Here is a 70,803-nt window from a genome sequence, read left to right on the forward strand (position 1 = left end):
CTTTCCCCAGGGTGTGCAAAAGCACAGGCACCCCCTCAGTCAGGAGATGGGGGCGGGGAAGGATGCTCCCGCGTGTTCGCGGGAAGAGGGGTGAGGGCGCGGGGCCAGGGAAGCTGAGCCACGGGGGCCTGGGAGGGGAGGCCGCCTGGGCGGGGTGGGGCATGGCGGGGGAAGTGACTCAAGGCCAGAGGCGGACAGGCCCACGGAAAGCAAGGGTGGGGGAGGCGCGGGGAATGGGCGATCCTGAATCGAGAGTCTGCCTGCCAATGCAGGGGACACGGGTTCGTGCCCCGGTCTGGGAGGATCCCACATGCCGCGGAGCGGCTGGGCCTGTGGGCCATGGCCGCTGGGCCTGCGCGTCCGGAGCCTGTGCTCCGCAATGGGAGGGGCCACGGCAGTGAGAGGCCCGCGTACCACAAAAAAAAAAAAAAAAAAAAAAAAAAAAAGAAGGGTTGTTCGCATCTCCAGCGTCTGTTTCCCTCCATTACCACAAAAGCCTCCAATGTCCTTTTTGGGGGTGCGAACCCCTGTCACCCTCTTGGGGTGACAGCGGTTCACCTCCAGGACCCTCCCCTTTCAGGTCTGCCAATCAAAGCACCGATTCTTCCGGGCCACAGTGATTGGCTCAAGGTGAATCTATGGCTTGGGCCCGCCCAATCAGAGTGAAGCCCATGAGCACACGCGCTCTGTTGCTCCTTTGAACCTGTGAGAAACAAAATCCGGAGCCCCTGCCATCTTGCATCTGTGGGAGCTGGCAGGGGAGGGACTGCAGTGACCAGGGTGGCCGAGGTGAATCCACCAAGGTTCATCACCAAATTGAGTCACCTCCTAGGAAGAGGCTAATAATAAGGCGTTCCTGGAATTGGAGGTGAGTTCAAAGTTCTTGGAAAATCACGTCAGAATTTTGTTTGAAACAAAAGCGGAAGGAAATGGGCAGCGGCAGCGGTGTTTTCCCATGTCCACGAAGCCGCTTTATCTGGGCTTCTCAGCTACCTTGAAACCAAGAACGGGCTACTCGGGGTATTCTAGCCCCTGGGGAGTGGGCTCTCTAAGGAGTAAGTGAGAACTCGGGGGCCTGTGGCAGTCTGATGTGAATGAGTGTTTGTCCATTCCCAGGAATGCAAGCATCCCTGAGGGGTCCTGGGAGTAACCGGGTTCTGATCCCAGTCATGAGTTTCTGATCATGAGCTGCCTTCCCGTAGGGCCCAGATTCAGTGACCAGCCACATCGGAGAAGAGAGACTATTTCTGCCACTTGCTCCATCCTTTGTGGAAAAAAGTCTTCTGTACTCTAGAGGCAATAGAATCCGTTAAAAGTTTGTTTTTCAGAAGGAATGAGACATCAGAGCTATGCTTTAGACATAAGGAATCTTAGGGGAAAGAATGGATTGCAAGGAGAGAGATTGGAGGCAAGAAGCTGATTTGAGAGGCTGTCTTTTCATCCATGACAGACGAGGCTGACCTGGCCTGGGGCTGTGGCAGCAGGGAGAGAACAGGGGACCAAAGTGATGGACACTGGGAGTAGAATTAACATTTGTTTTATGTGGCGGGTAAAGACAAAGACAGGATCAGAGGTGATTCCCTGGTTTCTGGCTGGAGTAACTCAGGAAAAGGTCCACTGAGATAGGCCCTTAAAAATCCCTTCAGTTACCAATCAAGTAGAGTGTCCCCAGTTTCACGTATACAACCTTTGTACACTAAAGCTTTTTGTACCTCTGAGCCAAACTGAAAGGAGCATGTGAGTGAGCACAGACTATCTTAGAAAGGATACACAAGAAACTCAAGGAGTCCAACTCAGCAGCTGAGAATAGGGTGTAAAAGCACTGATGATTCAAAATAGAAATAGAGTTTAAAATTTTAACTATATAATCAAATTTTAAGAATAAAAGCAGTTCAGGATTTCCCGGGTCGTCCAGTGGTCAGGACTCCACGCTTTCACTGCCAAGGGCCCGAGTTCAATCCCTGGTCAGGGAACTAAGATCCCACAAGCCACATGGCATAGCCAAATAAATAAATAAATAAAAGCAGTAGCAAGACAAGAGTGTGTCAGCCATCAGTAGTCACGAAGCTCAGATTTTTTCAGTTGATAATAATAAGACAGGAGCTTCAGCAGGACAATGCAGGGAGGGCTCTACATCCTTCCTCCTGTAGTTCTCTAGTAGGTAACTATTTGACCACAGTTCACAGCCTGTCTCTTTGTCATACACACATCCCACTGCTTTCAAGGAAAGCAAATAATCCTCAGAGACAGTAAAGTCTAAATTCCACATCTTTTGGTTAAAATGGTAAATTGTATTTATTTTACTATAATAAAAATCATATTATATATACATATGTATACATATCCATTTATACAGTTATATACATACAGATACATGCATATATAAATGAAACACTAAAAAGCTACAAGCCAAATGTCAGCAGTGAATTGTGAAGTCTGAATTGTGAGATTATGAGATTTTTACTTTCTTTTATTTGTTTTTGGCTTTGTAGGGTCTTTGTTGCTGCACGAGGCTTTCTCTAATTGCCCTGAGCGGGGGCTACTCTTTGTTGCAGTGTGCGGGCTTCTCATTGCGGTGGCTTCTCTTGTTGTGGAGCACGGGCTCTAGGCACGCGAGCTTCAGTAGTTGTGGCACACGGGCTTAGTTGCTCCGAGGCATGTGGGATCTTCCTGGACCAGGGCTTGAACCTGTGTCCACTGCATTGGCAGGTGGATTCTTAACCAGTGCACCACCAGGGAAGCCCGAACACATTACTTTTTCAGGGAAAAATAAGTGTGTTTCTTTAAATCCACTTGAGTTTGCTTGAACAGGCTCTTTGCTTTGGCCAAGGAGGAGGCAGGCCCTAGGGGCAGATGCACGTGTGTTCCAGCGCAGGAATTTCTCCTCTCCAGGCCTGCCCTCCACCTTTACAAGGCGATTTCAGGCTTGCAGAGCTCATGAAGAGTCTCTCGCTCACACATGGGCATTGTCAGAGGGCATGTACAAGGCCTCTTTGAATCTCATAGATGAATTTACAACCGTTTCATGAGGGATTCCTCCCGATGGCCCCAGAAACTATGTTGGGACTGTTCTGCCTGACTTACAGCCAAGAGTCATGTCAAGGCTGCGTGTGGCAGCAGCACAGTGCGGTGGGAAAAGTGACACAGACGAGTCAGCCGTGGAATTCTGCAGTGTGACCATCAGCCCAACACTCCCCCTCTCTGGCCCTTCCTTCCTTCATTGCTAAGATGAGGGGATCATTAATTCCATTAAAAGCAGTATAATTGTTTCCTGAAATCGGACCCACAATGGATTTTGAGTTTTGCATCATTTGCAAAGCAGTTTCTGTTTCTTTCTTCTGCTTCTACTGATGCAGAGACCTGAGGCTCACTACAATGCCTTGTCTAAAAGCAGAACCACTAAACCTTGGTGACACAAAGAAATTGCCGCAGAAACTTTGAAATTTAAGAACTTTCTGTTTTGCTTTGTTGTTTGTTGTTTTGACTTTTTACTTTGAGCCAGGTCAAATTTTTAGCCTTGATGTATTTCCCTCACTGACCTTTGAAGAGAGAAGGGAGGTCCCCAGAGGCCAAGGTGGGGAGGGCGATAGGCAGACAGGATGGCAGGGAGCACCGCTTAGAGTTCTGTTAACGAACAAAATTCACCTGAGTGAATTTGAAGATCAATTGGCTTTATTCAGCAATTCACAAATCGGACAGCATCCCATCTAGCAAGCAGAGAGCAGCTCCAAGGAACTGTACAAAATGGAAGGTTTTGAAAGGCAGAGAAGGGGTGGGACAAAGAAGTCATCAACAAAATAAGGGGTTATTTCAGACAAAGGTCACCTTCCTTTTGGGGAAGGCAGGGGTCTATGTGGCAGACTACCTCACTAGTGCTGGCCAGGAAATTCCAGACTGACTGGTTAAAGTCACTTTCATGGGATGGGCTAAAACTGCAATTTGGTTACGTATTAAGTCTTGGTTTACTGATGTGGGGCATAGCACACGTGACTTCATTTTGGGCCTGTTGTTTCTTTGTTTAACAGTTCTATTTGAGTAGAATAGGCATGGCAAGAATAAACACAAAATGTTAACAGAGGGCTTCCCCGGTGGCGCAGTGGTTGAGAGTCTGCCTGCCGATGCAGGGGACACGGGTTCGTGCCCCGGTCCGAGAAGATCCCACATGCCGCGGAGCGGCTGGGCCCGCGAGCCATGGCCGCTGAGCCTGCGCGTCCAGAGCCTGTGCTCCGCAACGGGAGAGGCCACAGCGGTGAGAGGCCCGTGTACCGCAAAAAAAAAAAAAAAAAAATGTTAACAGGGGTTTTCTCCCAGGAGAATTATGGAATTTAATTTCTCCAGATTATTGACAGTGAGCATATATTACAGTTTTATTTTATATTGTATTTCAATAAAAATCAATCAGTGTAAAGATTCCTAGATACTGTGAGACTCATTAAAATCATTTTGTAGTATTTTTTTCTGCAAACAAAAGACCTTTTTTAATTAAGAAAAACATCATTTAAAATTGCAAATGCTTTTCTTTTTTTAATGAAAAAACAATTAGCCATGACTTTTTTCCAGTGAATAAAAATTTCCCTAACAGGCTTGCTCTAAATGTTAAATTTAAAAAATTTCAGTATTGTAGTGCTACCTCCATACACAATAGCTAGCATGATTAAAAGTTAAAAGCTTTCTTGAAACACAGAAAATCATTATAATGAATAATGCAAGTTAAAAAATTTTTAATTCAGTGTTTTCCTCAAAGTAGCTTCATATTTTAAGTACTCATTAGAAAAACGAAGCTGCAAAGTAATTTGTAAAATGAGACCACTACACATCTATCAGAATGACTAAAAATAAAAAATTATGACACCACCAAATGCTGGTGAGGATGCAGAGAAACCTGATTCCGCATACACTGCTGGTGAGAACGCACAATGGTACAACCACTCTGGAAAATAGCTTCTTCACAAACTAAACATACACTTATAATATGACCCAGAAATTGCACTCCTGGGCACTTTTTTCCCAGAGAAATGAAGCCTTGTGCTCACACAAAAAACCTGTATATGGATGTTTATAGCAGGGGTTGTAACAACCCCAAACTGGAAACAGCCCGGATGTCCTTCAACAGGTGAATGGTTAAGTGAACTACAGTACATCCATATCATGGAATCCTAGTTAGCAATAAAAACGACTGAAGTTTTGATATATGTAAAAACTTGGACCAATGTCCACTTTCCTCATTTGTAACAGGGAGGAGGTTGTCATAACAGCCTTCCTGTTTGGGAATTCAAGATACAGATGAGCAGAGTGGGGCAGGATGAGAGCATGTTTGAAAGAGCTTAGGGATTTTATTTTATTTTTTAGAACTTTTAGAGATTCAAAATAATCAGAAGGAAGTGGCTTGATGAAGGCCAACTGTCATGCTTCATGGGAGCCCATTTTGGAAGCTGGGAACCCAGGAGAAGGGGAGTTTAGGGTAGGTGCATTCTGTTGGCACAAGACGAAGTCTGCTCAGCTGTAGTGAACTTTAAGGTTGTTGCTTTCTCACACTGAGATGGGACAGGGTGGATTTGAGGCCTAAACTGAAAGGATTCTGTGTTCCCAGGAACATAAGGAAATATCTTGTTCTGATACACAAAATTAAGGGTTCATCAGTCAAGGCAACTAAAGAACTGGAGAGAGCCACATTGCCTCCTGAACACTGGGAGCAATGGGAAGTCCGGTGTCAGAGCACATTCATCTGGTGTAACAGTATTTGTCACGTGATTCTCAAGCACGACCAGTGTCTGCACTGTGTTCAGGCTAGGAAGTGAAGTACGCAGTTCAGAGCCCACGAAAATCTCCACAAGCTCAGTTGCTGCACGTAATGCACAAAGGCGGGATTTTACATCCGGGACAGGAACCCCGCTAAAACCGGAAGCACCCCTTGCTACGGGGTCTGATGGGGGCATATGTAGTGTCTCCCAACAGCCAATCCTAGTGCCAGGAGTGTTTAGGAGGCGTAGCCGTGGAGAGACAGTGGCCAATGGCAGAGAGGGCCGTTAATAGAGTGAGGGCAACCGCGGGTGAGGGGAAGAGAGTACAGCCGCCACGGGAGGCTGAGGAGCTCTAGCCAGTTGGGTGGTTAGACTGTTGACGCGAACTGTAGCGGTACTTCAGCCACCAAACTTCGATTCTCGCCTGCCCTTAAACATCATGGGAGATTCACAGAGTGAGCATCAGCGGATGTTACGACGCCACAAGCGCGAGAAGGCAGAGCTGCAGGCCCACATTCAGAGCATGAAGAGCTCGGTCCCCAAGAGCGACGAGAAGAGAAGAAAGCAGTTGCTCCTCGATATGGCCCGCCTCGAGGCCGAGATGGAGCAGAAGCACCAGCAGGAGCTGCAGAAGTTCCAGGAGAGTTTCCCTGATAACAGCAACGTCGATTCAGTCACTGAAGATCTGGGCAAGCTGGATCTCGAGGACAAGGCTCCTCACCTCTCGAGGGCACGGAGAAGGCGCGAAAGAAAGGTGGCCCTCGAGAGAGAAAGGCAGGAGAGGATGGCCAAGGCTGAGATGGAGCATCTGGCCAGCTTCCGCCATGACGAGGAAATGAAGCTCGACGCCATCCTGTGGGCCAGGAATCTGGAGATGAAGGATATCCCGGCCGGCGGCCACTGCATGTACCGCGCCATCCAAGACCAGCTGGTGTCCTCCGTGACCGTGGAGAGCCTGTGGAGGCGCACCGCCGAGTACATGTGGAAGCATGTCGAGGACTTCCTGCCCTTCTGCAGCGACCCCGTAACGGGCGACGCCTGCAGCCGCGACGACTTCTTGAGCTACTGCGACGACATCGTGTTCAGCGCGTCGTGTGGAGGCCAGCTCGAGCTGAGGGCCCTGTCGCACGTCCTGCAGACCCCCATCGAGGTGATCCAGGCCAACTCGCCCGCCGTCGTCTTCGGAGAGGAGTACACCAAGAAGCCGCTCACCCTGGTCTACAGGAGCTACTCCATGTACGGGGAGCACTACAACTCGGTGAAGCCGCTCGACGCCGGCTCCGTCAGGTGCCCCGCCTGCCGTCTCTTGTAGGCCCGCTGCCGCCATCACCGTGGCGGCTGCCGTTGGAGCCGAAGCTGCCGCCGCCGCGTCTCCTCAGCAGGCTCCGCTTTTTTCCTTCGGTTTTCTCAGGGTTTTGTTGATTCATTTTACTCAGAGTTCACCCCCTCTCTCCACCCCCGCCCCCCCTTCTTCCTCCCTCGCTCTTCTATCCTCCTCGACCGTCCCTGGGTTGCTTCTTTCACGGGGTTAGGGGGACCGGAGGCCGGTGACCAGGAAGACATCTGCACCGTCCTACCCTATTGGAGTGACTATGCCAAGTTCCCACCTTTCTTGCTCCGCGGCATGTGGGGTGGGGTCTTCCCCGACCGGGGCTCGAACCCGTGTCCCCAGGATTCTTAACCACTGAGCCACCAGGGAAGCCCTAGTATTTTGTTTTGTTTTTTCATAAAACCTTGTATGGTTGCAAATTAAGTACAGTTGTTTAGATGTTTTCGGAATTCTAAATAACGTTTGTTAACTTTAGAAGTTAAATGTAAGCGTTAAATGTAGAAAGTAGATTTACCTAAACTGATAGGCTAGATAAGGCTTGCTCTAAGATGTGAAAGATCTCAATTGAATTTCCTTTATTAAATATAAGAAAGGACATGACTTTATTCAAGTAGTTGATTCATTTCATTATATCTGCAATTGATGTGAAGTAAGAAGAGACAAACTGATAGGTAGTTTAACTTACTGTGAGGGGTGACGTCAACTAGTAAGTTTCCTTTATTCTCAGACGTAAAAGGGTATAACTTTGTTGAAGCACTTGGTCCACTTTGTTCTATCTACAACTGGTATGAGTGTGAAAGATCTGAACTTAGTCGTTTTCCTTAATTCTTAGAGATAAAAAGTATTTAAAGAGAGATTTTAAAAAGTATTAAAGTAGTTGATTCATTTTGTTATATCTGCAACTGCTATGAAGCACAAAAAAAATGAGCAATATACTTTTGCTGATATTTGAGACTTGTTGATATCTTGAATTTGCCCAAAAAAAGTAAAAGTGAAATGATTTGCAGTAAACAATTAAAAAAATTTAACCTTTAGGTCCTGTATTTCAGTGAGATTACTTAAATTCATTTAAAAATTCTTCGTACCCACCAAATGTTCTAAACTAAAACATACGAAGGGGAAAAGGCGAACAGTAGTTTGTTTAAAGAATAAAAGCAGTTTAAAAAAATACCTGGTTTTCTATTTTTGTATAGCTGACTGAGTTCATATAGAGTTTGTATCCCAGGATCGACTTCAGCAAAGGAATCCTGGAGGGTTAGGGAGCAGGAGTGAAGGGGGAGGACAGAGTGACAGATGAGGCTTTTGGAAGGAGGAATGGGCCTGCAGTCCTGATGGTGGTCTGGAGTGGAATATCTCCCAGGGAAGGATATAGGGAGAAATAAGATAGTTGAAGCTATCCTGAGTTGATGTTTCACTCAGTGAACACATCATGAAATGGCTCCAGTTAAGGATGTTCTCATTGCTATGCATGACAAAGGATTCTCACTTTCAAAAACTTGCCAGTCCAGGGCTAGTTGCAGGAGGGAAAGAAGTGCCACTGTTTTTTTCTTTTTTTTTTTTTTGAAGGCAGGGTGTGTGTTGGGGGGAATCTCTTTTCAAAATACAAATATAGAAATCCTGCCAGATAGCTCACTGTGTAAATGTGTGCATCAGATACATTTTCAGATAGCCAGCTGGCTGAGAAGAGGAAGTCCCTGAGAAGACTAGGTATTTGGCCGCATTGTGAGAAGAGCGCCTTTTATAGGGATGAGAATGCTGGCTGGGGAAGGAAGAATAGGCCAGGAAGGGAGGCATAATCTATAGAAGGGGGCCTGGCTGGGAAAAAGGGTGAAAACTGGGGAAGGGGTCAGTCTAGGAGGATGAATGGGCCGTGGCAGGGGAAAGGGGACGAGGCAGAAGAAGGGGAGACGGCTAGGTAAGGACACCTGTGTGGACTGGGGCACAGGGTGAAGAAGGAGGCCAGGCTAGGAAGGGGATAATGGAGTGGGGGCTGCTTAGGGAAGGAGGACTCGGCTGGTCAAGGGAAAGAGGCTTAGTTGAGTTAGGAGGCAAAGGATGAGAGAGGAATCCTTGAGTGTTAAAGGGGAAAAGTCCTGGGGAATGGCACCTGACCAGGGAAAGAGATCTGGCTGGGAAAGTAGGCTTAAGCTGGGGAAGAGGGTGAGGCTGGGGAAGGGGCCTGGATGTGGGAAGGGGCCTGTCTTGGAAAAGGAGCACAGACTTGATAGGGTGGCACAAGCTGAGGATGGGAGACTGGCTGGGCTGGGGGAGATTGGGGGGTGAAAATATCCTGGCAGGGAAAGGTGGCCTGCCTGGGGAGGGGCTCTGGCAGGGGAATGGGGCCTGGGAAGGAGGCACAGGCAAGGAAAGGAAGCTGGTGTCGGGAGAGGTTCGAATGCTGAGACCGACATAGGCTGGGCATGGGATAATAGGTGTGTTGATGGACCTGGCTGGAAGAGGGGGATTAGCAAGTGGGGAGGGCCTGCTAGGGCAGGGATCCTGCCTGGGAAGGAAGGCGTGTGTCCTGGCTGAGGGAGGGCACATGGTTGAGGAAAGGGACCTAGCTGGGGGCACAGGCTAGGGATGGGGAGAAGGTCTGGCTGAGGAGGGGGAATAAGCTAGGGAAGGGGTTTGGTTGAGGAAGGGGTATACCGGTTGAGGAAAGGTACCTTACTGGGAAGGAGGCCCGCCTAGGGAAATGAGCTTAGACTGGGGGAGAGGCTGTTAGGTCCCTGGGTGAAGAGAGCCTGGCTGTGGGGAGGAGTCTGGCTGGGAAAGACTTCCCAGCTGGGGGCATGTGTGTGTGAAGGGGTCCAGGCAGGGAAATGTCACATGGTTGGGGAGGGGACTTTACTGGTGATGGAGAGCTGAGAGAGGAGGATGCTTGGCCAGGGAAGGAGGCCTTTTTTTTTTTTTTTTCTGGGGGTGGCAGAAGTGTGTTTGTTCTGGGTCCACCCACCGAGCCAATTAGGGTGCTGGGGACGCGAAGCGGATGTAAAGGGTGGGCCGAGACCGTCCCGGGGACGGCCTAGGCCTCCACGGCCCGGCCGTTGATGACGCGGATGTGGCGGATGATGTCGTGGATGACTTCTGACGTGGTGCCCTGGCCCCCGATGTCTGGGGTGTGCATATTTTCATTGTCCATGGATGCCAAGACGGCCTTGCGGATGGAGGTGGCGTAGGAGTGGAGCTTGAGGTGGTCGAGCATCATGCGACTTGGCACTGGCTATGAAAGGCCAGCGAAGGGGGAACTCCTTGGCAAAGTGGTCCAGCTGAAAAGGGAAAAGGCTGGGCACAAGCACCTGGCTATGAGAAGGAGGCCCTTTCTGGAGAAGGGGGTCCCGTGAGGGCAAGGGGACAAAGGGTTGAAAAGGGGCTTTGCCTGGGGAAGGGTAGCCTGGCTAAGGAGGCTGTCAACAGGGTCTCAGGTCGGGGAACAGGCCCTGGCTGGGTGAGGGGCCTGCGAGCAGAAGGGTCCTGCATGGGGAATAACACAGGCTGGGGTTGAGGCCTGCCTGGGGAGGGGAGGCTGGCAGCATAGGACGGTAAAGAGGCTGGGCTGTGGCCCAGGGTGGGAAAACTTCAGGCAAGTGGCTAGAGGCTGGAGAGAGGGACACAGGCTGGTAAGATGGCTGGTTTAGAAAGGGGGCCAATCCAAAGAAGGAGGCATAGGCTGAGGAAGAGGCTCTGGCTGGGGAAAGGGGCCTGGCCGGGCAAGGGGACATAGGCTGGGGAAGGAAAAGCAAGTTGGGTCAGGGAGCCTGGGCACGGGCTGGCGGGGGTGGGTGGGTAAGAAGCTGGGGCAGGGGCCGGGGCAGGGGCCTGGGTAGGGTTGCTGCAAAAGAGGAGACTGGCTGGGAATGTGACTCCGCTGGGGTGAGGGTCTAGGTGGGTATAGGGGAAGCCTGCCTAGGAGGGGAAGGGAACCAGGCTAGGGAGGTAGCCTTGGCCAGGGAAGGGGGCATAGGTAGCTGGGGAGGCAGGTCTAAACGGACAAAGAGAGCCCGGCTGAGAAGAGGGCCTGGCTGGCTTGGAAGCACAGGCAGGTTAAGGGCTTCTGATGGGGGATGGGCTTATCTGCTGGGGCAGGGTGCATAATGTGGGGAAATGGGACTACCTGGGGAAGGGGGCCTGGTTCCAAGGGGGTATAGACTGAGGAGCAGGGTTAGGGAAGTGAGGAAGAGGGAATAATAGGCTGGTGACAAGGACCAGGGGCCTGCTTGGTATAGGGTATGAATTGGTATAAGGTGAAAAAGGGATTCCTGGCTTTTGCATGGGGAAGGGCTAGGGAGTGGCACCTGGCTAGGGGAGGAGGCACTCGCTAGGGAAGTTATCTGCACATAAAGTTGGGAGGCGCTGGATGCAGAGGGGCCACTGTTGTGAAGGCAGGGTGCACTGGCCAAGGAAGGGGGCATGGCCGCGGAAGAGGGCATAGGTTGGTGAAGAGGGCACTGCCTGGATAATGTGGGCCTTGCTGGGAGTGGGGGGAGGGCCTGGTGCTGCCCACGGAATTCTGCCCAGCAGAAGGCAGCAAACAAACCAGCAGAGTCCCATTTTACAGGCTTCTTTCTCCCTAAATACAAGAGAAATCACTATTCTGTCTAGGGAACCCTTAAGATCTCACTGGGCCTGTCCCAACTTCCTCCACTGGGTTTGCCTTCAGCTGGAAGGATGGGGAAGAGTAAACCCAGGCCAGATTCCAACCAGGCCCAGAGCACAAGCCAAGAAGGGGCCTTCGCTGTGGGATCTGGCAGGACATGAGGGATTTGCGGTCTGTTCCATTTTGTAACAGTGACCACAGTCACTGAGGACAGTTGACTGTTCTGGGCAATTGTGTGTGCATAAGCCATGGGGTACTGTTCCCAAAGGGGTTCAATTCCAGAAGCAACTTTCATTCATTTACTTACCATTCTTCATTTACTCCTCATGATCATGCACTTTTGCCTTAGCAGCCAAAGACAAGGACACCTATCTGGATTTGAAGCCCCGCTCATATACCCACTTCCTAGCTTTGTGACTTGGATTAAGTCATCTAATCTTTCTGGGCTTCGGTTACCTCATCAGTAACATGGGACAGTTATTGCCCGTCTTAGAGGTATCTCTTGGGATGTTAGGTACATTAAATGAAAATATGTATAAAATGTGCAATAAATGTATCATTACCTAGGGGCCTAAGACTATAACACTATCAGCTGTGGCAGCAACCACCCCTTCATTCTGTCTACAGTAATTTTGGAGCCACTTGGCCTCTTCCCACAGGTCCTACAGTGGAAGCCAAAACTTCTTGGTCTGCAGCGTGAAAGCAAATCCCACTGGGGCTTAGCAGAGTGTCCTCTTGGGGACGGGGGGGCCTGTGTGCGGGGACTCCTCAGGCCAGTCAGTATCTTCCTTCCTTCCACCCTTTTTCTACACACACACATACACATGCGTATTTTAAAAAAACCAAACTGGTATCATTCTATTTGAACTACTTTTTTTTTTTAACTTAACAATACATTATAAGCATTTCCTTCTCTCCTTAGTCTTCAATACGATGATTTTAATGCCTGCATTCTAGCCTGTGAATGTGCCACAATTTATTTGTCCTATTCTATTGCTGGACATTTAGATTGCTTTCAATTTCTCACTGCTACAAATATGCGACTGTAATATCCTTGTAGCTGAGTCTTTGTCTATATTTCTGATTATTCCCCTTTGATAAGATTTCTAGAAGTGATCTAGGTCCAAAGGAGAGGCTTTCAATGCATACTGGTAAATTGCCCTCCAGAAGGAGTGAGCCAATGTACACTCTCAGGGTGTGAGAGTGTTATTTTCCCATATAGTTGCAAACACTGAAAATTATCATCTTTGCTCATTTGTTAGGTGAAAAATGCTGTATTAGTTGACCCTCTGTTGATTACTAGTAAGGTAGAATATTCCTCTAAGTATTTGTTAGCATGTCTATTTCATTCATGCTGGAACAAATAATTCTTAATTTATTGCCTGTTCCTGACATTTGCTTAATTTTTTATGGGTAAGTTTGTCTTCTTCTTACGGATTTGTAATAGGTCCTTCCACTTTTCATTCGGATATTTTTTAAAACTAGTTTTTCCCATACATTATTAGGCTCTCAGTGTTGTTTCTGACTTTTTGCGTGTGCTCAAGTTTAAAATTGTAAGGGAGTCTATCTATCGATCTTTTTCTTTATGGTTTCTGTCTTGGTATCTTGCTTAGAAAGGGCTTCCCCATCCCGAGGTTGCATCAATATTCGTATATACTTTCAAGTTTCTTATGCTTTCTCTTTATATTTAACACTATTTAACATATCCACCTGGAAATTACTTGGGTGGAGGACAAGGACATAAACTGATTTTCTCCAATTATGGTAATTAACCAGTTAGCCGAACACCACTTACTGAATAATCCACCATTTCACCACTGATTTCAAGTGCCACCTTCCACATATATGACATTCTTATGAGAGGGTAAATCTCGTTTCAGCCAGTCCCACAGAATAACTGCATTCCAGTGACCTCCATGTGAAACTGCCAGCTGTCCATTCATCCATTCACTCCATATTTACTGAAGAGAATGGTGATAAACAGTAGAGGTAGAGAGATAAAGATCCAGTCCCAGCGCTCACCATCTAGTAGAGATGGCAGATCGGAAAATAGACAGAAATAAACAGAAGGCAGCATGACCAGTGCTGTGATGAAAGGAAGCACAGAGGAAGGACACTTCATCAGACCTGGGGTGGCAGGGAGGCTTAGGAGGAGCTCGCAGAGAACACAGCCAGAGCAAAGGCAGGAGTGAAAGAACAGGGTGTCGGGACTTCCCTGGTGGCCCAGAGGTTGGGAGTTTTCCTTCCAATGCAGGGGGTGAGGGTTCGATCCCTGGTCGGGAAGCTGGGATCCCACGTGCCTTGAGGCCAACAAACCAAAACACAAAACGGAAGCAGTGTTGTAACAAATTCAATAAAGACTTTAAAAAAAAATGGTCCACATTTAAAAAAAAAAAAAGAACATGGTGTGTCCGTGTTCAGTGGAGCTGGAGGGTAGAGGTGACAGGTGAGGGAGCTGTGGGAAAGAAGCTGCAGAGGGAGGCTGGCATGGTCTCCCAGCTTTAGTAACCATCGGTTTTACTCATAATATTACAAATTAAATAAATACACATTGAATGAGATACCATTTTTCATCAGTCAGATTAGCAAAGAAGTCAAGTTTGATAATATGCTGTGTTGATGGGAGAATGCAGAAACAGGCATTCTCAAACATACTGTTTCCCTTGTACATGACTAAAGAATATATTTTAAATGATACTATGGGTTGCTTTTGAGGAGGGGAACCAAGTTGCTGGGGGAAAAGGATGGGACGGAGCTTTGCACTGTGTAATCTCTTAAACGGCTGATATTTTGAACTATATGAGTTAATAAATAAATCTAAGCCTAACTAACTCACTAAATAAAACGCACATAGCTTTTGAACTGGCAGTCTATATCCAGGGATCTATACTACAGGTATACGTATTATACGGCAGTATATTTCAAGGCTATTCATTAGAGTGTTGTTTGTGCAAGTAAAACTCTAGATACAACCTAAATATCCTCAGTGAGGACTAGCTGAGTAAATTTTGCATCATCCATATGAATTGTTTCCTCTAGGGAGAGGGAAAGAAATGGGTGGGTGGGAGGAGGAAGGTGTTGAGCTTTTTCCTTTTAAACTATGTCCTTCGATAGAGTTGGATTTTTTTATTGCAAGGCTATATATCACCTCATTCTCTCTCCTGCCAGCCCCTGGCAACCAACATTCTACTCTCTGTCTCTCAATTTGACTACCCTATGTACCTCATATAAGTGGAATCATACAATATTTGTCCTTTTGTGACTGGCTTATTTCACATAGCATAATGTCTTCAAGCTTCATCCACGTTGTAGCAGGTGTCAGAATTTCCTTTTTAAAGCTGAATAATAGTCCATCGTGTGTATATACCACATTTTGTTTATCCATTATATCATTGAATTCTTAAGTAGAAATTTGTATCTATGTATCATCTAAAAACTAGAAAAAATGATTTCAAAACACTATTTCCTTCCTTCCTCTTCCTCTGGGATAATTTAAATATCATAGGAATTATCTGCTCCTTGAAAGTTTGAAATAGTCCATATACTTGTGAAATTGCGCCGGGGCCTTTTTTTGAAGTGAGACTCTTTGACAGTCAGGTAGAGTCCCTGGAAGAAAAGCTATGCTGTGTAAAACAACCATAATTTATCTAAAATAGATAGGGACAAAAATTAGACAACAAAGTCAGGAGGTAAAGAGTAAATGTGAAATTTTTCTTATCTCTCAGAGGGTGAATCAAAGATACCATTTCAGTTTTGAAGTTGAAAAATTGAGAATTGTAGGCTTAAGCGTGGGGCTTACCGTCATAAAAATAACCACCAGTAGAACTAAAAGCGAATTGCCTATGCTCCCATTTAGAAGATTTAAAAAAAAAGAATAAAGGAAAGAGAAAACCTAGCCCTTGGAGCAACAGATAGAAAACAAAGGAAAGAGAAATAGTGAACTGGCCTTTTGTCATGGGGTCGCGGAGGGCGAGGGAGGAGCCAGGTAGCTTGTGCCTTTTTTTCCTGGCGTCTTCATTTTTACTTTGGTTTAAATTATTTTGCATATGGAGATACCAAGGTTGTGCTCTGCGTCTGTGGCCTGTTCCTACTTGGAAAAAGAAGACATCTTCTTATCTCATTTTGATTCTGTTTTATTTCGGTGGGTATCTCCTAGGGGGATTATGCATATGCTCATTAACTCAGCCATCAAGTCCCAACTTGACTTTGAATAGGAAAAATGTGCCCCTTAAATATGTTTACTGCTCCTGAATTAATCTTGCCAAAACACTTTGTTAACCATTGACCTAGATGATCTCTGTAGGCCCTTCCAGCTCCCTCTGTGCCTGTTTTGGTTTCTCTGTCTCTCTATCTCTCTGTCTCTGTCTCTGTCTCTCTCCTTTACACACACACACACACACACACACACACACACACACACACACACAGAAATCTAGGACCTGTCTCTGAACATTGTGTATGACCCCACAACACTACGTGGCAGAAACAATAGGGAAGCAGTCTTGGTTTGGCGTAAGAAAGAAATGTTTTGATAATCAGAGCTATTCAAAGATATGAAAAACCATCTCACAAGGTGGCGAGTTCTCTGTTATTGGAGATGTGTAAGCCCAGGCTGGATAGCCACCACCTCAGAGGTTTTCAGGCCATTCAAGCGTCTAATGGGGATTTAGAAGAAATTTGAAAACAAAAGAGGTTTCTTTTACTTAGAGGTGGGGAGTGAGGCAGAAGAGAACCACAGAAGCCCCTGGGCATGGGGAAGGCCTGGGCTGGGAGCTGGGGGAGCACTAAAGGAGATTTGCCAGGCCTCTTTTACTCAGTTGAGTCCTCTTTCTAGAACCACAGAAATGTTCATCCCTCCCCCAGGGATGGCCCTGATGAGTCTTGAGTTTGGAAACAGAAGAGTATTGTGGAGCTGCAGGAATAGCCTAAGGTGGAGACACCACAACTGCAATGTTGACTCCAGCCCTTGTTCCGAAGTGCAAAACTACCGGTTGAGCGGGCTTGCAGAGTTGCCCAAGGGACCTGTTCTAATGAATAGCCTAGAAACACTGGAATACATTCTCAAGTGTGTAAATAGTGCTTCTGACATATCTGAGGGGGCTTGAAAACAGTTTAAGTATCCTAATCAGTTCAACCAAATACACTGAGTATCTCTACTAGCAGGCACTGCTGGCTGGGCAGGGGCCCAGGAAGGCCAGGGTAGGGGCCCCAAAATAATTAAGACTGAGTTTGTGCTCTCCATGGCAGCCTCACGGCCTCGGAGATGAGAAGCACACAAATCCAAGTGACTGCCAACCCAAGGCCCACCCTTAAGTGCTGTGGTCCAGTTAAGAAGATGAGGAAGTGAAGTGGGAATGCTCTGGGCCAGCTTGGAGTAGGGAGGAAGAGGGAACGGGAAGCTCGGAAAGTTCATCTCAGATTTAGGGGGGAAGCCCTCAAGGGAAGAGCGTCCCAGGCTGTGAGGACCCCAGGAGGCAAACACCAGAGGTGGCAGTGGGCGAGACACGAGTAAAGAAGGGTTGTTCGGGCTTCCCTGGTGGCGCAGTGGTTGAGAGTCTGCCTGGGTGCGCGCCCGCCCGCCCGCTCAAGTGGCCGGGCGGGGGGTCGGCCCGCGCTCCGGGTGGCTTTGCCACGGTCGCTAGTCGCGACTCTGTAGGCGGAAGCGTGGAGACGAGCCTGAGCGTCAGGCTCCCCACACACAACCGCGTGACCCGGGGACTTTCCCCAGGGTGTGCAAAAGCACAGGCACCCCCTCAGTCAGGAGATGGGGGCGGGGAAGGATGCTCCCGCGTGTTCGCGGGAAGAGGGGTGAGGGCGCGGGGCCAGGGAAGCTGAGCCACGGGGGCCTGGGAGGGGAGGCCGCCTGGGCGGGGTGGGGCATGGCGGGGGAAGTGACTCAAGGCCAGAGGCGGACAGGCCCACGGAAAGCAAGGGTGGGGGAGGCGCGGGGAATGGGCGATCCTGAATCGAGAGTCTGCCTGCCAATGCAGGGGACACGGGTTCGTGCCCCGGTCTGGGAGGATCCCACATGCCGCGGAGCGGCTGGGCCTGTGGGCCATGGCCGCTGGGCCTGCGCGTCCGGAGCCTGTGCTCCGCAATGGGAGGGGCCACGGCAGTGAGAGGCCCGCGTACCACAAAAAAAAAAAAAAAAAAAAAAAAAAAAGAAGGGTTGTTCGCATCTCCAGCGTCTGTTTCCCTCCATTACCACAAAAGCCTCCAATCTCCTTTTTGGGGGTGCGAACCCCTGTCACCCTCTTGGGGTGACAGCGGTTCACCTCCAGGACCCTCCCCTTTCAGGTCTGCCAATCAAAGCACCGATTCTTCCGGGCCACAGTGATTGGCTCAAGGTGAATCTATGGCTTGGGCCCGCCCAATCAGAGTGAAGCCCATGAGCACACGCGCTCTGTTGCTCCTTTGAACCTGTGAGAAACAAAATCCGGAGCCCCTGCCATCTTGCATCTGTGGGAGCTGGCAGGGGAGGGACTGCAGTGACCAGGGTGGCCGAGGTGAATCCACCAAGGTTCATCACCAAATTGAGTCACCTCCTAGGAAGAGGCTAATAATAAGGCGTTCCTGGAATTGGAGGTGAGTTCAAAGTTCTTGGAAAATCACGTCAGAATTTTGTTTGAAACAAAAGCGGAAGGAAATGGGCAGCGGCAGCGGTGTTTTCCCATGTCCACGAAGCCGCTTTATCTGGGCTTCTCAGCTACCTTGAAACCAAGAACGGGCTACTCGGGGTATTCTAGCCCCTGGGGAGTGGGCTCTCTAAGGAGTAAGTGAGAACTCGGGGGCCTGTGGCAGTCTGATGTGAATGCGTGTTTGTCCATTCCCAGGAATGCAAGCATCCCTGAGGGGTCCTGGGAGTAACCGGGTTCTGATCCCAGTCATGAGTTTGTGATCATGAGCTGCCTTCCCGTAGGGCCCAGATTCAGTGACCAGCCACATCGGAGAAGAGAGACTATTTCTGCCACTTGCTCCATCCTTTGTGGAAAAAAGTCTTCTGTACTCTAGAGGCAATAGAATCCGTTAAAAGTTTGTTTTTCAGAAGGAATGAGACATCAGAGCTATGCTTTAGACATAAGGAATCTTAGGGGAAAGAATGGATTGCAAGGAGAGAGATTGGAGGCAAGAAGCTGATTTGAGAGGCTGTCTTTTCATCCATGACAGACGAGGCTGACCTGGCCTGGGGCTGTGGCAGCAGGGAGAGAACAGGGGACCAAAGTGATGGACACTGGGAGTAGAATTAACATTTGTTTTATGTGGCGGGTAAAGACAAAGACAGGATCAGAGGTGATTCCCTGGTTTCTGGCTGGAGTAACTCAGGAAAAGGTCCACTGAGATAGGCCCTTAAAAATCCCTTCAGTTACCAATCAAGTAGAGTGTCCCCAGTTTCACGTATACAACCTTTGTACACTAAAGCTTTTTGTACCTCTGAGCCAAACTGAAAGGAGCATGTGAGTGAGCACAGACTATCTTAGAAAGGATACACAAGAAACTCAAGGAGTCCAACTCAGCAGCTGAGAATAGGGTGTAAAAGCACTGATGATTCAAAATAGAAATAGAGTTTAAAATTTTAACTATATAATCAAATTTTAAGAATAAAAGCAGTTCAGGATTTCCCGGGTCGTCCAGTGGTCAGGACTCCACGCTTTCACTGCCAAGGGCCCGAGTTCAATCCCTGGTCAGGGAACTAAGATCCCACAAGCCACATGGCATAGCCAAATAAATAAATAAATAAAAGCAGTAGCAAGACAAGAGTGTGTCAGCCATCAGTAGTCACGAAGCTCAGATTTTTTCAGTTGATAATAATAAGACAGGAGCTTCAGCAGGACAATGCAGGGAGGGCTCTACATCCTTCCTCCTGTAGTTCTCTAGTAGGTAACTATTTGACCACAGTTCACAGCCTGTCTCTTTGTCATACACACATCCCACTGCTTTCAAGGAAAGCAAATAATCCTCAGAGACAGTAAAGTCTAAATTCCACATCTTTTGGTTAAAATGGTAAATTGTATTTATTTTACTATAATAAAAATCATATTATATATACATATGTATACATATCCATTTATACAGTTATATACATACAGATACATGCATATATAAATGAAACACTAAAAAGCTACAAGCCAAATGTCAGCAGTGAATTGTGAAGTCTGAATTGTGAGATTATGAGATTTTTACTTTCTTTTATTTGTTTTTGGCTTTGTAGGGTCTTTGTTGCTGCACGAGGCTTTCTCTAATTGCCCTGAGCGGGGGCTACTCTTTGTTGCAGTGTGCGGGCTTCTCATTGCGGTGGCTTCTCTTGTTGTGGAGCACGGGCTCTAGGCACGCGAGCTTCAGTAGTTGTGGCACACGGGCTTAGTTGCTCCGAGGCATGTGGGATCTTCCTGGACCAGGGCTTGAACCTGTGTCCACTGCATTGGCAGGTGGATTCTTAACCAGTGCACCACCAGGGAAGCCCGAACACATTACTTTTTCAGGGAAAAATAAGTGTGTTTCTTTAAATCCACTTGAGTTTGCTTGAACAGGCTCTTTGCTTTGGCCAAGGAGGAGGCAGGCCCTAGGGGCAGATGCACGTGTGTTCCAGCGCAGGAATTTCTCCTCTCCAGGCCTGCCCTCCACCTTTACAAGGCGATTTCAGGCTTGCAGAGCTCATGAAGAGTCTCTCGCTCACACATGGGCATTGTCAGAGGGCATGTACAAGGCCTCTTTGAATCTCATAGATGAATTTACAACCGTTTCATGAGGGATTCCTCCCGATGGCCCCAGAAACTATGTTGGGACTGTTCTGCCTGACTTACAGCCAAGAGTCATGTCAAGGCTGCGTGTGGCAGCAGCACAGTGCGGTGGGAAAAGTGACACAGACGAGTCAGCCGTGGAATTCTGCAGTGTGACCATCAGCCCAACACTCCCCCTCTCTGGCCCTTCCTTCCTTCATTGCTAAGATGAGGGGATCATTAATTCCATTAAAAGCAGTATAATTGTTTCCTGAAATCGGACCCACAATGGATTTTGAGTTTTGCATCATTTGCAAAGCAGTTTCTGTTTCTTTCTTCTGCTTCTACTGATGCAGAGACCTGAGGCCCACTACAATGCCTTGTCTAAAAGCAGAACCACTAAACCTTGGTGACACAAAGAAATTGCCGCAGAAACTTTGAAATTTAAGAACTTTCTGTTTTGCTTTGTTGTTTGTTGTTTTGACTTTTTACTTTGAGCCAGGTCAAATTTTTAGCCTTGATGTATTTCCCTCACTGACCTTTGAAGAGAGAAGGGAGGTCCCCAGAGGCCAAGGTGGGGAGGGCGATAGGCAGACAGGATGGCAGGGAGCACCGCTTAGAGTTCTGTTAACGAACAAAATTCACCTGAGTGAATTTGAAGATCAATTGGCTTTATTCAGCAATTCACAAATCGGACAGCATCCCATCTAGCAAGCAGAGAGCAGCTCCAAGGAACTGTACAAAATGGAAGGTTTTGAAAGGCAGAGAAGGGGTGGGACAAAGAAGTCATCAACAAAATAAGGGGTTATTTCAGACAAAGGTCACCTTCCTTTTGGGGAAGGCAGGGGTCTATGTGGCAGACTACCTCACTAGTGCTGGCCAGGAAATTCCAGACTGACTGGTTAAAGTCACTTTCATGGGATGGGCTAAAACTGCAATTTGGTTACGTATTAAGTCTTGGTTTACTGATGTGGGGCATAGCACACGTGACTTCATTTTGGGCCTGTTGTTTCTTTGTTTAACAGTTCTATTTGAGTAGAATAGGCATGGCAAGAATAAACACAAAATGTTAACAGAGGGCTTCCCCGGTGGCGCAGTGGTTGAGAGTCTGCCTGCCGATGCAGGGGACACGGGTTCGTGCCCCGGTCCGAGAAGATCCCACATGCCGCGGAGCGGCTGGGCCCGCGAGCCATGGCCGCTGAGCCTGCGTGTCCAGAGCCTGTGCTCCGCAACGGGAGAGGCCACAGCGGTGAGAGGCCCGTGTACCGCAAAAAAAAAAAAAAAAAAAAATGTTAACAGGAATTTTCTCCCAGGAGAATTATGGAATTTAATTTCTCCAGATTATTGACAGTGAGCATATATTACAGTTTTATTTTATATTGTATTTCAATAAAAATCAATCAGTGTAAAGATTCCTAGATACTGTGAGACTCATTAAAATCATTTTGTAGTATTTTTTTCTGCAAACAAAAGACCTTTTTTAATTAAGAAAAACATCATTTAAAATTGCAAATGCTTTTCTTTTTTTAATGAAAAACAATTAGCCATGACTTTTTTCCAGTGAATAAAAATTTCCCTAACAGGCTTGCTCTAAATGTTAAATTTAAAAAATTTCAGTATTGTAGTGCTACCTCCATACACAATAGCTAGCATGATTAAAAGTTAAAAGCTTTCTTGAAACACAGAAAATCATTATAATGAATAATGCAAGTTAAAAAATTTTTAATTCAGTGTTTTCCTCAAAGTAGCTTCATATTTTAAGTACTCATTAGAAAAACGAAGCTGCAAAGTAATTTGTAAAATGAGACCACTACACATCTATCAGAATGACTAAAAATAAAAAATTATGACACCACCAAATGCTGGTGAGGATGCAGAGAAACCTGATTCCGCATACACTGCTGGTGAGAACGCACAATGGTACAACCACTCTGGAAAATAGCTTCTTCACAAACTAAACATACACTTATAATATGACCCAGAAATTGCACTCCTGGGCATTTTTTTCCCAGAGAAATGAAGCCTTGTGCTCACACAAAAAACCTGTATATGGATGTTTATAGCAGGGGTTGTAACAACCCCAAACTGGAAACAGCCCGGATGTCCTTCAACAGGTGAATGGTTAAGTGAACTACAGTACATCCATATCATGGAATCCTAGTTAGCAATAAAAACGACTGAAGTTTTGATATATGTAAAAACTTGGACCAATGTCCACTTTCCTCATTTGTAACAGGGAGGAGGTTGTCATAACAGCCTTCCTGTTTGGGAATTCAAGATACAGATGAGCAGAGTGGGGCAGGATGAGAGCATGTTTGAAAGAGCTTAGGGATTTTATTTTATTTTTTAGAACTTTTAGAGATTCAAAATAATCAGAAGGAAGTGGCTTGATGAAGGCCAACTGTCATGCTTCATGGGAGCCCATTTTGGAAGCTGGGAACCCAGGAGAAGGGGAGTTTAGGGTAGGTGCATTCTGTTGGCACAAGACGAAGTCTGCTCAGCTGTAGTGAACTTTAAGGTTGTTGCTTTCTCACACTGAGATGGGACAGGGTGGATTTGAGGCCTAAACTGAAAGGATTCTGTGTTCCCAGGAACATAAGGAAATATCTTGTTCTGATACACAAAATTAAGGGTTCATCAGTCAAGGCAACTAAAGAACTGGAGAGAGCCACATTGCCTCCTGAACACTGGGAGCAATGGGAAGTCCGGTGTCAGAGCACATTCATCTGGTGTAACAGTATTTGTCACGTGATTCTCAAGCACGACCAGTGTCTGCACTGTGTTCAGGCTAGGAAGTGAAGTACGCAGTTCAGAGCCCACGAAAATCTCCACAAGCTCAGTTGCTGCACGTAATGCACAAAGGCGGGATTTTACATCCGGGACAGGAACCCCGCTAAAACCGGAAGCACCCCTTGCTACGGGGTCTGATGGGGGCATATGTAGTGTCTCCCAACAGCCAATCCTAGTGCCAGGAGTGTTTAGGAGGCGTAGCCGTGGAGAGACAGTGGCCAATGGCAGAGAGGGCCGTTAATAGAGTGAGGGCAACCGCGGGTGAGGGGAAGAGAGTACAGCCGCCACGGGAGGCTGAGGAGCTCTAGCCAGTTGGGTGGTTAGACTGTTGACGCGAACTGTAGCGGTACTTCAGCCACCAAACTTCGATTCTCGCCTGCCCTTAAACATCATGGGAGATTCACAGAGTGAGCATCAGCGGATGTTACGACGCCACAAGCGCGAGAAGGCAGAGCTGCAGGCCCACATTCAGAGCATGAAGAGCTCGGTCCCCAAGAGCGACGAGAAGAGAAGAAAGCAGTTGCTCCTCGATATGGCCCGCCTCGAGGCCGAGATGGAGCAGAAGCACCAGCAGGAGCTGCAGAAGTTCCAGGAGAGTTTCCCTGATAACAGCAACGTCGATTCAGTCACTGAAGATCTGGGCAAGCTGGATCTCGAGGACAAGGCTCCTCACCTCTCGAGGGCACGGAGAAGGCGCGAAAGAAAGGTGGCCCTCGAGAGAGAAAGGCAGGAGAGGATGGCCAAGGCTGAGATGGAGCATCTGGCCAGCTTCCGCCATGACGAGGAAATGAAGCTCGACGCCATCCTGTGGGCCAGGAATCTGGAGATGAAGGATATCCCGGCCGGCGGCCACTGCATGTACCGCGCCATCCAAGACCAGCTGGTGTCCTCCGTGACCGTGGAGAGCCTGTGGAGGCGCACCGCCGAGTACATGTGGAAGCATGTCGAGGACTTCCTGCCCTTCTGCAGCGACCCCGTAACGGGCGACGCCTGCAGCCGCGACGACTTCTTGAGCTACTGCGACGACATCGTGTTCAGCGCGTCGTGTGGAGGCCAGCTCGAGCTGAGGGCCCTGTCGCACGTCCTGCAGACCCCCATCGAGGTGATCCAGGCCAACTCGCCCGCCGTCGTCTTCGGAGAGGAGTACACCAAGAAGCCGCTCACCCTGGTCTACAGGAGCTACTCCATGTACGGGGAGCACTACAACTCGGTGAAGCCGCTCGACGCCGGCTCCGTCAGGTGCCCCGCCTGCCGTCTCTTGTAGGCCCGCTGCCGCCATCACCGTGGCGGCTGCCGTTGGAGCCGAAGCTGCCGCCGCCGCGTCTCCTCAGCAGGCTCCGCTTTTTTCCTTCGGTTTTCTCAGGGTTTTGTTGATTCATTTTACTCAGAGTTCACCCCCTCTCTCCACCCCCGCCCCCCCTTCTTCCTCCCTCGCTCTTCTATCCTCCTCGACCGTCCCTGGGTTGCTTCTTTCACGGGGTTAGGGGGACCGGAGGCCGGTGACCAGGAAGACATCTGCACCGTCCTACCCTATTGGAGTGACTATGCCAAGTTCCCACCTTTCTTGCTCCGCGGCATGTGGGGTGGGGTCTTCCCCGACCGGGGCTCGAACCCGTGTCCCCAGGATTCTTAACCACTGAGCCACCAGGGAAGCCCTAGTATTTTGTTTTGTTTTTTCATAAAACCTTGTATGGTTGCAAATTAAGTACAGTTGTTTAGATGTTTTCGGAATTCTAAATAACGTTTGTTAACTTTAGAAGTTAAATGTAAGCGTTAAATGTAGAAAGTAGATTTACCTAAACTGATAGGCTAGATAAGGCTTGCTCTAAGATGTGAAAGATCTCAATTGAATTTCCTTTATTAAATATAAGAAAGGACATGACTTTATTCAAGTAGTTGATTCATTTCATTATATCTGCAATTGATGTGAAGTAAGAAGAGACAAACTGATAGGTAGTTTAACTTACTGTGAGGGGTGACGTCAACTAGTAAGTTTCCTTTATTCTCAGACGTAAAAGGGTATAACTTTGTTGAAGCACTTGGTCCACTTTGTTCTATCTACAACTGGTATGAGTGTGAAAGATCTGAACTTAGTCGTTTTCCTTAATTCTTAGAGATAAAAAGTATTTAAAGAGAGATTTTAAAAAGTATTAAAGTAGTTGATTCATTTTGTTATATCTGCAACTGCTATGAAGCACAAAAAAAATGAGCAATATACTTTTGCTGATATTTGAGACTTGTTGATATCTTGAATTTGCCCAAAAAAAGTAAAAGTGAAATGATTTGCAGTAAACAATTAAAAAAATTTAACCTTTAGGTCCTGTATTTCAGTGAGATTACTTAAATTCATTTAAAAATTCTTCGTACCCACCAAATGTTCTAAACTAAAACATACGAAGGGGAAAAGGCGAACAGTAGTTTGTTTAAAGAATAAAAGCAGTTTAAAAAAATACCTGGTTTTCTATTTTTGTATAGCTGACTGAGTTCATATAGAGTTTGTATCCCAGGATCGACTTCAGCAAAGGAATCCTGGAGGGTTAGGGAGCAGGAGTGAAGGGGGAGGACAGAGTGACAGATGAGGCTTTTGGAAGGAGGAATGGGCCTGCAGTCCTGATGGTGGTCTGGAGTGGAATATCTCCCAGGGAAGGATATAGGGAGAAATAAGATAGTTGAAGCTATCCTGAGTTGATGTTTCACTCAGTGAACACATCATGAAATGGCTCCAGTTAAGGATGTTCTCATTGCTATGCATGACAAAGGATTCTCACTTTCAAAAACTTGCCAGTCCAGGGCTAGTTGCAGGAGGGAAAGAAGTGCCACTGTTTTTTTCTTTTTTTTTTTTTTGAAGGCAGGGTGTGTGTTGGGGGGAATCTCTTTTCAAAATACAAATATAGAAATCCTGCCAGATAGCTCACTGTGTAAATGTGTGCATCAGATACATTTTCAGATAGCCAGCTGGCTGAGAAGAGGAAGTCCCTGAGAAGACTAGGTATTTGGCCGCATTGTGAGAAGAGCGCCTTTTATAGGGATGAGAATGCTGGCTGGGGAAGGAAGAATAGGCCAGGAAGGGAGGCATAATCTATAGAAGGGGGCCTGGCTGGGAAAAAGGGTGAAAACTGGGGAAGGGGTCAGTCTAGGAGGATGAATGGGCCGTGGCAGGGGAAAGGGGACGAGGCAGAAGAAGGGGAGACGGCTAGGTAAGGACACCTGTGTGGACTGGGGCACAGGGTGAAGAAGGAGGCCAGGCTAGGAAGGGGATAATGGAGTGGGGGCTGCTTAGGGAAGGAGGACTCGGCTGGTCAAGGGAAAGAGGCTTAGTTGAGTTAGGAGGCAAAGGATGAGAGAGGAATCCTTGAGTGTTAAAGGGGAAAAGTCCTGGGGAATGGCACCTGACCAGGGAAAGAGATCTGGCTGGGAAAGTAGGCTTAAGCTGGGGAAGAGGGTGAGGCTGGGGAAGGGGCCTGGATGTGGGAAGGGGCCTGTCTTGGAAAAGGAGCACAGACTTGATAGGGTGGCACAAGCTGAGGATGGGAGACTGGCTGGGCTGGGGGAGATTGGGGGGTGAAAATATCCTGGCAGGGAAAGGTGGCCTGCCTGGGGAGGGGCTCTGGCAGGGGAATGGGGCCTGGGAAGGAGGCACAGGCAAGGAAAGGAAGCTGGTGTCGGGAGAGGTTCGAATGCTGAGACCGACATAGGCTGGGCATGGGATAATAGGTGTGTTGATGGACCTGGCTGGAAGAGGGGGATTAGCAAGTGGGGAGGGCCTGCTAGGGCAGGGATCCTGCCTGGGAAGGAAGGCGTGTGTCCTGGCTGAGGGAGGGCACATGGTTGAGGAAAGGGACCTAGCTGGGGGCACAGGCTAGGGATGGGGAGAAGGTCTGGCTGAGGAGGGGGAATAAGCTAGGGAAGGGGTTTGGTTGAGGAAGGGGTATACCGGTTGAGGAAAGGTACCTTACTGGGAAGGAGGCCCGCCTAGGGAAATGAGCTTAGACTGGGGGAGAGGCTGTTAGGTCCCTGGGTGAAGAGAGCCTGGCTGTGGGGAGGAGTCTGGCTGGGAAAGACTTCCCAGCTGGGGGCATGTGTGTGTGAAGGGGTCCAGGCAGGGAAATGTCACATGGTTGGGGAGGGGACTTTACTGGTGATGGAGAGCTGAGAGAGGAGGATGCTTGGCCAGGGAAGGAGGCCTTTTTTTTTTTTTTTTCTGGGGGTGGCAGAAGTGTGTTTGTTCTGGGTCCACCCACCGAGCCAATTAGGGTGCTGGGGACGCGAAGCGGATGTAAAGGGTGGGCCGAGACCGTCCCGGGGACGGCCTAGGCCTCCACGGCCCGGCCGTTGATGACGCGGATGTGGCGGATGATGTCGTGGATGACTTCTGACGTGGTGCCCTGGCCCCCGATGTCTGGGGTGTGCATATTTTCATTGTCCATGGATGCCAAGACGGCCTTGCGGATGGAGGTGGCGTAGGAGTGGAGCTTGAGGTGGTCGAGCATCATGCGACTTGGCACTGGCTATGAAAGGCCAGTGAAGGGGGAACTCCTTGGCAAAGTGGTCCAGCTGAAAAGGGAAAAGGCTGGGCACAAGCACCTGGCTATGAGAAGGAGGCCCTTTCTGGAGAAGGGGGTCCCGTGAGGGCAAGGGGACAAAGGGTTGAAAAGGGGCTTTGCCTGGGGAAGGGTAGCCTGGCTAAGGAGGCTGTCAACAGGGTCTCAGGTCGGGGAACAGGCCCTGGCTGGGTGAGGGGCCTGCGAGCAGAAGGGTCCTGCATGGGGAATAACACAGGCTGGGGTTGAGGCCTGCCTGGGGAGGGGAGGCTGGCAGCATAGGACGGTAAAGAGGCTGGGCTGTGGCCCAGGGTGGGAAAACTTCAGGCAAGTGGCTAGAGGCTGGAGAGAGGGACACAGGCTGGTAAGATGGCTGGTTTAGAAAGGGGGCCAATCCAAAGAAGGAGGCATAGGCTGAGGAAGAGGCTCTGGCTGGGGAAAGGGGCCTGGCCGGGCAAGGGGACATAGGCTGGGGAAGGAAAAGCAAGTTGGGTCAGGGAGCCTGGGCACGGGCTGGCGGGGGTGGGTGGGTAAGAAGCTGGGGCAGGGGCCGGGGCAGGGGCCTGGGTAGGGTTGCTGCAAAAGAGGAGACTGGCTGGGAATGTGACTCCGCTGGGGTGAGGGTCTAGGTGGGTATAGGGGAAGCCTGCCTAGGAGGGGAAGGGAACCAGGCTAGGGAGGTAGCCTTGGCCAGGGAAGGGGGCATAGGTAGCTGGGGAGGCAGGTCTAAACGGACAAAGAGAGCCCGGCTGAGAAGAGGGCCTGGCTGGCTTGGAAGCACAGGCAGGTTAAGGGCTTCTGATGGGGGATGGGCTTATCTGCTGGGGCAGGGTGCATAATGTGGGGAAATGGGACTACCTGGGGAAGGGGGCCTGGTTCCAAGGGGGTATAGACTGAGGAGCAGGGTTAGGGAAGTGAGGAAGAGGGAATAATAGGCTGGTGACAAGGACCAGGGGCCTGCTTGGTATAGGGTATGAATTGGTATAAGGTGAAAAAGGGATTCCTGGCTTTTGCATGGGGAAGGGCTAGGGAGTGGCACCTGGCTAGGGGAGGAGGCACTCGCTAGGGAAGTTATCTGCACATAAAGTTGGGAGGCGCTGGATGCAGAGGGGCCACTGTTGTGAAGGCAGGGTGCACTGGCCAAGGAAGGGGGCATGGCCGCGGAAGAGGGCATAGGTTGGTGAAGAGGGCACTGCCTGGATAATGTGGGCCTTGCTGGGAGTGGGGGGAGGGCCTGGTGCTGCCCACGGAATTCTGCCCAGCAGAAGGCAGCAAACAAACCAGCAGAGTCCCATTTTACAGGCTTCTTTCTCCCTAAATACAAGAGAAATCACTATTCTGTCTAGGGAACCCTTAAGATCTCACTGGGCCTGTCCCAACTTCCTCCACTGGGTTTGCCTTCAGCTGGAAGGATGGGGAAGAGTAAACCCAGGCCAGATTCCAACCAGGCCCAGAGCACAAGCCAAGAAGGGGCCTTCGCTGTGGGATCTGGCAGGACATGAGGGATTTGCGGTCTGTTCCATTTTGTAACAGTGACCACAGTCACTGAGGACAGTTGACTGTTCTGGGCAATTGTGTGTGCATAAGCCATGGGGTACTGTTCCCAAAGGGGTTCAATTCCAGAAGCAACTTTCATTCATTTACTTACCATTCTTCATTTACTCCTCATGATCATGCACTTTTGCCTTAGCAGCCAAAGACAAGGACACCTATCTGGATTTGAAGCCCCGCTCATATACCCACTTCCTAGCTTTGTGACTTGGATTAAGTCATCTAATCTTTCTGGGCTTCGGTTACCTCATCAGTAACATGGGACAGTTATTGCCCGTCTTAGAGGTATCTCTTGGGATGTTAGGTACATTAAATGAAAATATGTATAAAATGTGCAATAAATGTATCATTACCTAGGGGCCTAAGACTATAACACTATCAGCTGTGGCAGCAACCACCCCTTCATTCTGTCTACAGTAATTTTGGAGCCACTTGGCCTCTTCCCACAGGTCCTACAGTGGAAGCCAAAACTTCTTGGTCTGCAGCGTGAAAGCAAATCCCACTGGGGCTTAGCAGAGTGTCCTCTTGGGGACGGGGGGGCCTGTGTGCGGGGACTCCTCAGGCCAGTCAGTATCTTCCTTCCTTCCACCCTTTTTCTACACACACACATACACATGCGTATTTTAAAAAAACCAAATTGGTATCATTCTATTTGAACTACTTTTTTTTTTTAACTTAACAATACATTATAAGCATTTCCTTCTCTCCTTAGTCTTCAATACGATGATTTTAATGCCTGCATTCTAGCCTGTGAATGTGCCACAATTTATTTGTCCTATTCTATTGCTGGACATTTAGATTGCTTTCAATTTCTCACTGCTACAAATATGCGACTGTAATATCCTTGTAGCTGAGTCTTTGTCTATATTTCTGATTATTCCCCTTTGATAAGATTTCTAGAAGTGATCTAGGTCCAAAGGAGAGGCTTTCAATGCATACTGGTAAATTGCCCTCCAGAAGGAGTGAGCCAATGTACACTCTCAGGGTGTGAGAGTGTTATTTTCCCATATAGTTGCAAACACTGAAAATTATCATCTTTGCTCATTTGTTAGGTGAAAAATGCTGTATTAGTTGACCCTCTGTTGATTACTAGTAAGGTAGAATATTCCTCTAAGTATTTGTTAGCATGTCTATTTCATTCATGCTGGAACAAATAATTCTTAATTTATTGCCTGTTCCTGACATTTGCTTAATTTTTTATGGGTAAGTTTGTCTTCTTCTTACGGATTTGTAATAGGTCCTTCCACTTTTCATTCGGATATTTTTTAAAACTAGTTTTTCCCATACATTATTAGGCTCTCAGTGTTGTTTCTGACTTTTTGCGTGTGCTCAAGTTTAAAATTGTAAGGGAGTCTATCTATCGATCTTTTTCTTTATGGTTTCTGTCTTGGTATCTTGCTTAGAAAGGGCTTCCCCATCCCGAGGTTGCATCAATATTCGTATATACTTTCAAGTTTCTTATGCTTTCTCTTTATATTTAACACTATTTAACATATCCACCTGGAAATTACTTGGGTGGAGGACAAGGACATAAACTGATTTTCTCCAATTATGGTAATTAACCAGTTAGCCGAACACCACTTACTGAATAATCCACCATTTCACCACTGATTTCAAGTGCCACCTTCCACATATATGACATTCTTATGAGAGGGTAAATCTCGTTTCAGCCAGTCCCACAGAATAACTGCATTCCAGTGACCTCCATGTGAAACTGCCAGCTGTCCATTCATCCATTCACTCCATATTTACTGAAGAGAATGGTGATAAACAGTAGAGGTAGAGAGATAAAGATCCAGTCCCAGCGCTCACCATCTAGTAGAGATGGCAGATCGGAAAATAGACAGAAATAAACAGAAGGCAGCATGACCAGTGCTGTGATGAAAGGAAGCACAGAGGAAGGACACTTCATCAGACCTGGGGTGGCAGGGAGGCTTAGGAGGAGCTCGCAGAGAACACAGCCAGAGCAAAGGCAGGAGTGAAAGAACAGGGTGTCGGGACTTCCCTGGTGGCCCAGAGGTTGGGAGTTTTCCTTCCAATGCAGGGGGTGAGGGTTCGATCCCTGGTCGGGAAGCTGGGATCCCACGTGCCTTGAGGCCAACAAACCAAAACACAAAACGGAAGCAGTGTTGTAACAAATTCAATAAAGACTTTAAAAAAAAATGGTCCACATTTAAAAAAAAAAAAAGAACATGGTGTGTCCGTGTTCAGTGGAGCTGGAGGGTAGAGGTGACAGGTGAGGGAGCTGTGGGAAAGAAGCTGCAGAGGGAGGCTGGCATGGTCTCCCAGCTTTAGTAACCATCGGTTTTACTCATAATATTACAAATTAAATAAATACACATTGAATGAGATACCATTTTTCATCAGTCAGATTAGCAAAGAAGTCAAGTTTGATAATATGCTGTGTTGATGGGAGAATGCAGAAACAGGCATTCTCAAACATACTGTTTCCCTTGTACATGACTAAAGAATATATTTTAAATGATACTATGGGTTGCTTTTGAGGAGGGGAACCAAGTTGCTGGGGGAAAAGGATGGGACGGAGCTTTGCACTGTGTAATCTCTTAAACGGCTGATATTTTGAACTATATGAGTTAATAAATAAATCTAAGCCTAACTAACTCACTAAATAAAACGCACATAGCTTTTGAACTGGCAGTCTATATCCAGGGATCTATACTACAGGTATACGTATTATACGGCAGTATATTTCAAGGCTATTCATTAGAGTGTTGTTTGTGCAAGTAAAACTCTAGATACAACCTAAATATCCTCAGTGAGGACTAGCTGAGTAAATTTTGCATCATCCATATGAATTGTTTCCTCTAGGGAGAGGGAAAGAAATGGGTGGGTGGGAGGAGGAAGGTGTTGAGCTTTTTCCTTTTAAACTATGTCCTTCGATAGAGTTGGATTTTTTTATTGCAAGGCTATATATCACCTCATTCTCTCTCCTGCCAGCCCCTGGCAACCAACATTCTACTCTCTGTCTCTCAATTTGACTACCCTATGTACCTCATATAAGTGGAATCATACAATATTTGTCCTTTTGTGACTGGCTTATTTCACATAGCATAATGTCTTCAAGCTTCATCCACGTTGTAGCAGGTGTCAGAATTTCCTTTTTAAAGCTGAATAATAGTCCATCGTGTGTATATACCACATTTTGTTTATCCATTATATCATTGAATTCTTAAGTAGAAATTTGTATCTATGTATCATCTAAAAACTAGAAAAAATGATTTCAAAACACTATTTCCTTCCTTCCTCTTCCTCTGGGATAATTTAAATATCATAGGAATTATCTGCTCCTTGAAAGTTTGAAATAGTCCATATACTTGTGAAATTGCGCCGGGGCCTTTTTTTGAAGTGAGACTCTTTGACAGTCAGGTAGAGTCCCTGGAAGAAAAGCTATGCTGTGTAAAACAACCATAATTTATCTAAAATAGATAGGGACAAAAATTAGACAACAAAGTCAGGAGGTAAAGAGTAAATGTGAAATTTTTCTTATCTCTCAGAGGGTGAATCAAAGATACCATTTCAGTTTTGAAGTTGAAAAATTGAGAATTGTAGGCTTAAGCGTGGGGCTTACCGTCATAAAAATAACCACCAGTAGAACTAAAAGCGAATTGCCTATGCTCCCATTTAGAAGATTTAAAAAAAAAGAATAAAGGAAAGAGAAAACCTAGCCCTTGGAGCAACAGATAGAAAACAAAGGAAAGAGAAATAGTGAACTGGCCTTTTGTCATGGGGTCGCGGAGGGCGAGGGAGGAGCCAGGTAGCTTGTGCCTTTTTTTCCTGGCGTCTTCATTTTTACTTTGGTTTAAATTATTTTGCATATGGAGATACCAAGGTTGTGCTCTGCGTCTGTGGCCTGTTCCTACTTGGAAAAAGAAGACATCTTCTTATCTCATTTTGATTCTGTTTTATTTCGGTGGGTATCTCCTAGGGGGATTATGCATATGCTCATTAACTCAGCCATCAAGTCCCAACTTGACTTTGAATAGGAAAAATGTGCCCCTTAAATATGTTTACTGCTCCTGAATTAATCTTGCCAAAACACTTTGTTAACCATTGACCTAGATGATCTCTGTAGGCCCTTCCAGCTCCCTCTGTGCCTGTTTTGGTTTCTCTGTCTCTCTATCTCTCTGTCTCTGTCTCTGTCTCTCTCCTTTACACACACACACACACACACACACACACACACACACACACACAGAAATCTAGGACCTGTCTCTGAACATTGTGTATGACCCCACAACACTACGTGGCAGAAACAATAGGGAAGCAGTCTTGGTTTGGCGTAAGAAAGAAATGTTTTGATAATCAGAGCTATTCAAAGATATGAAAAACCATCTCACAAGGTGGCGAGTTCTCTGTTATTGGAGATGTGTAAGCCCAGGCTGGATAGCCACCACCTCAGAGGTTTTCAGGCCATTCAAGCGTCTAATGGGGATTTAGAAGAAATTTGAAAACAAAAGAGGTTTCTTTTACTTAGAGGTGGGGAGTGAGGCAGAAGAGAACCACAGAAGCCCCTGGGCATGGGGAAGGCCTGGGCTGGGAGCTGGGGGAGCACTAAAGGAGATTTGCCAGGCCTCTTTTACTCAGTTGAGTCCTCTTTCTAGAACCACAGAAATGTTCATCCCTCCCCCAGGGATGGCCCTGATGAGTCTTGAGTTTGGAAACAGAAGAGTATTGTGGAGCTGCAGGAATAGCCTAAGGTGGAGACACCACAACTGCAATGTTGACTCCAGCCCTTGTTCCGAAGTGCAAAACTACCGGTTGAGCGGGCTTGCAGAGTTGCCCAAGGGACCTGTTCTAATGAATAGCCTAGAAACACTGGAATACATTCTCAAGTGTGTAAATAGTGCTTCTGACATATCTGAGGGGGCTTGAAAACAGTTTAAGTATCCTAATCAGTTCAACCAAATACACTGAGTATCTCTACTAGCAGGCACTGCTGGCTGGGCAGGGGCCCAGGAAGGCCAGGGTAGGGGCCCCAAAATAATTAAGACTGAGTTTGTGCTCTCCATGGCAGCCTCACGGCCTCGGAGATGAGAAGCACACAAATCCAAGTGACTGCCAACCCAAGGCCCACCCTTAAGTGCTGTGGTCCAGTTAAGAAGATGAGGAAGTGAAGTGGGAATGCTCTGGGCCAGCTTGGAGTAGGGAGGAAGAGGGAACGGGAAGCTCGGAAAGTTCATCTCAGATTTAGGGGGGAAGCCCTCAAGGGAAGAGCGTCCCAGGCTGTGAGGACCCCAGGAGGCAAACACCAGAGGTGGCAGTGGGCGAGACACGAGTAAAGAAGGGTTGTTCGGGCTTCCCTGGTGGCGCAGTGGTTGAGAGTCTGCCTGGGTGCGCGCCCGCCCGCCCGCTCAAGTGGCCGGGCGGGGGGTCGGCCCGCGCTCCGGGTGGCTTTGCCACGGTCGCTAGTCGCGACTCTGTAGGCGGAAGCGTGGAGACGAGCCTGAGCGTCAGGCTCCCCACACACAACCGCGTGACCCGGGGACTTTCCCCAGGGTGTGCAAAAGCACAGGCACCCCCTCAGTCAGGAGATGGGGGCGGGGAAGGATGCTCCCGCGTGTTCGCGGGAAGAGGGGTGAGGGCGCGGGGCCAGGGAAGCTGAGCCACGGGGGCCTGGGAGGGGAGGCCGCCTGGGCGGGGTGGGGCATGGCGGGGGAAGTGACTCAAGGCCAGAGGCGGACAGGCCCACGGAAAGCAAGGGTGGGGGAGGCGCGGGGAATGGGCGATCCTGAATCGAGAGTCTGCCTGCCAATGCAGGGGACACGGGTTCGTGCCCCGGTCTGGGAGGATCCCACATGCCGCGGAGCGGCTGGGCCTGTGGGCCATGGCCGCTGGGCCTGCGCGTCCGGAGCCTGTGCTCCGCAATGGGAGGGGCCACGGCAGTGAGAGGCCCGCGTACCACAAAAAAAAAAAAAAAAAAAAAAAAAAAGAAGGGTTGTTCGCATCTCCAGCGTCTGTTTCCCTCCATTACCACAAAAGCCTCCAATCTCCTTTTTGGGGGTGCGAACCCCTGTCACCCTCTTGGGGTGACAGCGGTTCACCTCCAGGACCCTCCCCTTTCAGGTCTGCCAATCAAAGCACCGATTCTTCCGGGCCACAGTGATTGGCTCAAGGTGAATCTATGGCTTGGGCCCGCCCAATCAGAGTGAAGCCCATGAGCACACGCGCTCTGTTGCTCCTTTGAACCTGTGAGAAACAAAATCCGGAGCCCCTGCCATCTTGCATCTGTGGGAGCTGGCAGGGGAGGGACTGCAGTGACCAGGGTGGCCGAGGTGAATCCACCAAGGTTCATCACCAAATTGAGTCACCTCCTAGGAAGAGGCTAATAATAAGGCGTTCCTGGAATTGGAGGTGAGTTCAAAGTTCTTGGAAAATCACGTCAGAATTTTGTTTGAAACAAAAGCGGAAGGAAATGGGCAGCGGCAGCGGTGTTTTCCCATGTCCACGAAGCCGCTTTATCTGGGCTTCTCAGCTACCTTGAAACCAAGAACGGGCTACTCGGGGTATTCTAGCCCCTGGGGAGTGGGCTCTCTAAGGAGTAAGTGAGAACTCGGGGGCCTGTGGCAGTCTGATGTGAATGAGTGTTTGTCCATTCCCAGGAATGCAAGCATCCCTGAGGGGTCCTGGGAGTAACCGGGTTCTGATCCCAGTCATGAGTTTCTGATCATGAGCTGCCTTCCCGTAGGGCCCAGATTCAGTGACCAGCCACATCGGAGAAGAGAGACTATTTCTGCCACTTGCTCCATCCTTTGTGGAAAAAAGTCTTCTGTACTCTAGAGGCAATAGAATCCGTTAAAAGTTTGTTTTTCAGAAGGAATGAGACATCAGAGCTATGCTTTAGACATAAGGAATCTTAGGGGAAAGAATGGATTGCAAGGAGAGAGATTGGAGGCAAGAAGCTGATTTGAGAGGCTGTCTTTTCATCCATGACAGACGAGGCTGACCTGGCCTGGGGCTGTGGCAGCAGGGAGAGAACAGGGGACCAAAGTGATGGACACTGGGAGTAGAATTAACATTTGTTTTATGTGGCGGGTAAAGACAAAGACAGGATCAGAGGTGATTCCCTGGTTTCTGGCTGGAGTAACTCAGGAAAAGGTCCACTGAGATAGGCCCTTAAAAATCCCTTCAGTTACCAATCAAGTAGAGTGTCCCCAGTTTCACGTATACAACCTTTGTACACTAAAGCTTTTTGTACCTCTGAGCCAAACTGAAAGGAGCATGTGAGTGAGCACAGACTATCTTAGAAAGGATACACAAGAAACTCAAGGAGTCCAACTCAGCAGCTGAGAATAGGGTGTAAAAGCACTGATGATTCAAAATAGAAATAGAGTTTAAAATTTTAACTATATAATCAAATTTTAAGAATAAAAGCAGTTCAGGATTTCCCGGGTCGTCCAGTGGTCAGGACTCCACGCTTTCACTGCCAAGGGCCCGAGTTCAATCCCTGGTCAGGGAACTAAGATCCCACAAGCCACATGGCATAGCCAAATAAATAAATAAATAAAAGCAGTAGCAAGACAAGAGTGTGTCAGCCATCAGTAGTCACGAAGCTCAGATTTTTTCAGTTGATAATAATAAGACAGGAGCTTCAGCAGGACAATGCAGGGAGGGCTCTACATCCTTCCTCCTGTAGTTCTCTAGTAGGTAACTATTTGACCACAGTTCACAGCCTGTCTCTTTGTCATACACACATCCCACTGCTTTCAAGGAAAGCAAATAATCCTCAGAGACAGTAAAGTCTAAATTCCACATCTTTTGGTTAAAATGGTAAATTGTATTTATTTTACTATAATAAAAATCATATTATATATACATATGTATACATATCCATTTATACAGTTATATACATACAGATACATGCATATATAAATGAAACACTAAAAAGCTACAAGCCAAATGTCAGCAGTGAATTGTGAAGTCTGAATTGTGAGATTATGAGATTTTTACTTTCTTTTATTTGTTTTTGGCTTTGTAGGGTCTTTGTTGCTGCACGAGGCTTTCTCTAATTGCCCTGAGCGGGGGCTACTCTTTGTTGCAGTGTGCGGGCTTCTCATTGCGGTGGCTTCTCTTGTTGTGGAGCACGGGCTCTAGGCACGCGAGCTTCAGTAGTTGTGGCACACGGGCTTAGTTGCTCCGAGGCATGTGGGATCTTCCTGGACCAGGGCTTGAACCTGTGTCCACTGCATTGGCAGGTGGATTCTTAACCAGTGCACCACCAGGGAAGCCCGAACACATTACTTTTTCAGGGAAAAATAAGTGTGTTTCTTTAAATCCACTTGAGTTTGCTTGAACAGGCTCTTTGCTTTGGCCAAGGAGGAGGCAGGCCCTAGGGGCAGATGCACGTGTGTTCCAGCGCAGGAATTTCTCCTCTCCAGGCCTGCCCTCCACCTTTACAAGGCGATTTCAGGCTTGCAGAGCTCATGAAGAGTCTCTCGCTCACACATGGGCATTGTCAGAGGGCATGTACAAGGCCTCTTTGAATCTCATAGATGAATTTACAACCGTTTCATGAGGGATTCCTCCCGATGGCCCCAGAAACTATGTTGGGACTGTTCTGCCTGACTTACAGCCAAGAGTCATGTCAAGGCTGCGTGTGGCAGCAGCACAGTGCGGTGGGAAAAGTGACACAGACGAGTCAGCCGTGGAATTCTGCAGTGTGACCATCAGCCCAACACTCCCCCTCTCTGGCCCTTCCTTCCTTCATTGCTAAGATGAGGGGATCATTAATTCCATTAAAAGCAGTATAATTGTTTCCTGAAATCGGACCCACAATGGATTTTGAGTTTTGCATCATTTGCAAAGCAGTTTCTGTTTCTTTCTTCTGCTTCTACTGATGCAGAGACCTGAGGCCCACTACAATGCCTTGTCTAAAAGCAGAACCACTAAACCTTGGTGACACAAAGAAATTGCCGCAGAAACTTTGAAATTTAAGAACTTTCTGTTTTGCTTTGTTGTTTGTTGTTTTGACTTTTTACTTTGAGCCAGGTCAAATTTTTAGCCTTGATGTATTTCCCTCACTGACCTTTGAAGAGAGAAGGGAGGTCCCCAGAGGCCAAGGTGGGGAGGGCGATAGGCAGACAGGATGGCAGGGAGCACCGCTTAGAGTTCTGTTAACGAACAAAATTCACCTGAGTGAATTTGAAGATCAATTGGCTTTATTCAGCAATTCACAAATCGGACAGCATCCCATCTAGCAAGCAGAGAGCAGCTCCAAGGAACTGTACAAAATGGAAGGTTTTGAAAGGCAGAGAAGGGGTGGGACAAAGAAGTCATCAACAAAATAAGGGGTTATTTCAGACAAAGGTCACCTTCCTTTTGGGGAAGGCAGGGGTCTATGTGGCAGACTACCTCACTAGTGCTGGCCAGGAAATTCCAGACTGACTGGTTAAAGTCACTTTCATGGGATGGGCTAAAACTGCAATTTGGTTACGTATTAAGTCTTGGTTTACTGATGTGGGGCATAGCACACGTGACTTCATTTTGGGCCTGTTGTTTCTTTGTTTAACAGTTCTATTTGAGTAGAATAGGCATGGCAAGAATAAACACAAAATGTTAACAGAGGGCTTCCCCGGTGGCGCAGTGGTTGAGAGTCTGCCTGCCGATGCAGGGGACACGGGTTCGTGCCCCGGTCCGAGAAGATCCCACATGCCGCGGAGCGGCTGGGCCCGCGAGCCATGGCCGCTGAGCCTGCGCGTCCAGAGCCTGTGCTCCGCAACGGGAGAGGCCACAGCGGTGAGAGGCCCGTGTACCGCAAAAAAAAAAAAAAAAAAAATGTTAACAGGGGTTTTCTCCCAGGAGAATTATGGAATTTAATTTCTCCAGATTATTGACAGTGAGCATATATTACAGTTTTATTTTATATTGTATTTCAATAAAAATCAATCAGTGTAAAGATTCCTAGATACTGTGAGACTCATTAAAATCATTTTGTAGTATTTTTTTCTGCAAACAAAAGACCTTTTTTAATTAAGAAAAACATCATTTAAAATTGCAAATGCTTTTCTTTTTTTAATGAAAAAACAATTAGCCATGACTTTTTTCCAGTGAATAAAAATTTCCCTAACAGGCTTGCTCTAAATGTTAAATTTAAAAAATTTCAGTATTGTAGTGCTACCTCCATACACAATAGCTAGCATGATTAAAAGTTAAAAGCTTTCTTGAAACACAGAAAATCATTATAATGAATAATGCAAGTTAAAAAATTTTTAATTCAGTGTTTTCCTCAAAGTAGCTTCATATTTTAAGTACTCATTAGAAAAACGAAGCTGCAAAGTAATTTGTAAAATGAGACCACTACACATCTATCAGAATGACTAAAAATAAAAAATTATGACACCACCAAATGCTGGTGAGGATGCAGAGAAACCTGATTCCGCATACACTGCTGGTGAGAACGCACAATGGTACAACCACTCTGGAAAATAGCTTCTTCACAAACTAAACATACACTTATAATATGACCCAGAAATTGCACTCCTGGGCATTTTTTTCCCAGAGAAATGAAGCCTTGTGCTCACACAAAAAACCTGTATATGGATGTTTATAGCAGGGGTTGTAACAACCCCAAACTGGAAACAGCCCGGATGTCCTTCAACAGGTGAATGGTTAAGTGAACTACAGTACATCCATATCATGGAATCCTAGTTAGCAATAAAAACGACTGAAGTTTTGATATATGTAAAAACTTGGACCAATGTCCACTTTCCTCATTTGTAACAGGGAGGAGGTTGTCATAACAGCCTTCCTGTTTGGGAATTCAAGATACAGATGAGCAGAGTGGGGCAGGATGAGAGCATGTTTGAAAGAGCTTAGGGATTTTATTTTATTTTTTAGAACTTTTAGAGATTCAAAATAATCAGAAGGAAGTGGCTTGATGAAGGCCAACTGTCATGCTTCATGGGAGCCCATTTTGGAAGCTGGGAACCCAGGAGAAGGGGAGTTTAGGGTAGGTGCATTCTGTTGGCACAAGACGAAGTCTGCTCAGCTGTAGTGAACTTTAAGGTTGTTGCTTTCTCACACTGAGATGGGACAGGGTGGATTTGAGGCCTAAACTGAAAGGATTCTGTGTTCCCAGGAACATAAGGAAATATCTTGTTCTGATACACAAAATTAAGGGTTCATCAGTCAAGGCAACTAAAGAACTGGAGAGAGCCACATTGCCTCCTGAACACTGGGAGCAATGGGAAGTCCGGTGTCAGAGCACATTCATCTGGTGTAACAGTATTTGTCACGTGATTCTCAAGCACGACCAGTGTCTGCACTGTGTTCAGGCTAGGAAGTGAAGTACGCAGTTCAGAGCCCACGAAAATCTCCACAAGCTCAGTTGCTGCACGTAATGCACAAAGGCGGGATTTTACATCCGGGACAGGAACCCCGCTAAAACCGGAAGCACCCCTTGCTACGGGGTCTGATGGGGGCATATGTAGTGTCTCCCAACAGCCAATCCTAGTGCCAGGAGTGTTTAGGAGGCGTAGCCGTGGAGAGACAGTGGCCAATGGCAGAGAGGGCCGTTAATAGAGTGAGGGCAACCGCGGGTGAGGGGAAGAGAGTACAGCCGCCACGGGAGGCTGAGGAGCTCTAGCCAGTTGGGTGGTTAGACTGTTGACGCGAACTGTAGCGGTACTTCAGCCACCAAACTTCGATTCTCGCCTGCCCTTAAACATCATGGGAGATTCACAGAGTGAGCATCAGCGGATGTTACGACGCCACAAGCGCGAGAAGGCAGAGCTGCAGGCCCACATTCAGAGCATGAAGAGCTCGGTCCCCAAGAGCGACGAGAAGAGAAGAAAGCAGTTGCTCCTCGATATGGCCCGCCTCGAGGCCGAGATGGAGCAGAAGCACCAGCAGGAGCTGCAGAAGTTCCAGGAGAGTTTCCCTGATAACAGCAACGTCGATTCAGTCACTGAAGATCTGGGCAAGCTGGATCTCGAGGACAAGGCTCCTCACCTCTCGAGGGCACGGAGAAGGCGCGAAAGAAAGGTGGCCCTCGAGAGAGAAAGGCAGGAGAGGATGGCCAAGGCTGAGATGGAGCATCTGGCCAGCTTCCGCCATGACGAGGAAATGAAGCTCGACGCCATCCTGTGGGCCAGGAATCTGGAGATGAAGGATATCCCGGCCGGCGGCCACTGCATGTACCGCGCCATCCAAGACCAGCTGGTGTCCTCCGTGACCGTGGAGAGCCTGTGGAGGCGCACCGCCGAGTACATGTGGAAGCATGTCGAGGACTTCCTGCCCTTCTGCAGCGACCCCGTAACGGGCGACGCCTGCAGCCGCGACGACTTCTTGAGCTACTGCGACGACATCGTGTTCAGCGCGTCGTGTGGAGGCCAGCTCGAGCTGAGGGCCCTGTCGCACGTCCTGCAGACCCCCATCGAGGTGATCCAGGCCAACTCGCCCGCCGTCGTCTTCGGAGAGGAGTACACCAAGAAGCCGCTCACCCTGGTCTACAGGAGCTACTCCATGTACGGGGAGCACTACAACTCGGTGAAGCCGCTCGACGCCGGCTCCGTCAGGTGCCCCGCCTGCCGTCTCTTGTAGGCCCGCTGCCGCCATCACCGTGGCGGCTGCCGTTGGAGCCGAAGCTGCCGCCGCCGCGTCTCCTCAGCAGGCTCCGCTTTTTTCCTTCGGTTTTCTCAGGGTTTTGTTGATTCATTTTACTCAGAGTTCACCCCCTCTCTCCACCCCCGCCCCCCCTTCTTCCTCCCTCGCTCTTCTATCCTCCTCGACCGTCCCTGGGTTGCTTCTTTCACGGGGTTAGGGGGACCGGAGGCCGGTGACCAGGAAGACATCTGCACCGTCCTACCCTATTGGAGTGACTATGCCAAGTTCCCACCTTTCTTGCTCCGCGGCATGTGGGGTGGGGTCTTCCCCGACCGGGGCTCGAACCCGTGTCCCCAGGATTCTTAACCACTGAGCCACCAGGGAAGCCCTAGTATTTTGTTTTGTTTTTTCATAAAACCTTGTATGGTTGCAAATTAAGTACAGTTGTTTAGATGTTTTCGGAATTCTAAATAACGTTTGTTAACTTTAGAAGTTAAATGTAAGCGTTAAATGTAGAAAGTAGATTTACCTAAACTGATAGGCTAGATAAGGCTTGCTCTAAGATGTGAAAGATCTCAATTGAATTTCCTTTATTAAATATAAGAAAGGACATGACTTTATTCAAGTAGTTGATTCATTTCATTATATCTGCAATTGATGTGAAGTAAGAAGAGACAAACTGATAGGTAGTTTAACTTACTGTGAGGGGTGACGTCAACTAGTAAGTTTCCTTTATTCTCAGACGTAAAAGGGTATAACTTTGTTGAAGCACTTGGTCCACTTTGTTCTATCTACAACTGGTATGAGTGTGAAAGATCTGAACTTAGTCGTTTTCCTTAATTCTTAGAGATAAAAAGTATTTAAAGAGAGATTTTAAAAAGTATTAAAGTAGTTGATTCATTTTGTTATATCTGCAACTGCTATGAAGCACAAAAAAAATGAGCAATATACTTTTGCTGATATTTGAGACTTGTTGATATCTTGAATTTGCCCAAAAAAAGTAAAAGTGAAATGATTTGCAGTAAACAATTAAAAAAATTTAACCTTTAGGTCCTGTATTTCAGTGAGATTACTTAAATTCATTTAAAAATTCTTCGTACCCACCAAATGTTCTAAACTAAAACATACGAAGGGGAAAAGGCGAACAGTAGTTTGTTTAAAGAATAAAAGCAGTTTAAAAAAATACCTGGTTTTCTATTTTTGTATAGCTGACTGAGTTCATATAGAGTTTGTATCCCAGGATCGACTTCAGCAAAGGAATCCTGGAGGGTTAGGGAGCAGGAGTGAAGGGGGAGGACAGAGTGACAGATGAGGCTTTTGGAAGGAGGAATGGGCCTGCAGTCCTGATGGTGGTCTGGAGTGGAATATCTCCCAGGGAAGGATATAGGGAGAAATAAGATAGTTGAAGCTATCCTGAGTTGATGTTTCACTCAGTGAACACATCATGAAATGGCTCCAGTTAAGGATGTTCTCATTGCTATGCATGACAAAGGATTCTCACTTTCAAAAACTTGCCAGTCCAGGGCTAGTTGCAGGAGGGAAAGAAGTGCCACTGTTTTTTTCTTTTTTTTTTTTTTGAAGGCAGGGTGTGTGTTGGGGGGAATCTCTTTTCAAAATACAAATATAGAAATCCTGCCAGATAGCTCACTGTGTAAATGTGTGCATCAGATACATTTTCAGATAGCCAGCTGGCTGAGAAGAGGAAGTCCCTGAGAAGACTAGGTATTTGGCCGCATTGTGAGAAGAGCGCCTTTTATAGGGATGAGAATGCTGGCTGGGGAAGGAAGAATAGGCCAGGAAGGGAGGCATAATCTATAGAAGGGGGCCTGGCTGGGAAAAAGGGTGAAAACTGGGGAAGGGGTCAGTCTAGGAGGATGAATGGGCCGTGGCAGGGGAAAGGGGACGAGGCAGAAGAAGGGGAGACGGCTAGGTAAGGACACCTGTGTGGACTGGGGCACAGGGTGAAGAAGGAGGCCAGGCTAGGAAGGGGATAATGGAGTGGGGGCTGCTTAGGGAAGGAGGACTCGGCTGGTCAAGGGAAAGAGGCTTAGTTGAGTTAGGAGGCAAAGGATGAGAGAGGAATCCTTGAGTGTTAAAGGGGAAAAGTCCTGGGGAATGGCACCTGACCAGGGAAAGAGATCTGGCTGGGAAAGTAGGCTTAAGCTGGGGAAGAGGGTGAGGCTGGGGAAGGGGCCTGGATGTGGGAAGGGGCCTGTCTTGGAAAAGGAGCACAGACTTGATAGGGTGGCACAAGCTGAGGATGGGAGACTGGCTGGGCTGGGGGAGATTGGGGGGTGAAAATATCCTGGCAGGGAAAGGTGGCCTGCCTGGGGAGGGGCTCTGGCAGGGGAATGGGGCCTGGGAAGGAGGCACAGGCAAGGAAAGGAAGCTGGTGTCGGGAGAGGTTCGAATGCTGAGACCGACATAGGCTGGGCATGGGATAATAGGTGTGTTGATGGACCTGGCTGGAAGAGGGGGATTAGCAAGTGGGGAGGGCCTGCTAGGGCAGGGATCCTGCCTGGGAAGGAAGGCGTGTGTCCTGGCTGAGGGAGGGCACATGGTTGAGGAAAGGGACCTAGCTGGGGGCACAGGCTAGGGATGGGGAGAAGGTCTGGCTGAGGAGGGGGAATAAGCTAGGGAAGGGGTTTGGTTGAGGAAGGGGTATACCGGTTGAGGAAAGGTACCTTACTGGGAAGGAGGCCCGCCTAGGGAAATGAGCTTAGACTGGGGGAGAGGCTGTTAGGTCCCTGGGTGAAGAGAGCCTGGCTGTGGGGAGGAGTCTGGCTGGGAAAGACTTCCCAGCTGGGGGCATGTGTGTGTGAAGGGGTCCAGGCAGGGAAATGTCACATGGTTGGGGAGGGGACTTTACTGGTGATGGAGAGCTGAGAGAGGAGGATGCTTGGCCAGGGAAGGAGGCCTTTTTTTTTTTTTTTTCTGGGGGTGGCAGAAGTGTGTTTGTTCTGGGTCCACCCACCGAGCCAATTAGGGTGCTGGGGACGCGAAGCGGATGTAAAGGGTGGGCCGAGACCGTCCCGGGGACGGCCTAGGCCTCCACGGCCCGGCCGTTGATGACGCGGATGTGGCGGATGATGTCGTGGATGACTTCTGACGTGGTGCCCTGGCCCCCGATGTCTGGGGTGTGCATATTTTCATTGTCCATGGATGCCAAGACGGCCTTGCGGATGGAGGTGGCGTAGGAGTGGAGCTTGAGGTGGTCGAGCATCATGCGACTTGGCACTGGCTATGAAAGGCCAGTGAAGGGGGAACTCCTTGGCAAAGTGGTCCAGCTGAAAAGGGAAAAGGCTGGGCACAAGCACCTGGCTATGAGAAGGAGGCCCTTTCTGGAGAAGGGGGTCCCGTGAGGGCAAGGGGACAAAGGGTTGAAAAGGGGCTTTGCCTGGGGAAGGGTAGCCTGGCTAAGGAGGCTGTCAACAGGGTCTCAGGTCGGGGAACAGGCCCTGGCTGGGTGAGGGGCCTGCGAGCAGAAGGGTCCTGCATGGGGAATAACACAGGCTGGGGTTGAGGCCTGCCTGGGGAGGGGAGGCTGGCAGCATAGGACGGTAAAGAGGCTGGGCTGTGGCCCAGGGTGGGAAAACTTCAGGCAAGTGGCTAGAGGCTGGAGAGAGGGACACAGGCTGGTAAGATGGCTGGTTTAGAAAGGGGGCCAATCCAAAGAAGGAGGCATAGGCTGAGGAAGAGGCTCTGGCTGGGGAAAGGGGCCTGGCCGGGCAAGGGGACATAGGCTGGGGAAGGAAAAGCAAGTTGGGTCAGGGAGCCTGGGCACGGGCTGGCGGGGGTGGGTGGGTAAGAAGCTGGGGCAGGGGCCGGGGCAGGGGCCTGGGTAGGGTTGCTGCAAAAGAGGAGACTGGCTGGGAATGTGACTCCGCTGGGGTGAGGGTCTAGGTGGGTATAGGGGAAGCCTGCCTAGGAGGGGAAGGGAACCAGGCTAGGGAGGTAGCCTTGGCCAGGGAAGGGGGCATAGGTAGCTGGGGAGGCAGGTCTAAACGGACAAAGAGAGCCCGGCTGAGAAGAGGGCCTGGCTGGCTTGGAAGCACAGGCAGGTTAAGGGCTTCTGATGGGGGATGGGCTTATCTGCTGGGGCAGGGTGCATAATGTGGGGAAATGGGACTACCTGGGGAAGGGGGCCTGGTTCCAAGGGGGTATAGACTGAGGAGCAGGGTTAGGGAAGTGAGGAAGAGGGAATAATAGGCTGGTGACAAGGACCAGGGGCCTGGTTGGTATAGGGTATGAATTGGTATAAGGTGAAAAAGGGATTCCTGGCTTTTGCATGGGGAAGGGCTAGGGAGTGGCACCTGGCTAGGGGAGGAGGCACTCGCTAGGGAAGTTATCTGCACATAAAGTTGGGAGGCGCTGGATGCAGAGGGGCCACTGTTGTGAAGGCAGGGTGCACTGGCCAAGGAAGGGGGCATGGCCGCGGAAGAGGGCATAGGTTGGTGAAGAGGGCACTGCCTGGATAATGTGGGCCTTGCTGGGAGTGGGGGGAGGGCCTGGTGCTGCCCACGGAATTCTGCCCAGCAGAAGGCAGCAAACAAACCAGCAGAGTCCCATTTTACAGGCTTCTTTCTCCCTAAATACAAGAGAAATCACTATTCTGTCTAGGGAACCCTTAAGATCTCACTGGGCCTGTCCCAACTTCCTCCACTGGGTTTGCCTTCAGCTGGAAGGATGGGGAAGAGTAAACCCAGGCCAGATTCCAACCAGGCCCAGAGCACAAGCCAAGAAGGGGCCTTCGCTGTGGGATCTGGCAGGACATGAGGGATTTGCGGTCTGTTCCATTTTGTAACAGTGACCACAGTCACTGAGGACAGTTGACTGTTCTGGGCAATTGTGTGTGCATAAGCCATGGGGTACTGTTCCCAAAGGGGTTCAATTCCAGAAGCAACTTTCATTCATTTACTTACCATTCTTCATTTACTCCTCATGATCATGCACTTTTGCCTTAGCAGCCAAAGACAAGGACACCTATCTGGATTTGAAGCCCCGCTCATATACCCACTTCCTAGCTTTGTGACTTGGATTAAGTCATCTAATCTTTCTGGGCTTCGGTTACCTCATCAGTAACATGGGACAGTTATTGCCCGTCTTAGAGGTATCTCTTGGGATGTTAGGTACATTAAATGAAAATATGTATAAAATGTGCAATAAATGTATCATTACCTAGGGGCCTAAGACTATAACACTATCAGCTGTGGCAGCAACCACCCCTTCATTCTGTCTACAGTAATTTTGGAGCCACTTGGCCTCTTCCCACAGGTCCTACAGTGGAAGCCAAAACTTCTTGGTCTGCAGCGTGAAAGCAAATCCCACTGGGGCTTAGCAGAGTGTCCTCTTGGGGACGGGGGGGCCTGTGTGCGGGGACTCCTCAGGCCAGTCAGTATCTTCCTTCCTTCCACCCTTTTTCTACACACACACATACACATGCGTATTTTAAAAAAACCAAATTGGTATCATTCTATTTGAACTACTTTTTTTTTTTAACTTAACAATACATTATAAGCATTTCCTTCTCTCCTTAGTCTTCAATACGATGATTTTAATGCCTGCATTCTAGCCTGTGAATGTGCCACAATTTATTTGTCCTATTCTATTGCTGGACATTTAGATTGCTTTCAATTTCTCACTGCTACAAATATGCGACTGTAATATCCTTGTAGCTGAGTCTTTGTCTATATTTCTGATTATTCCCCTTTGATAAGATTTCTAGAAGTGATCTAGGTCCAAAGGAGAGGCTTTCAATGCATACTGGTAAATTGCCCTCCAGAAGGAGTGAGCCAATGTACACTCTCAGGGTGTGAGAGTGTTATTTTCCCATATAGTTGCAAACACTGAAAATTATCATCTTTGCTCATTTGTTAGGTGAAAAATGCTGTATTAGTTGACCCTCTGTTGATTACTAGTAAGGTAGAATATTCCTCTAAGTATTTGTTAGCATGTCTATTTCATTCATGCTGGAACAAATAATTCTTAATTTATTGCCTGTTCCTGACATTTGCTTAATTTTTTATGGGTAAGTTTGTCTTCTTCTTACGGATTTGTAATAGGTCCTTCCACTTTTCATTCGGATATTTTTTAAAACTAGTTTTTCCCATACATTATTAGGCTCTCAGTGTTGTTTCTGACTTTTTGCGTGTGCTCAAGTTTAAAATTGTAAGGGAGTCTATCTATCGATCTTTTTCTTTATGGTTTCTGTCTTGGTATCTTGCTTAGAAAGGGCTTCCCCATCCCGAGGTTGCATCAATATTCGTATATACTTTCAAGTTTCTTATGCTTTCTCTTTATATTTAACACTATTTAACATATCCACCTGGAAATTACTTGGGTGGAGGACAAGGACATAAACTGATTTTCTCCAATTATGGTAATTAACCAGTTAGCCGAACACCACTTACTGAATAATCCACCATTTCACCACTGATTTCAAGTGCCACCTTCCACATATATGACATTCTTATGAGAGGGTAAATCTCGTTTCAGCCAGTCCCACAGAATAACTGCATTCCAGTGACCTCCATGTGAAACTGCCAGCTGTCCATTCATCCATTCACTCCATATTTACTGAAGAGAATGGTGATAAACAGTAGAGGTAGAGAGATAAAGATCCAGTCCCAGCGCTCACCATCTAGTAGAGATGGCAGATCGGAAAATAGACAGAAATAAACAGAAGGCAGCATGACCAGTGCTGTGATGAAAGGAAGCACAGAGGAAGGACACTTCATCAGACCTGGGGTGGCAGGGAGGCTTAGGAGGAGCTCGCAGAGAACACAGCCAGAGCAAAGGCAGGAGTGAAAGAACAGGGTGTCGGGACTTCCCTGGTGGCCCAGAGGTTGGGAGTTTTCCTTCCAATGCAGGGGGTGAGGGTTCGATCCCTGGTCGGGAAGCTGGGATCCCACGTGCCTTGAGGCCAACAAACCAAAACACAAAACGGAAGCAGTGTTGTAACAAATTCAATAAAGACTTTAAAAAAAAATGGTCCACATTTAAAAAAAAAAAAAGAACATGGTGTGTCCGTGTTCAGTGGAGCTGGAGGGTAGAGGTGACAGGTGAGGGAGCTGTGGGAAAGAAGCTGCAGAGGGAGGCTGGCATGGTCTCCCAGCTTTAGTAACCATCGGTTTTACTCATAATATTACAAATTAAATAAATACACATTGAATGAGATACCATTTTTCATCAGTCAGATTAGCAAAGAAGTCAAGTTTGATAATATGCTGTGTTGATGGGAGAATGCAGAAACAGGCATTCTCAAACATACTGTTTCCCTTGTACATGACTAAAGAATATATTTTAAATGATACTATGGGTTGCTTTTGAGGAGGGGAACCAAGTTGCTGGGGGAAAAGGATGGGACGGAGCTTTGCACTGTGTAATCTCTTAAACGGCTGATATTTTGAACTATATGAGTTAATAAATAAATCTAAGCCTAACTAACTCACTAAATAAAACGCACATAGCTTTTGAACTGGCAGTCTATATCCAGGGATCTATACTACAGGTATACGTATTATACGGCAGTATATTTCAAGGCTATTCATTAGAGTGTTGTTTGTGCAAGTAAAACTCTAGATACAACCTAAATATCCTCAGTGAGGACTAGCTGAGTAAATTTTGCATCATCCATATGAATTGTTTCCTCTAGGGAGAGGGAAAGAAATGGGTGGGTGGGAGGAGGAAGGTGTTGAGCTTTTTCCTTTTAAACTATGTCCTTCGATAGAGTTGGATTTTTTTATTGCAAGGCTATATATCACCTCATTCTCTCTCCTGCCAGCCCCTGGCAACCAACATTCTACTCTCTGTCTCTCAATTTGACTACCCTATGTACCTCATATAAGTGGAATCATACAATATTTGTCCTTTTGTGACTGGCTTATTTCACATAGCATAATGTCTTCAAGCTTCATCCACGTTGTAGCAGGTGTCAGAATTTCCTTTTTAAAGCTGAATAATAGTCCATCGTGTGTATATACCACATTTTGTTTATCCATTATATCATTGAATTCTTAAGTAGAAATTTGTATCTATGTATCATCTAAAAACTAGAAAAAATGATTTCAAAACACTATTTCCTTCCTTCCTCTTCCTCTGGGATAATTTAAATATCATAGGAATTATCTGCTCCTTGAAAGTTTGAAATAGTCCATATACTTGTGAAATTGCGCCGGGGCCTTTTTTTGAAGTGAGACTCTTTGACAGTCAGGTAGAGTCCCTGGAAGAAAAGCTATGCTGTGTAAAACAACCATAATTTATCTAAAATAGATAGGGACAAAAATTAGACAACAAAGTCAGGAGGTAAAGAGTAAATGTGAAATTTTTCTTATCTCTCAGAGGGTGAATCAAAGATACCATTTCAGTTTTGAAGTTGAAAAATTGAGAATTGTAGGCTTAAGCGTGGGGCTTACCGTCATAAAAATAACCACCAGTAGAACTAAAAGCGAATTGCCTATGCTCCCATTTAGAAGATTTAAAAAAAAAGAATAAAGGAAAGAGAAAACCTAGCCCTTGGAGCAACAGATAGAAAACAAAGGAAAGAGAAATAGTGAACTGGCCTTTTGTCATGGGGTCGCGGAGGGCGAGGGAGGAGCCAGGTAGCTTGTGCCTTTTTTTCCTGGCGTCTTCATTTTTACTTTGGTTTAAATTATTTTGCATATGGAGATACCAAGGTTGTGCTCTGCGTCTGTGGCCTGTTCCTACTTGGAAAAAGAAGACATCTTCTTATCTCATTTTGATTCTGTTTTATTTCGGTGGGTATCTCCTAGGGGGATTATGCATATGCTCATTAACTCAGCCATCAAGTCCCAACTTGACTTTGAATAGGAAAAATGTGCCCCTTAAATATGTTTACTGCTCCTGAATTAATCTTGCCAAAACACTTTGTTAACCATTGACCTAGATGATCTCTGTAGGCCCTTCCAGCTCCCTCTGTGCCTGTTTTGGTTTCTCTGTCTCTCTATCTCTCTGTCTCTGTCTCTGTCTCTCTCCTTTACACACACACACACACACACACACACACACACACACACACACACAGAAATCTAGGACCTGTCTCTGAACATTGTGTATGACCCCACAACACTACGTGGCAGAAACAATAGGGAAGCAGTCTTGGTTTGGCGTAAGAAAGAAATGTTTTGATAATCAGAGCTATTCAAAGATATGAAAAACCATCTCACAAGGTGGCGAGTTCTCTGTTATTGGAGATGTGTAAGCCCAGGCTGGATAGCCACCACCTCAGAGGTTTTCAGGCCATTCAAGCGTCTAATGGGGATTTAGAAGAAATTTGAAAACAAAAGAGGTTTCTTTTACTTAGAGGTGGGGAGTGAGGCAGAAGAGAACCACAGAAGCCCCTGGGCATGGGGAAGGCCTGGGCTGGGAGCTGGGGGAGCACTAAAGGAGATTTGCCAGGCCTCTTTTACTCAGTTGAGTCCTCTTTCTAGAACCACAGAAATGTTCATCCCTCCCCCAGGGATGGCCCTGATGAGTCTTGAGTTTGGAAACAGAAGAGTATTGTGGAGCTGCAGGAATAGCCTAAGGTGGAGACACCACAACTGCAATGTTGACTCCAGCCCTTGTTCCGAAGTGCAAAACTACCGGTTGAGCGGGCTTGCAGAGTTGCCCAAGGGACCTGTTCTAATGAATAGCCTAGAAACACTGGAATACATTCTCAAGTGTGTAAATAGTGCTTCTGACATATCTGAGGGGGCTTGAAAACAGTTTAAGTATCCTAATCAGTTCAACCAAATACACTGAGTATCTCTACTAGCAGGCACTGCTGGCTGGGCAGGGGCCCAGGAAGGCCAGGGTAGGGGCCCCAAAATAATTAAGACTGAGTTTGTGCTCTCCATGGCAGCCTCACGGCCTCGGAGATGAGAAGCACACAAATCCAAGTGACTGCCAACCCAAGGCCCACCCTTAAGTGCTGTGGTCCAGTTAAGAAGATGAGGAAGTGAAGTGGGAATGCTCTGGGCCAGCTTGGAGTAGGGAGGAAGAGGGAACGGGAAGCTCGGAAAGTTCATCTCAGATTTAGGGGGGAAGCCCTCAAGGGAAGAGCGTCCCAGGCTGTGAGGACCCCAGGAGGCAAACACCAGAGGTGGCAGTGGGCGAGACACGAGTAAAGAAGGGTTGTTCGGGCTTCCCTGGTGGCGCAGTGGTTGAGAGTCTGCCTGGGTGCGCGCCCGCCCGCCCGCTCAAGTGGCCGGGCGGGGGGTCGGCCCGCGCTCCGGGTGGCTTTGCCACGGTCGCTAGTCGCGACTCTGTAGGCGGAAGCGTGGAGACGAGCCTGAGCGTCAGGCTCCCCACACACAACCGCGTGACCCGGGGACTTTCCCCAGGGTGTGCAAAAGCACAGGCACCCCCTCAGTCAGGAGATGGGGGCGGGGAAGGATGCTCCCGCGTGTTCGCGGGAAGAGGGGTGAGGGCGCGGGGCCAGGGAAGCTGAGCCACGGGGGCCTGGGAGGGGAGGCCGCCTGGGCGGGGTGGGGCATGGCGGGGGAAGTGACTCAAGGCCAGAGGCGGACAGGCCCACGGAAAGCAAGGGTGGGGGAGGCGCGGGGAATGGGCGATCCTGAATCGAGAGTCTGCCTGCCAATGCAGGGGACACGGGTTCGTGCCCCGGTCTGGGAGGATCCCACATGCCGCGGAGCGGCTGGGCCTGTGGGCCATGGCCGCTGGGCCTGCGCGTCCGGAGCCTGTGCTCCGCAATGGGAGGGGCCACGGCAGTGAGAGGCCCGCGTACCACAAAAAAAAAAAAAAAAAAAAAAAAAAAAAGAAGGGTTGTTCGCATCTCCAGCGTCTGTTTCCCTCCATTACCACAAAAGCCTCCAATGTCCTTTTTGGGGGTGCGAACCCCTGTCACCCTCTTGGGGTGACAGCGGTTCACCTCCAGGACCCTCCCCTTTCAGGTCTGCCAATCAAAGCACCGATTCTTCCGGGCCACAGTGATTGGCTCAAGGTGAATCTATGGCTTGGGCCCGCCCAATCAGAGTGAAGCCCATGAGCACACGCGCTCTGTTGCTCCTTTGAACCTGTGAGAAACAAAATCCGGAGCCCCTGCCATCTTGCATCTGTGGGAGCTGGCAGGGGAGGGACTGCAGTGACCAGGGTGGCCGAGGTGAATCCACCAAGGTTCATCACCAAATTGAGTCACCTCCTAGGAAGAGGCTAATAATAAGGCGTTCCTGGAATTGGAGGTGAGTTCAAAGTTCTTGGAAAATCACGTCAGAATTTTGTTTGAAACAAAAGCGGAAGGAAATGGGCAGCGGCAGCGGTGTTTTCCCATGTCCACGAAGCCGCTTTATCTGGGCTTCTCAGCTACCTTGAAACCAAGAACGGGCTACTCGGGGTATTCTAGCCCCTGGGGAGTGGGCTCTCTAAGGAGTAAGTGAGAACTCGGGGGCCTGTGGCAGTCTGATGTGAATGAGTGTTTGTCCATTCCCAGGAATGCAAGCATCCCTGAGGGGTCCTGGGAGTAACCGGGTTCTGATCCCAGTCATGAGTTTCTGATCATGAGCTGCCTTCCCGTAGGGCCCAGATTCAGTGACCAGCCACATCGGAGAAGAGAGACTATTTCTGCCACTTGCTCCATCCTTTGTGGAAAAAAGTCTTCTGTACTCTAGAGGCAATAGAATCCGTTAAAAGTTTGTTTTTCAGAAGGAATGAGACATCAGAGCTATGCTTTAGACATAAGGAATCTTAGGGGAAAGAATGGATTGCAAGGAGAGAGATTGGAGGCAAGAAGCTGATTTGAGAGGCTGTCTTTTCATCCATGACAGACGAGGCTGACCTGGCCTGGGGCTGTGGCAGCAGGGAGAGAACAGGGGACCAAAGTGATGGACACTGGGAGTAGAATTAACATTTGTTTTATGTGGCGGGTAAAGACAAAGACAGGATCAGAGGTGATTCCCTGGTTTCTGGCTGGAGTAACTCAGGAAAAGGTCCACTGAGATAGGCCCTTAAAAATCCCTTCAGTTACCAATCAAGTAGAGTGTCCCCAGTTTCACGTATACAACCTTTGTACACTAAAGCTTTTTGTACCTCTGAGCCAAACTGAAAGGAGCATGTGAGTGAGCACAGACTATCTTAGAAAGGATACACAAGAAACTCAAGGAGTCCAACTCAGCAGCTGAGAATAGGGTGTAAAAGCACTGATGATTCAAAATAGAAATAGAGTTTAAAATTTTAACTATATAATCAAATTTTAAGAATAAAAGCAGTTCAGGATTTCCCGGGTCGTCCAGTGGTCAGGACTCCACGCTTTCACTGCCAAGGGCCCGAGTTCAATCCCTGGTCAGGGAACTAAGATCCCACAAGCCACATGGCATAGCCAAATAAATAAATAAATAAAAGCAGTAGCAAGACAAGAGTGTGTCAGCCATCAGTAGTCACGAAGCTCAGATTTTTTCAGTTGATAATAATAAGACAGGAGCTTCAGCAGGACAATGCAGGGAGGGCTCTACATCCTTCCTCCTGTAGTTCTCTAGTAGGTAACTATTTGACCACAGTTCACAGCCTGTCTCTTTGTCATACACACATCCCACTGCTTTCAAGGAAAGCAAATAATCCTCAGAGACAGTAAAGTCTAAATTCCACATCTTTTGGTTAAAATGGTAAATTGTATTTATTTTACTATAATAAAAATCATATTATATATACATATGTATACATATCCATTTATACAGTTATATACATACAGATACATGCATATATAAATGAAACACTAAAAAGCTACAAGCCAAATGTCAGCAGTGAATTGTGAAGTCTGAATTGTGAGATTATGAGATTTTTACTTTCTTTTATTTGTTTTTGGCTTTGTAGGGTCTTTGTTGCTGCACGAGGCTTTCTCTAATTGCCCTGAGCGGGGGCTACTCTTTGTTGCAGTGTGCGGGCTTCTCATTGCGGTGGCTTCTCTTGTTGTGGAGCACGGGCTCTAGGCACGCGAGCTTCAGTAGTTGTGGCACACGGGCTTAGTTGCTCCGAGGCATGTGGGATCTTCCTGGACCAGGGCTTGAACCTGTGTCCACTGCATTGGCAGGTGGATTCTTAACCAGTGCACCACCAGGGAAGCCCGAACACATTACTTTTTCAGGGAAAAATAAGTGTGTTTCTTTAAATCCACTTGAGTTTGCTTGAACAGGCTCTTTGCTTTGGCCAAGGAGGAGGCAGGCCCTAGGGGCAGATGCATGTGTGTTCCAGCGCAGGAATTTCTCCTCTCCAGGCCTGCCCTCCACCTTTACAAGGCGATTTCAGGCTTGCAGAGCTCATGAAGAGTCTCTCGCTCACACATGGGCATTGTCAGAGGGCATGTACAAGGCCTCTTTGAATCTCATAGATGAATTTACAACCGTTTCATGAGGGATTCCTCCCGATGGCCCCAGAAACTATGTTGGGACTGTTCTGCCTGACTTACAGCCAAGAGTCATGTCAAGGCTGCGTGTGGCAGCAGCACAGTGCGGTGGGAAAAGTGACACAGACGAGTCAGCCGTGGAATTCTGCAGTGTGACCATCAGCCCAACACTCCCCCTCTCTGGCCCTTCCTTCCTTCATTGCTAAGATGAGGGGATCATTAATTCCATTAAAAGCAGTATAATTGTTTCCTGAAATCGGACCCACAATGGATTTTGAGTTTTGCATCATTTGCAAAGCAGTTTCTGTTTCTTTCTTCTGCTTCTACTGATGCAGAGACCTGAGGCCCACTACAATGCCTTGTCTAAAAGCAGAACCACTAAACCTTGGTGACACAAAGAAATTGCCGCAGAAACTTTGAAATTTAAGAACTTTCTGTTTTGCTTTGTTGTTTGTTGTTTTGACTTTTTACTTTGAGCCAGGTCAAATTTTTAGCCTTGATGTATTTCCCTCACTGACCTTTGAAGAGAGAAGGGAGGTCCCCAGAGGCCAAGGTGGGGAGGGCGATAGGCAGACAGGATGGCAGGGAGCACCGCTTAGAGTTCTGTTAACGAACAAAATTCACCTGAGTGAATTTGAAGATCAATTGGCTTTATTCAGCAATTCACAAATCGGACAGCATCCCATCTAGCAAGCAGAGAGCAGCTCCAAGGAACTGTACAAAATGGAAGGTTTTGAAAGGCAGAGAAGGGGTGGGACAAAGAAGTCATCAACAAAATAAGGGGTTATTTCAGACAAAGGTCACCTTCCTTTTGGGGAAGGCAGGGGTCTATGTGGCAGACTACCTCACTAGTGCTGGCCAGGAAATTCCAGACTGACTGGTTAAAGTCACTTTCATGGGATGGGCTAAAACTGCAATTTGGTTACGTATTAAGTCTTGGTTTACTGATGTGGGGCATAGCACACGTGACTTCATTTTGGGCCTGTTGTTTCTTTGTTTAACAGTTCTATTTGAGTAGAATAGGCATGGCAAGAATAAACACAAAATGTTAACAGAGGGCTTCCCCGGTGGCGCAGTGGTTGAGAGTCTGCCTGCCGATGCAGGGGACACGGGTTCGTGCCCCGGTCCGAGAAGATCCCACATGCCGCGGAGCGGCTGGGCCCGCGAGCCATGGCCGCTGAGCCTGCGCGTCCAGAGCCTGTGCTCCGCAACGGGAGAGGCCACAGCGGTGAGAGGCCCGTGTACCGCAAAAAAAAAAAAAAAAAAAATGTTAACAGGGGTTTTCTCCCAGGAGAATTATGGAATTTAATTTCTCCAGATTATTGACAGTGAGCATATATTACAGTTTTATTTTATATTGTATTTCAATAAAAATCAATCAGTGTAAAGATTCCTAGATACTGTGAGACTCATTAAAATCATTTTGTAGTATTTTTTTCTGCAAACAAAAGACCTTTTTTAATTAAGAAAAACATCATTTAAAATTGCAAATGCTTTTCTTTTTTTAATGAAAAAACAATTAGCCATGACTTTTTTCCAGTGAATAAAAATTTCCCTAACAGGCTTGCTCTAAATGTTAAATTTAAAAAATTTCAGTATTGTAGTGCTACCTCCATACACAATAGCTAGCATGATTAAAAGTTAAAAGCTTTCTTGAAACACAGAAAATCATTATAATGAATAATGCAAGTTAAAAAATTTTTAATTCAGTGTTTTCCTCAAAGTAGCTTCATATTTTAAGTACTCATTAGAAAAACGAAGCTGCAAAGTAATTTGTAAAATGAGACCACTACACATCTATCAGAATGACTAAAAATAAAAAATTATGACACCACCAAATGCTGGTGAGGATGCAGAGAAACCTGATTCCGCATACACTGCTGGTGAGAACGCACAATGGTACAACCACTCTGGAAAATAGCTTCTTCACAAACTAAACATACACTTATAATATGACCCAGAAATTGCACTCCTGGGCATTTTTTTCCCAGAGAAATGAAGCCTTGTGCTCACACAAAAAACCTGTATATGGATGTTTATAGCAGGGGTTGTAACAACCCCAAACTGGAAACAGCCCGGATGTCCTTCAACAGGTGAATGGTTAAGTGAACTACAGTACATCCATATCATGGAATCCTAGTTAGCAATAAAAACGACTGAAGTTTTGATATATGTAAAAACTTGGACCAATGTCCACTTTCCTCATTTGTAACAGGGAGGAGGTTGTCATAACAGCCTTCCTGTTTGGGAATTCAAGATACAGATGAGCAGAGTGGGGCAGGATGAGAGCATGTTTGAAAGAGCTTAGGGATTTTATTTTATTTTTTAGAACTTTTAGAGATTCAAAATAATCAGAAGGAAGTGGCTTGATGAAGGCCAACTGTCATGCTTCATGGGAGCCCATTTTGGAAGCTGGGAACCCAGGAGAAGGGGAGTTTAGGGTAGGTGCATTCTGTTGGCACAAGACGAAGTCTGCTCAGCTGTAGTGAACTTTAAGGTTGTTGCTTTCTCACACTGAGATGGGACAGGGTGGATTTGAGGCCTAAACTGAAAGGATTCTGTGTTCCCAGGAACATAAGGAAATATCTTGTTCTGATACACAAAATTAAGGGTTCATCAGTCAAGGCAACTAAAGAACTGGAGAGAGCCACATTGCCTCCTGAACACTGGGAGCAATGGGAAGTCCGGTGTCAGAGCACATTCATCTGGTGTAACAGTATTTGTCACGTGATTCTCAAGCACGACCAGTGTCTGCACTGTGTTCAGGCTAGGAAGTGAAGTACGCAGTTCAGAGCCCACGAAAATCTCCACAAGCTCAGTTGCTGCACGTAATGCACAAAGGCGGGATTTTACATCCGGGACAGGAACCCCGCTAAAACCGGAAGCACCCCTTGCTACGGGGTCTGATGGGGGCATATGTAGTGTCTCCCAACAGCCAATCCTAGTGCCAGGAGTGTTTAGGAGGCGTAGCCGTGGAGAGACAGTGGCCAATGGCAGAGAGGGCCGTTAATAGAGTGAGGGCAACCGCGGGTGAGGGGAAGAGAGTACAGCCGCCACGGGAGGCTGAGGAGCTCTAGCCAGTTGGGTGGTTAGACTGTTGACGCGAACTGTAGCGGTACTTCAGCCACCAAACTTCGATTCTCGCCTGCCCTTAAACATCATGGGAGATTCACAGAGTGAGCATCAGCGGATGTTACGACGCCACAAGCGCGAGAAGGCAGAGCTGCAGGCCCACATTCAGAGCATGAAGAGCTCGGTCCCCAAGAGCGACGAGAAGAGAAGAAAGCAGTTGCTCCTCGATATGGCCCGCCTCGAGGCCGAGATGGAGCAGAAGCACCAGCAGGAGCTGCAGAAGTTCCAGGAGAGTTTCCCTGATAACAGCAACGTCGATTCAGTCACTGAAGATCTGGGCAAGCTGGATCTCGAGGACAAGGCTCCTCACCTCTCGAGGGCACGGAGAAGGCGCGAAAGAAAGGTGGCCCTCGAGAGAGAAAGGCAGGAGAGGATGGCCAAGGCTGAGATGGAGCATCTGGCCAGCTTCCGCCATGACGAGGAAATGAAGCTCGACGCCATCCTGTGGGCCAGGAATCTGGAGATGAAGGATATCCCGGCCGGCGGCCACTGCATGTACCGCGCCATCCAAGACCAGCTGGTGTCCTCCGTGACCGTGGAGAGCCTGTGGAGGCGCACCGCCGAGTACATGTGGAAGCATGTCGAGGACTTCCTGCCCTTCTGCAGCGACCCCGTAACGGGCGACGCCTGCAGCCGCGACGACTTCTTGAGCTACTGCGACGACATCGTGTTCAGCGCGTCGTGTGGAGGCCAGCTCGAGCTGAGGGCCCTGTCGCACGTCCTGCAGACCCCCATCGAGGTGATCCAGGCCAACTCGCCCGCCGTCGTCTTCGGAGAGGAGTACACCAAGAAGCCGCTCACCCTGGTCTACAGGAGCTACTCCATGTACGGGGAGCACTACAACTCGGTGAAGCCGCTCGACGCCGGCTCCGTCAGGTGCCCCGCCTGCCGTCTCTTGTAGGCCCGCTGCCGCCATCACCGTGGCGGCTGCCGTTGGAGCCGAAGCTGCCGCCGCCGCGTCTCCTCAGCAGGCTCCGCTTTTTTCCTTCGGTTTTCTCAGGGTTTTGTTGATTCATTTTACTCAGAGTTCACCCCCTCTCTCCACCCCCGCCCCCCCTTCTTCCTCCCTCGCTCTTCTATCCTCCTCGACCGTCCCTGGGTTGCTTCTTTCACGGGGTTAGGGGGACCGGAGGCCGGTGACCAGGAAGACATCTGCACCGTCCTACCCTATTGGAGTGACTATGCCAAGTTCCCACCTTTCTTGCTCCGCGGCATGTGGGGTGGGGTCTTCCCCGACCGGGGCTCGAACCCGTGTCCCCAGGATTCTTAACCACTGAGCCACCAGGGAAGCCCTAGTATTTTGTTTTGTTTTTTCATAAAACCTTGTATGGTTGCAAATTAAGTACAGTTGTTTAGATGTTTTCGGAATTCTAAATAACGTTTGTTAACTTTAGAAGTTAAATGTAAGCGTTAAATGTAGAAAGTAGATTTACCTAAACTGATAGGCTAGATAAGGCTTGCTCTAAGATGTGAAAGATCTCAATTGAATTTCCTTTATTAAATATAAGAAAGGACATGACTTTATTCAAGTAGTTGATTCATTTCATTATATCTGCAATTGATGTGAAGTAAGAAGAGACAAACTGATAGGTAGTTTAACTTACTGTGAGGGGTGACGTCAACTAGTAAGTTTCCTTTATTCTCAGACGTAAAAGGGTATAACTTTGTTGAAGCACTTGGTCCACTTTGTTCTATCTACAACTGGTATGAGTGTGAAAGATCTGAACTTAGTCGTTTTCCTTAATTCTTAGAGATAAAAAGTATTTAAAGAGAGATTTTAAAAAGTATTAAAGTAGTTGATTCATTTTGTTATATCTGCAACTGCTATGAAGCACAAAAAAAATGAGCAATATACTTTTGCTGATATTTGAGACTTGTTGATATCTTGAATTTGCCCAAAAAAAGTAAAAGTGAAATGATTTGCAGTAAACAATTAAAAAAATTTAACCTTTAGGTCCTGTATTTCAGTGAGATTACTTAAATTCATTTAAAAATTCTTCGTACCCACCAAATGTTCTAAACTAAAACATACGAAGGGGAAAAGGCGAACAGTAGTTTGTTTAAAGAATAAAAGCAGTTTAAAAAAATACCTGGTTTTCTATTTTTGTATAGCTGACTGAGTTCATATAGAGTTTGTATCCCAGGATCGACTTCAGCAAAGGAATCCTGGAGGGTTAGGGAGCAGGAGTGAAGGGGGAGGACAGAGTGACAGATGAGGCTTTTGGAAGGAGGAATGGGCCTGCAGTCCTGATGGTGGTCTGGAGTGGAATATCTCCCAGGGAAGGATATAGGGAGAAATAAGATAGTTGAAGCTATCCTGAGTTGATGTTTCACTCAGTGAACACATCATGAAATGGCTCCAGTTAAGGATGTTCTCATTGCTATGCATGACAAAGGATTCTCACTTTCAAAAACTTGCCAGTCCAGGGCTAGTTGCAGGAGGGAAAGAAGTGCCACTGTTTTTTTCTTTTTTTTTTTTTTGAAGGCAGGGTGTGTGTTGGGGGGAATCTCTTTTCAAAATACAAATATAGAAATCCTGCCAGATAGCTCACTGTGTAAATGTGTGCATCAGATACATTTTCAGATAGCCAGCTGGCTGAGAAGAGGAAGTCCCTGAGAAGACTAGGTATTTGGCCGCATTGTGAGAAGAGCGCCTTTTATAGGGATGAGAATGCTGGCTGGGGAAGGAAGAATAGGCCAGGAAGGGAGGCATAATCTATAGAAGGGGGCCTGGCTGGGAAAAAGGGTGAAAACTGGGGAAGGGGTCAGTCTAGGAGGATGAATGGGCCGTGGCAGGGGAAAGGGGACGAGGCAGAAGAAGGGGAGACGGCTAGGTAAGGACACCTGTGTGGACTGGGGCACAGGGTGAAGAAGGAGGCCAGGCTAGGAAGGGGATAATGGAGTGGGGGCTGCTTAGGGAAGGAGGACTCGGCTGGTCAAGGGAAAGAGGCTTAGTTGAGTTAGGAGGCAAAGGATGAGAGAGGAATCCTTGAGTGTTAAAGGGGAAAAGTCCTGGGGAATGGCACCTGACCAGGGAAAGAGATCTGGCTGGGAAAGTAGGCTTAAGCTGGGGAAGAGGGTGAGGCTGGGGAAGGGGCCTGGATGTGGGAAGGGGCCTGTCTTGGAAAAGGAGCACAGACTTGATAGGGTGGCACAAGCTGAGGATGGGAGACTGGCTGGGCTGGGGGAGATTGGGGGGTGAAAATATCCTGGCAGGGAAAGGTGGCCTGCCTGGGGAGGGGCTCTGGCAGGGGAATGGGGCCTGGGAAGGAGGCACAGGCAAGGAAAGGAAGCTGGTGTCGGGAGAGGTTCGAATGCTGAGACCGACATAGGCTGGGCATGGGATAATAGGTGTGTTGATGGACCTGGCTGGAAGAGGGGGATTAGCAAGTGGGGAGGGCCTGCTAGGGCAGGGATCCTGCCTGGGAAGGAAGGCGTGTGTCCTGGCTGAGGGAGGGCACATGGTTGAGGAAAGGGACCTAGCTGGGGGCACAGGCTAGGGATGGGGAGAAGGTCTGGCTGAGGAGGGGGAATAAGCTAGGGAAGGGGTTTGGTTGAGGAAGGGGTATACCGGTTGAGGAAAGGTACCTTACTGGGAAGGAGGCCCGCCTAGGGAAATGAGCTTAGACTGGGGGAGAGGCTGTTAGGTCCCTGGGTGAAGAGAGCCTGGCTGTGGGGAGGAGTCTGGCTGGGAAAGACTTCCCAGCTGGGGGCATGTGTGTGTGAAGGGGTCCCGGCAGGGAAATGTCACATGGTTGGGGAGGGGACTTTACTGGTGATGGAGAGCTGAGAGAGGAGGATGCTTGGCCAGGGAAGGAGGCCTTTTTTTTTTTTTTTTCTGGGGGTGGCAGAAGTGTGTTTGTTCTGGGTCCACCCACCGAGCCAATTAGGGTGCTGGGGACGCGAAGCGGATGTAAAGGGTGGGCCGAGACCGTCCCGGGGACGGCCTAGGCCTCCACGGCCCGGCCGTTGATGACGCGGATGTGGCGGATGATGTCGTGGATGACTTCTGACGTGGTGCCCTGGCCCCCGATGTCTGGGGTGTGCATATTTTCATTGTCCATGGATGCCAAGACGGCCTTGCGGATGGAGGTGGCGTAGGAGTGGAGCTTGAGGTGGTCGAGCATCATGCGACTTGGCACTGGCTATGAAAGGCCAGTGAAGGGGGAACTCCTTGGCAAAGTGGTCCAGCTGAAAAGGGAAAAGGCTGGGCACAAGCACCTGGCTATGAGAAGGAGGCCCTTTCTGGAGAAGGGGGTCCCGTGAGGGCAAGGGGACAAAGGGTTGAAAAGGGGCTTTGCCTGGGGAAGGGTAGCCTGGCTAAGGAGGCTGTCAACAGGGTCTCAGGTCGGGGAACAGGCCCTGGCTGGGTGAGGGGCCTGCGAGCAGAAGGGTCCTGCATGGGGAATAACACAGGCTGGGGTTGAGGCCTGCCTGGGGAGGGGAGGCTGGCAGCATAGGACGGTAAAGAGGCTGGGCTGTGGCCCAGGGTGGGAAAACTTCAGGCAAGTGGCTAGAGGCTGGAGAGTTGGACACAGGCTGGTAAGATGGCTGGTTTAGAAAGGGGGCCAATCCAAAGAAGGAGGCATAGGCTGAGGAAGAGGCTCTGGCTGGGGAAAGGGGCCTGGCCGGGCAAGGGGACATAGGCTGGGGAAGGAAAAGCAAGTTGGGTCAGGGAGCCTGGGCACGGGCTGGCGGGGGTGGGTGGGTAAGAAGCTGGGGCAGGGGCCGGGGCAGGGGCCTGGGTAGGGTTGCTGCAAAAGAGGAGACTGGCTGGGAACGTGACTCCGCTGGGGTGAGGGTCTAGGTGGGTATAGGGGAAGCCTGCCTAGGAGGGGAAGGGAACCAGGCTAGGGAGGTAGCCTTGGCCAGGGAAGGGGGCATAGGTAGCTGGGGAGGCAGGTCTAAACGGACAAAGAGAGCCCGGCTGAGAAGAGGGCCTGGCTGGCTTGGAAGCACAGGCAGGTTAAGGGCTTCTGATGGGGGATGGGCTTATCTGCTGGGGCAGGGTGCATAATGTGGGGAAATGGGACTACCTGGGGAAGGGGGCCTGGTTCCAAGGGGGTATAGACTGAGGAGCAGGGTTAGGGAAGTGAGGAAGAGGGAATAATAGGCTGGTGACAAGGACCAGGGGCCTGCTTGGTATAGGGTATGAATTGGTATAAGGTGAAAAAGGGATTCCTGGCTTTTGCATGGGGAAGGGCTAGGGAGTGGCACCTGGCTAGGGGAGGAGGCACTCGCTAGGGAAGTTATCTGCACATAAAGTTGGGAGGCGCTGGATGCAGAGGGGCCACTGTTGTGAAGGCAGGGTGCACTGGCCAAGGAAGGGGGCATGGCCGCGGAAGAGGGCATAGGTTGGTGAAGAGGGCACTGCCTGGATAATGTGGGCCTTGCTGGGAGTGGGGGGAGGGCCTGGTGCTGCCCACGGAATTCTGCCCAGCAGAAGGCAGCAAACAAACCAGCAGAGTCCCATTTTACAGGCTTCTTTCTCCCTAAATACAAGAGAAATCACTATTCTGTCTAGGGAACCCTTAAGATCTCACTGGGCCTGTCCCAACTTCCTCCACTGGGTTTGCCTTCAGCTGGAAGGATGGGGAAGAGTAAACCCAGGCCAGATTCCAACCAGGCCCAGAGCACAAGCCAAGAAGGGGCCTTCGCTGTGGGATCTGGCAGGACATGAGGGATTTGCGGTCTGTTCCATTTTGTAACAGTGACCACAGTCACTGAGGACAGTTGACTGTTCTGGGCAATTGTGTGTGCATAAGCCATGGGGTACTGTTCCCAAAGGGGTTCAATTCCAGAAGCAACTTTCATTCATTTACTTACCATTCTTCATTTACTCCTCATGATCATGCACTTTTGCCTTAGCAGCCAAAGACAAGGACACCTATCTGGATTTGAAGCCCCGCTCATATACCCACTTCCTAGCTTTGTGACTTGGATTAAGTCATCTAATCTTTCTGGGCTTCGGTTACCTCATCAGTAACATGGGACAGTTATTGCCCGTCTTAGAGGTATCTCTTGGGATGTTAGGTACATTAAATGAAAATATGTATAAAATGTGCAATAAATGTATCATTACCTAGGGGCCTAAGACTATAACACTATCAGCTGTGGCAGCAACCACCCCTTCATTCTGTCTACAGTAATTTTGGAGCCACTTGGCCTCTTCCCACAGGTCCTACAGTGGAAGCCAAAACTTCTTGGGCTGCAGCGTGAAAGCAAATCCCACTGGGGCTTAGCAGAGTGTCCTCTTGGGGACGGGGGGGCCTGTGTGCGGGGACTCCTCAGGCCAGTCAGTATCTTCCTTCCTTCCACCCTTTTTCTACACACACACATACACATGCGTATTTTAAAAAAACCAAATTGGTATCATTCTATTTGAACTACTTTTTTTTTTTAACTTAACAATACATTATAAGCATTTCCTTCTCTCCTTAGTCTTCAATACGATGATTTTAATGCCTGCATTCTAGCCTGTGAATGTGCCACAATTTATTTGTCCTATTCTATTGCTGGACATTTAGATTGCTTTCAATTTCTCACTGCTACAAATATGCGACTGTAATATCCTTGTAGCTGAGTCTTTGTCTATATTTCTGATTATTCCCCTTTGATAAGATTTCTAGAAGTGATCTAGGTCCAAAGGAGAGGCTTTCAATGCATACTGGTAAATTGCCCTCCAGAAGGAGTGAGCCAATGTACACTCTCAGGGTGTGAGAGTGTTATTTTCCCATATAGTTGCAAACACTGAAAATTATCATCTTTGCTCATTTGTTAGGTGAAAAATGCTGTATTAGTTGACCCTCTGTTGATTACTAGTAAGGTAGAATATTCCTCTAAGTATTTGTTAGCATGTCTATTTCATTCATGCTGGAACAAATAATTCTTAATTTATTGCCTGTTCCTGACATTTGCTTAATTTTTTATGGGTAAGTTTGTCTTCTTCTTACGGATTTGTAATAGGTCCTTCCACTTTTCATTCGGATATTTTTTAAAACTAGTTTTTCCCATACATTATTAGGCTCTCAGTGTTGTTTCTGACTTTTTGCGTGTGCTCAAGTTTAAAATTGTAAGGGAGTCTATCTATCGATCTTTTTCTTTATGGTTTCTGTCTTGGTATCTTGCTTAGAAAGGGCTTCCCCATCCCGAGGTTGCATCAATATTCGTATATACTTTCAAGTTTCTTATGCTTTCTCTTTATATTTAACACTATTTAACATATCCACCTGGAAATTACTTGGGTGGAGGACAAGGACATAAACTGATTTTCTCCAATTATGGTAATTAACCAGTTAGCCGAACACCACTTACTGAATAATCCACCATTTCACCACTGATTTCAAGTGCCACCTTCCACATATATGACATTCTTATGAGAGGGTAAATCTCGTTTCAGCCAGTCCCACAGAATAACTGCATTCCAGTGACCTCCATGTGAAACTGCCAGCTGTCCATTCATCCATTCACTCCATATTTACTGAAGAGAATGGTGATAAACAGTAGAGGTAGAGAGATAAAGATCCAGTCCCAGCGCTCACCATCTAGTAGAGATGGCAGATCGGAAAATAGACAGAAATAAACAGAAGGCAGCATGACCAGTGCTGTGATGAAAGGAAGCACAGAGGAAGGACACTTCATCAGACCTGGGGTGGCAGGGAGGCTTAGGAGGAGCTCGCAGAGAACACAGCCAGAGCAAAGGCAGGAGTGAAAGAACAGGGTGTCGGGACTTCCCTGGTGGCCCAGAGGTTGGGAGTTTTCCTTCCAATGCAGGGGGTGAGGGTTCGATCCCTGGTCGGGAAGCTGGGATCCCACGTGCCTTGAGGCCAACAAACCAAAACACAAAACGGAAGCAGTGTTGTAACAAATTCAATAAAGACTTTAAAAAAAAATGGTCCACATTTAAAAAAAAAAAAAGAACATGGTGTGTCCGTGTTCAGTGGAGCTGGAGGGTAGAGGTGACAGGTGAGGGAGCTGTGGGAAAGAAGCTGCAGAGGGAGGCTGGCATGGTCTCCCAGCTTTAGTAACCATCGGTTTTACTCATAATATTACAAATTAAATAAATACACATTGAATGAGATACCATTTTTCATCAGTCAGATTAGCAAAGAAGTCAAGTTTGATAATATGCTGTGTTGATGGGAGAATGCAGAAACAGGCATTCTCAAACATACTGTTTCCCTTGTACATGACTAAAGAATATATTTTAAATGATACTATGGGTTGCTTTTGAGGAGGGGAACCAAGTTGCTGGGGGAAAAGGATGGGACGGAGCTTTGCACTGTGTAATCTCTTAAACGGCTGATATTTTGAACTATATGAGTTAATAAATAAATCTAAGCCTAACTAACTCACTAAATAAAACGCACATAGCTTTTGAACTGGCAGTCTATATCCAGGGATCTATACTACAGGTATACGTATTATACGGCAGTATATTTCAAGGCTATTCATTAGAGTGTTGTTTGTGCAAGTAAAACTCTAGATACAACCTAAATATCCTCAGTGAGGACTAGCTGAGTAAATTTTGCATCATCCATATGAATTGTTTCCTCTAGGGAGAGGGAAAGAAATGGGTGGGTGGGAGCAGGAAGGTGTTGAGCTTTTTCCTTTTAAACTATGTCCTTCGATAGAGTTGGATTTTTTTATTGCAAGGCTATATATCACCTCATTCTCTCTCCTGCCAGCCCCTGGCAACCAACATTCTACTCTCTGTCTCTCAATTTGACTACTCTATGTACCTCATATAAGTGGAATCATACAATATTTGTCCTTTTGTGACTGGCTTATTTCACATAGCATAATGTCTTCAAGCTTCATCCACGTTGTAGCAGGTGTCAGAATTTCCTTTTTAAAGCTGAATAATAGTCCATCGTGTGTATATACCACATTTTGTTTATCCATTATATCATTGAATTCTTAAGTAGAAATTTGTATCTATGTATCATCTAAAAACTAGAAAAAATGATTTCAAAACACTATTTCCTTCCTTCCTCTTCCTCTGGGATAATTTAAATATCATAGGAATTATCTGCTCCTTGAAAGTTTGAAATAGTCCATACACTTGTGAAATTGCGCCGGGGCCTTTTTTTGAAGTGAGACTCTTTGACAGTCAGGTAGAGTCCTTGGAAGAAAAGCTATGCTGTGTAAAACAACCATAATTTATCTAAAATAGATAGGGACAAAAATTAGACAACAAAGTCAGGAGGTAAAGAGTAAATGTGAAATTTTTCTTATCTCTCAGAGGGTGAATCAAAGATACCATTTCAGTTTTGAAGTTGAAAAATTGAGAATTGTAGGCTTAAGCGTGGGGCTTACCGTCATAAAAATAACCACCAGTAGAACTAAAAGCGAATTGCCTATGCTCCCATTTAGAAGATTTAAAAAAAAAGAATAAAGGAAAGAGAAAACCTAGCCCTTGGAGCAACAGATAGAAAACAAAGGAAAGAGAAATAGTGAACTGGCCTTTTGTCATGGGGTCGCGGAGGGCGAGGGAGGAGCCAGGTAGCTTGTGCCTTTTTTTCCTGGCGTCTTCATTTTTACTTTGGTTTAAATTATTTTGCATATGGAGATACCAAGGTTGTGCTCTGCGTCTGTGGCCTGTTCCTACTTGGAAAAAGAAGACATCTTCTTATCTCATTTTGATTCTGTTTTATTTCGGTGGGTATCTCCCAGGGGGATTATGCATATGCTCATTAACTCAGCCATCAAGTCCCAACTTGACTTTGAATAGGAAAAATGTGCCCCTTAAATATGTTTACTGCTCCTGAATTAATCTTGCCAAAACACTTTGTTAACCATTGACCTAGATGATCTCTGTAGGCCCTTCCAGCTCCCTCTGTGCCTGTTTTGGTTTCTCTGTCTCTCTATCTCTCTGTCTCTGTCTCTGTCTCTCTCCTTTACACACACACACACACACACACACACACACACACACACAGAAATCTAGGACCTGTCTCTGAACATTGTGTATGACCCCACAACACTACGTGGCAGAAACAATAGGGAAGCAGTCTTGGTTTGGCGTAAGAAAGAAATGTTTTGATAATCAGAGCTATTCAAAGATATGAAAAACCATCTCACAAGGTGGCGAGTTCTCTGTTATTGGAGATGTGTAAGCCCAGGCTGGATAGCCACCACCTCAGAGGTTTTCAGGCCATTCAAGCGTCTAATGGGGATTTAGAAGAAATTTGAAAACAAAAGAGGTTTCTTTTACTTAGAGGTGGGGAGTGAGGCAGAAGAGAACCACAGAAGCCCCTGGGCATGGGGAAGGCCTGGGCTGGGAGCTGGGGGAGCACTAAAGGAGATTTGCCAGGCCTCTTTTACTCAGTTGAGTCCTCTTTCTAGAACCACAGAAATGTTCATCCCTCCCCCAGGGATGGCCCTGATGAGTCTTGAGTTTGGAAACAGAAGAGTATTGTGGAGCTGCAGGAATAGCCTAAGGTGGAGACACCACAACTGCAATGTTGACTCCAGCCCTTGTTCCGAAGTGCAAAACTACCGGTTGAGCGGGCTTGCAGAGTTGCCCAAGGGACCTGTTCTAATGAATAGCCTAGAAACACTGGAATACATTCTCAAGTGTGTAAATAGTGCTTCTGACATATCTGAGGGGGCTTGAAAACAGTTTAAGTATCCTAATCAGTTCAACCAAATACACTGAGTATCTCTACTAGCAGGCACTGCTGGCTGGGCAGGGGCCCAGGAAGGCCAGGGTAGGGGCCCCAAAATAATTAAGACTGAGTTTGTGCTCTCCATGGCAGCCTCACGGCCTCGGAGATGAGAAGCACACAAATCCAAGTGACTGCCAACCCAAGGCCCACCCTTAAGTGCTGTGGTCCAGTTAAGAAGATGAGGAAGTGAAGTGGGAATGCTCTGGGCCAGCTTGGAGTAGGGAGGAAGAGGGAACGGGAAGCTCGGAAAGTTCATCTCAGATTTAGGGGGGAAGCCCTCAAGGGAAGAGCGTCCCAGGCTGTGAGGACCCCAGGAGGCAAACACCAGAGGTGGCAGTGGGCGAGACACGAGTAAAGAAGGGTTGTTCGGGCTTCCCTGGTGGCGCAGTGGTTGAGAGTCTGCCTGGGTGCGCGCCCGCCCGCCCGCTCAAGTGGCCGGGCGGGGGGTCGGCCCGCGCTCCGGGTGGCTTTGCCACGGTCGCTAGTCGCGACTCTGTAGGCGGAAGCGTGGAGACGAGCCTGAGCGTCAGGCTCCCCACACACAACCGCGTGACCCGGGGACTTTCCCCAGGGTGTGCAAAAGCACAGGCACCCCCTCAGTCAGGAGATGGGGGCGGGGAAGGATGCTCCCGCGTGTTCGCGGGAAGAGGGGTGAGGGCGCGGGGCCAGGGAAGCTGAGCCACGGGGGCCTGGGAGGGGAGGCCGCCTGGGCGGGGTGGGGCATGGCGGGGGAAGTGACTCAAGGCCAGAGGCGGACAGGCCCACGGAAAGCAAGGGTGGGGGAGGCGCGGGGAATGGGCGATCCTGAATCGAGAGTCTGCCTGCCGATGCAGGGGACACGGGTTCGTGCCCCGGTCTGGGAGGATCCCACATGCCGCGGAGCGGCTGGGCCTGTGGGCCATGGCCGCTGGGCCTGCGCGTCCGGAGCCTGTGCTCCGCAATGGGAGGGGCCACGGCAGTGAGAGGCCCGCGTACCACAAAAAAAAAAAAAAAAAAAAAAAAAAAAGAAGGGTTGTTCGCATCTCCAGCGTCTGTTTCCCTCCATTACCACAAAAGCCTCCAATCTCCTTTTTGGGGGTGCGAACCCCTGTCACCCTCTTGGGGTGACAGCGGTTCACCTCCAGGACCCTCCCCTTTCAGGTCTGCCAATCAAAGCACCGATTCTTCCGGGCCACAGTGATTGGCTCAAGGTGAATCTATGGCTTGGGCCCGCCCAATCAGAGTGAAGCCCATGAGCACACGCGCTCTGTTGCTCCTTTGAACCTGTGAGAAACAAAATCCGGAGCCCCTGCCATCTTGCATCTGTGGGAGCTGGCAGGGGAGGGACTGCAGTGACCAGGGTGGCCGAGGTGAATCCACCAAGGTTCATCACCAAATTGAGTCACCTCCTAGGAAGAGGCTAATAATAAGGCTTTCCTGGAATTGGAGGTGAGTTCAAAGTTCTTGGAAAATCACGTCAGAATTTTGTTTGAAACAAAAGCGGAAGGAAATGGGCAGCGGCAGCGGTGTTTTCCCATGTCCACGAAGCCGCTTTATCTGGGCTTCTCAGCTACCTTGAAACCAAGAACGGGCTACTCGGGGTATTCTAGCCCCTGGGGAGTGGGCTCTCTAAGGAGTAAGTGAGAACTCGGGGGCCTGTGGCAGTCTGATGTGAATGAGTGTTTGTCCATTCCCAGGAATGCAAGCATCCCTGAGGGGTCCTGGGAGTAACCGGGTTCTGATCCCAGTCATGAGTTTCTGATCATGAGCTGCCTTCCCGTAGGGCCCAGATTCAGTGACCAGCCACATCGGAGAAGAGAGACTATTTCTGCCACTT

At 48.0% G+C, this 70,803-nt stretch overlaps 4 protein-coding genes across 4 annotated transcripts; all 4 read left to right on the forward strand.

Moving 5' to 3' along the window:
* Positions 1–6,180: 6,180 nt before the first annotated feature.
* On the forward strand, positions 6,181–7,053 carry LOC307069689 (OTU domain-containing protein 6A-like; the record flags this gene model as incomplete). Its single annotated transcript, XM_079728042.1, has 1 exon — positions 6,181–7,053. The coding sequence occupies one exon, from the start codon at positions 6,181–6,183 to the stop codon at positions 7,051–7,053; it is 873 nt and encodes a 290-aa protein (XP_079584168.1).
* Positions 7,054–23,569: 16,516 nt separating this feature from the next.
* Positions 23,570–24,442, forward strand: LOC307069690 (OTU domain-containing protein 6A-like; the record flags this gene model as incomplete). Its single annotated transcript, XM_079728043.1, has 1 exon — positions 23,570–24,442. One exon carries the CDS (start codon positions 23,570–23,572, stop codon positions 24,440–24,442), a length of 873 nt encoding a protein of 290 aa, XP_079584169.1.
* Positions 24,443–40,955: 16,513 nt separating this feature from the next.
* Positions 40,956–41,828, forward strand: LOC307069691 (OTU domain-containing protein 6A-like; the record flags this gene model as incomplete). The annotated part of the gene is made up of 1 exon (XM_079728044.1): positions 40,956–41,828. The coding sequence occupies one exon, from the start codon at positions 40,956–40,958 to the stop codon at positions 41,826–41,828; it is 873 nt and encodes a 290-aa protein (XP_079584170.1).
* A 16,517-nt stretch (positions 41,829–58,345) lies between these two features.
* LOC307069692 (OTU domain-containing protein 6A-like) lies at positions 58,346–59,218 on the forward strand (the record flags this gene model as incomplete). Its single annotated transcript, XM_079728045.1, has 1 exon — positions 58,346–59,218. One exon carries the CDS (start codon positions 58,346–58,348, stop codon positions 59,216–59,218), a length of 873 nt encoding a protein of 290 aa, XP_079584171.1.
* Between the last annotated feature and the right edge of the window lie 11,585 nt (positions 59,219–70,803).

Source organism: Hyperoodon ampullatus, assembly GCF_949752795.1.
Source record: "Hyperoodon ampullatus genome assembly, chromosome: X".
Lineage (NCBI taxonomy): Eukaryota > Metazoa > Chordata > Mammalia > Artiodactyla > Ziphiidae > Hyperoodon > Hyperoodon ampullatus.